The 70,024-nt window shown below is 40.2% G+C and overlaps 7 protein-coding genes across 21 annotated transcripts; 2 read left to right on the top strand and 5 right to left on the bottom strand.

The window, feature by feature from the left end:
• Window positions 1-5,370: 5,370 nt before the first annotated feature.
• On the bottom strand, window positions 5,371-6,210 carry LOC116201812. Its single transcript, XM_031533234.1, has one exon. It carries the CDS (start codon window positions 5,898-5,900, stop codon window positions 5,463-5,465), a length of 438 nt encoding a protein of 145 aa, XP_031389094.1. The 5' UTR covers window positions 5,901-6,210; the 3' UTR covers window positions 5,371-5,462.
• A 462-nt stretch (window positions 6,211-6,672) lies between these two features.
• Window positions 6,673-14,019, bottom strand: LOC116201763 (pyrophosphate-energized membrane proton pump 3). Of its 9 annotated transcripts, none has more exons than XM_031533201.1 (18): window positions 13,892-14,005; window positions 13,672-13,768; window positions 12,866-12,937; window positions 12,457-12,778; window positions 12,045-12,104; window positions 11,754-11,957; window positions 11,103-11,254; window positions 10,856-11,003; window positions 10,629-10,761; window positions 10,052-10,224; window positions 9,606-9,726; window positions 9,037-9,224; window positions 8,393-8,830; window positions 8,096-8,260; window positions 7,831-7,986; window positions 7,611-7,722; window positions 7,239-7,458; window positions 6,673-7,109 (listed from the first exon to the last, which is right to left on the bottom strand). In XM_031533201.1, the coding sequence occupies exons 4-18, from the start codon at window positions 12,553-12,555 to the stop codon at window positions 7,010-7,012; spliced, it is 2,469 nt and encodes an 822-aa protein (XP_031389061.1). In that variant the 5' UTR covers window positions 12,556-12,778; window positions 12,866-12,937; window positions 13,672-13,768; window positions 13,892-14,005; the 3' UTR covers window positions 6,673-7,009. The 9 variants fall into 9 exon arrangements, with proteins under 9 accessions (XP_031389061.1, XP_031389039.1, XP_031389023.1 ...); XM_031533179.1 differs by having other exon boundaries at window positions 12,866-13,000; XM_031533163.1 differs by lacking the exon at window positions 13,672-13,768 and having other exon boundaries at window positions 12,866-13,000; window positions 13,892-14,019.
• Window positions 14,020-30,536: 16,517 nt separating this feature from the next.
• Window positions 30,537-32,984, bottom strand: LOC116195579. Of its 6 annotated transcripts, none has more exons than XM_031524860.1 (4): window positions 32,755-32,983; window positions 32,289-32,527; window positions 31,501-31,651; window positions 30,537-31,387 (listed from the first exon to the last, which is right to left on the bottom strand). In XM_031524860.1, the coding sequence occupies exons 2-4, from the start codon at window positions 32,349-32,351 to the stop codon at window positions 30,849-30,851; spliced, it is 753 nt and encodes a 250-aa protein (XP_031380720.1). In that variant the 5' UTR covers window positions 32,352-32,527; window positions 32,755-32,983; the 3' UTR covers window positions 30,537-30,848. The 6 variants fall into 6 exon arrangements, with proteins under 6 accessions (XP_031380720.1, XP_031380712.1, XP_031380738.1 ...); XM_031524852.1 differs by having other exon boundaries at window positions 32,289-32,531; XM_031524878.1 differs by lacking the exon at window positions 32,755-32,983 and adding an exon at window positions 31,761-31,857 and having other exon boundaries at window positions 32,275-32,393.
• Window positions 32,985-35,884: 2,900 nt separating this feature from the next.
• Window positions 35,885-36,772, top strand: LOC116192046. 2 transcript variants are annotated; one of them, XM_031520448.1, is made up of 3 exons: window positions 35,885-36,218; window positions 36,334-36,390; window positions 36,505-36,772. In XM_031520448.1, the coding sequence occupies exons 1-3, from the start codon at window positions 35,984-35,986 to the stop codon at window positions 36,513-36,515; spliced, it is 303 nt and encodes a 100-aa protein (XP_031376308.1). In that variant the 5' UTR covers window positions 35,885-35,983; the 3' UTR covers window positions 36,516-36,772. The 2 variants fall into 2 exon arrangements, with proteins under 2 accessions (XP_031376308.1, XP_031376307.1); XM_031520447.1 differs by having other exon boundaries at window positions 35,896-36,218; window positions 36,487-36,772.
• Window positions 36,773-48,768: 11,996 nt separating this feature from the next.
• On the bottom strand, window positions 48,769-54,011 carry LOC116214991 (U-box domain-containing protein 52-like). Its single transcript, XM_031550913.1, has 10 exons — window positions 52,966-54,011; window positions 52,692-52,825; window positions 52,374-52,495; window positions 51,930-52,135; window positions 51,794-51,842; window positions 51,291-51,591; window positions 50,856-50,957; window positions 50,329-50,757; window positions 49,438-50,193; window positions 48,769-49,054 (listed from the first exon to the last, which is right to left on the bottom strand). The coding sequence occupies exons 1-10, from the start codon at window positions 53,123-53,125 to the stop codon at window positions 48,968-48,970; spliced, it is 2,346 nt and encodes a 781-aa protein (XP_031406773.1). The 5' UTR covers window positions 53,126-54,011; the 3' UTR covers window positions 48,769-48,967.
• A 6,532-nt stretch (window positions 54,012-60,543) lies between these two features.
• LOC116198563 (pollen receptor-like kinase 4) lies at window positions 60,544-63,197 on the bottom strand. The gene is made up of 3 exons (XM_031528738.1): window positions 62,351-63,197; window positions 61,601-62,212; window positions 60,544-61,441 (listed from the first exon to the last, which is right to left on the bottom strand). The coding sequence occupies exons 1-3, from the start codon at window positions 63,039-63,041 to the stop codon at window positions 60,816-60,818; spliced, it is 1,929 nt and encodes a 642-aa protein (XP_031384598.1). The 5' UTR covers window positions 63,042-63,197; the 3' UTR covers window positions 60,544-60,815.
• Window positions 63,198-65,651: 2,454 nt separating this feature from the next.
• Window positions 65,652-66,464, top strand: LOC116192914. Its single transcript, XM_031521619.1, has 2 exons — window positions 65,652-66,186; window positions 66,337-66,464. The coding sequence occupies exons 1-2, from the start codon at window positions 65,652-65,654 to the stop codon at window positions 66,462-66,464; spliced, it is 663 nt and encodes a 220-aa protein (XP_031377479.1).
• The last annotated feature ends 3,560 nt before the right edge of the window (window positions 66,465-70,024 follow it).

Genomic DNA, 70,024 nt, shown 5'->3' on the forward strand with positions numbered 1-70,024 from the left:
TTGGTTTGGCATCCCCATCTTGCCCTGGAAGCGTTGCAATAAGTGTGTGATAGAGGACAAGCGACCTATGTGAAAGATAAAAGATGAGTGCTAGTACGTACCCAGGTTACAACTCATTAACACGGGATGATAAGTTGAGCTGCTCGAATGCCCTCCACAGTGACAGTGTTTTTTATGGAGAGGAGGCGAGGCTTCTGCTATTCATCGCTCGTCGCGGGAGCGATGTCGAGAACGATAGCAGTGACCAGTGAAGTCTCCAAGACATAGGTTAGCTTTGGAGCCTTGCTGTCATTAGAGATGGGTTCATGCCAAACTCAAGCCCCATTCCCGCTCTAGGGCTTAAGGAGCCGGATGAATAACCATTTCTTCCTCCAGTTCGCGTTGGTCCGCTTGAATTCACTGCAGACCTTAACCCCAAACTAACAAGTGGTAAGGAAAGATTCCCCCTCATAGTCATAGGGGTTCTGCTGGAGTCGATAGAAGTGACAGAACACTTTTAGTGAGTAATTCATCCTCTACAATTTGCAGTTGAGGTAGAAGTATAATCAAATTGTCCACTCGTTGGAAGAGAGTTGGATGGGGCGATCATGTACGCCTTGCATATGTCCACCACATCTTAGTGGAGCGGAAAGCGGAACCCAGCAAGATTTGGTATGTCCAGCTTGGTTTGGCTTCTCATGAGGCTTGGGGAACCAGGGGCCTTTGGCATCAAAGATGAAACCCTCGATGACTGCCCTCACGAACTCTTCTTTATAGATCAGGTTGACCTCAAAGACTTTCATATTTCTGCCCCTGAACAAGGAGGTCCCTGCAACATCGATGCTGGTGGGGGCGTTGCCGGTGTTCCTAAAGGGGTTGTTCTTGGCCATTGGGGCTGATAAAAAAGGGGAGGTTGAGGAAGAGGTGATGATCACTGTAAAGATAAAGAGAGAGGAGAAAGAGCAAATTAAGAGAGCTTAGCGTTTGATTGTGGGTGGAAAGGCAGTGTTGGAAATGGTGATATTTATAGGCTTTAGAAGCTGGAAGGTCCACTCAGTTAGGGCGACGTGAGTGCAGCGGTTATCATTATTACTTCTCCAACAATCGCGAAGCCGAAGCATCACGTGATCAAATGGCTGAGGATTTCTATCTTAGTTTTGATCCGGCGGCTAGAGGGCATCACTGCTCATGACGCAGATCAACCTCTGATCGGACGGCGAGATGAACTCAATCCGACAGTAAAGGCGTGATGGCTTTATGTTTGTTGTGGGGTATGGCCCGCAAACCAGACTGCGATGCATGGCGATCTCATCCTTGTGCACTCGCGAAGCACGTGCCCGAGTAGGGGTCAGTGTTAGGAATCGAGTTCTGGGCCCAACACCCATAAGGGCCTCCGAAGCCCATGAAGGGGCGAAGCCCCGCTGGGCTCACGAAGCTCACCGAGGGCCCAGCGAAGCATGCTAGTTACTTGGGTCGGTATTGAAGGTGGGTCAGATAGCTTTCCCTGTTAGTCGGGATGTAATATCTTATTAATATACTGAGAATCGCATTAAAATAAAGTAACAAATATCTTCACGATCATGTATAAATATAAATATACGTTCATTGTCTACAATTTACGTACTATTGCTCTCGTGGGAACCCTGGTTGACTTGAACGTCAAAGAGGAAAATCGAGCCACTATCCCAATCTTTCCCTTTTTCAAGTTATTCGTGAGCACGAGGATCGCATGTTGATTCAACCGAAATCACATATCCATAACAAAAATAATATTGAAAATTAAGAACTACTAGATTAAGAGAAAATTGAGAATATGTCAATTCATTCAAACTTTTTTTATTACCCACTACTACATCATTCTGTCTTTTCTCTCTCCTTTCCCTCTCTCTTCCTCAAGACTGCCGATTCTTTGGCCCATTTACTCTATGCATTTCACCCTTTTCATTTCAAATTGATTTTATTTATTAGTAGTTTAATTAATAAAAAATCCTTTGTCATGAAAAATCTACTTAAAAATTAGAAAATTAAGAAAAATAATCGTGCTTTTCTATTATTTTGAAAATGAGAAAAAGTTACGTTAGTTCATTCGTTGCACGGAAATTTATGACGGTTTGTGCGTAGTATAGATATGTGTCTAGTATATATATAGACTAAATAAGTTGCCCGCGGCATTATAGCGATTGAAAAAGGTTCTCTTTTTATTGGTAAACCCTTATTTTTGTGCCAAGGCAAAAGCTTATGCATCAATTCGGGCTGGTATAAATCAATAAGCTCGAAAGAAAATATGAGAAAACTCCTAAAGAAATACGGTAGTAATGACTAAATATGCAAGAAAAGAAAGAAAACTTTTTTTTTATGTTATAGTATCTCCCCATGCACTCCTTATCTGTGATCTTAATCATAGTTATTATCGTTAGGGAAAAATATAGATTTAGCCCTCTACCTTTTATTACTTTTTTATTTTAATCCTTTTTTTATCATATTCCTTTGTTCCCTTTTCTGTTTCAACCATTGTTATCAGAACCGGACTGGACCGGCCAGTTTGACCGGTCGAACCAAAATCGGCACCATGTCCGGTCCGGTTTGTTTAAAAATCCAAATTGCATATTTGAACCGGCAGCCTCATTGAACCGGTCGATTTTTAAACAAAATTTCATTGAACCGGCTGGTTCTATGGGTTTTATGTTGATGATCCTAAATCCCGAATATGCCCTTATCTTCATCCCCCCTCTTCACCTTTCACCGTTCACCATCACCTGCACACATCGCCAGCAGACACAGCCGTCACCGCCGACAACCACCCGCCACCATCGTCTGCCACTGTTGTCGATGTTCTTCTCACGCAACGCCCTAATGTTTTCTTTTTCTTTGTCACCCCTTTCCAATCGAGGCACGAAGCTTCGAACGAAAACTCAGAGCTTCGAGATCAAAGCATAGAGGCTTTAACCGAAGCCTCGATTCCTCGAATCAAAGCGTAAAGCCTTCATCGAAGGCTTTGTGCTTTGATTTCAAGGCTCAAAGGCTTCAATCGAAGCTTCAAGGCTCAGAGGCCGATTTTGAAGCTCGGAGGCTTCAATCTGAGCCTTGGAGAGAAGAGGAGGAAGAAGAATGAGGGTGAGGGCTCCTCGCTGCCTCGAATCAAAACGTAGAGCCTTTATCGAAGGCTTTGTGCTTCGATTTCGAGGCTCAGAGGCCGATTTCGAAGCTTGGAGGCTTCAATCTGAGCCCTGGGGAGAAGAGGAGGAAGAAGAATGACGGTGAAGGCTCCTCGCTGCCTCGAATCAAAGCGTAAAGCCTTCGATGAAGGCTTTGTGCTTCGATTTTGAGGCTTGGAGGCTTCAATCGAAGCTTCAAGGCTCAGAGGCCGATTCCGAAGCTCAAAGGCTTCAGACCCTTGGGAAGAATATGAGGAAGAAGAATAACGGTGATTGGGGTGTGCAATTGGGGTGGCTATTTTTTAAAATTATCATAATTTTTTAATTATTTATTTTATTTTAATTAAACATGCCGTCCAACCTATCGAAACCCGGTTGGACCCATAAATCCGTAAACTCATACCTCTTCCGATTCATCATCTGGTCCGGTTCTGATAACACTGGTTTCAACCCTACATGTTTGATTTATATTCTATTATTGTCCTTTTTTAACTTTTTATGTTGGGTAAATTGCACCGGTGGTACAAAATGTTTTACAAATGTTTCATGATGGTCCAAAAAGTTTTTTTCGCTACATGATAGTACAAAATGTTTCAAAGTTGTTTTATGATGGTACAAACCGTCAACTTGAGCTTGACACCGTCAAGTCGACGCTGACGTGGCTACTACGTGTCACCTCCTTGCTGACGGCCGAAAAAAAAATTCTAAAAATTTTAAAAAAATTTTAAAAATAATTTTAAATTTTAAAAACTTTTAAAAGAATTTTAAAAAAAAAAAAAAAAAGAAAAAAAAGGGAAAAAAGAATTTTAAAGGGAAAAAATAATTTTAAAAAAAAAAATCTTTTCCTCTTTAATTTTAAAGAAAAAAATTTTTTTTGAAAATAAAAAAAAAATTATTTAAATTTTTTTAAAAATATCAAAATAATTAAAAAATTTCAAAATAATTTTCAAAATTTTCAAAATTTTAAAATAATTTTTTTTTTTTTTCTAAATTTTTACTCTTTTTTTTTGTATATTTTTGTATATTTTTATATTTTAAAAAAAATTTAAAATAATTTTCAAAATTTTAAAATATTTTTTTTTTTTTCAAAATTTTTTCTCTTTTTTTTGTATTTTTTAAATTATTTTTTGTATTTTTTTGGACTTTTTAAAATTTTATTTTGTCTTAAATGACGTGGCGCACTATGATTGGTTCTACGTAACAAAATTGACACATAGGACGCGCCACGTCAGCAAAATGTTAACGGCGTCAGCTCGAGTTGACGGTTTGTACCATCGTGAAACAACTTTGAAACATTTTGTACCATCATGTAGCGAAAAAAACTTTTTGGACCATCATGAAACATTTGTAAAACATTTTGAATTATCTGTGCAATTTACCCTTTTATGTTAAGAAAAGCTAACGTGTAAAAAATATGTGGGCCCCATAATAGACCAAATTGCCAGATAGGATGATTTACGTTTAGAGTTTCGAACCAACCGAACCATAATGAACACCGGCTTAGATCTGATTTCCTGATTATTGGATTTGCTTCATTAATGTAATATGCCATTAAAGACGCTCATTTGACTCAGAAGCAGAACATAGAATAATAGGAGACAGGAAGAAGGGGAAAAAAAACTACTTGTGCTTGTGCTTGTGTCAGAAAGAACGGAAGGAAGTGAACATCTTACTGGTAATAATTTACTTGCCAATAATAATAATAATTTTACAGAGTGAACATCTTACTGATAACTCCCCCATGCTTTTCTTGTTACACCTTCTTTGGAATTCATTTTTTGGCTGCAGCCAGCTACATATGCTCAACTTCTCTGGATTTTTCGCTTGAAGAAGGAAAGGAACATGCACAGGCAGCTCTGTATTTTACAGGGGGATGGAGATTAAGAGTGCGTTTGGATTTAGAGTTGAGTTGAGTTTTGGTTTTAATTGGTTTGTAATGATTGTATCGTTGAATTATGAGAAAAAGTGTGAAAAAATAATAAATAATTGAGAGAAAGTAATGATTAAGTAATGATTGTGTTGTTGAATTGTGAAAAAGTAATAAATAGTTGAGAGAATTTAATATTAAAAATTGAATTGAATGGTTAAAAAAATTTTAAAAATAAAAAAAATACTGATTGTAATTTTGAATTGAAGATAAGTGAAGTTGAGTTAAACATTATTTGGAAAACAAACACACCCTAAACCCTTCACCACTATATATATATATATATATATATATATATAGTCAAAGGGAGAAACAATCAGTTCCAAATTCCATTGGGATTAAAAACTGAGATATACAAAAAGAAAAAAGAAAAACACACACACACACAAATGGTGCTACTGCTACTGTTGCTTGTTGATGCTTCCAACAGCACTCCAAATCTGGCCAAAGGCATTCATCGCGTGGGGCAACACGCTTTCAATCCCCTTGAGAGCCGCACCCGAGGCGATCCCCATGGCAATGGCTGCAGGATAACTGGGCTTGGAATCGAGCTTCATCTCAAGGATTGCGAGGCGGCTGATGGCAGAGTCCATCTTGCGGGAAACCTGCTGGAAGAGGAGCTTGTCCTTCCTAAAGGAGCCGCTGCTGCTGCTAACGCGGAACAGCATCCTCTGGAGGTCCTCAATGACCTTGATGGAAGCCTGCTGGGAGTCCATGCCCTGCGCCTCATAGTGGGATATCAGCTCCTGTGGGGTTGGGAGCCTCTTTTTCCCTTTCTTCATCCTCTGGTCCTCAATAAATGTGCTGCTGCTGCTCATGGGTTTTGGCGGCTGCTCCATCTTCTTCGGGAATTTGGTTTTCCTTTATTATCGAGGCAGCGGTGGGGATGGCGGCGGCGGCGGAGCGAAAGACGGCAGCTATGGATTGGGAAATAAAGAAACTGACGTTTCCACTTCGCACCTCTGCGGGGGCGAAACCCTAAACCAAACACCCACCCACTGCTTTTATAATGAATGAAAGACATGATGATTTATTTATCCTTCCTTTTTCTTTTTTTTTGCTGAGTAATGATTTATTTATCCTTTAGTTCATAATATGATGATATGATGAATAAGGAAAATTAGATTAGCACAGAAGGATTTGTGTTTTTTTTTTTAAAGAAAAAAAATCCAACTGGGAAGGGCCGCACGTTTCTTCAGGGGCAGAGTCATGTCTTTTTCTTTTTTTTCTGTTGGGTGGACTTCGGCCCGAATATAACAGACAGATGGACTGAAAAGCCCCAACTGAAATATTCAAGAGCACCCACCAACTTCAATTCACATTCATCCATTCTAAGGCCCAATATTTATATATTTATCAGATGAGATGAGATCATATGTACAGTACTAAGGATTCAACAACCCGGTCGGCAATAATAACATAGAATCCGGTTATAATTACCACTGTTCCCCGAGGAAAATGGAGTGATGATCTCTCTTCTTTTGCGATGTCTCATCTCACCAAACACCATGCCTATATAGGACTCCAGAGTTCAGACATCATATGGAGCTCTGCTAAGTAGTGCCAGAATTAAAAGAAAACAGCCATTCCTCTAGTCATTCAAAACCTGCATCAAGTCCAATTAAACCTAATTCATTCATTCTTATTAGTCCAATCCGCAACTCTAACAGAATTGAACAGCGCCCACTCTTGAGATCCAACTCAGTATATAATTATTCTAATTTAAAATAAATAAATAAAAAGAAGGCGTCCTAGATTTTTTAAGATGATATATAATACACCGAAAAGATTTTGTAAAGTAATAATTTCCTATGGTGTAATTCTTTTGTCCTGTCAGCAAGGAGGTTACAAGTTCCTAAAAACAGGCCATCTCATTATGTGAACCAAGCATAGAATCATCCGAAATCCTCTCTTCCGATCCCCCCCTCTCTCTCCTCCCACTCTTTCTCTATAGAAAGACCGGAGCCATGACGAGCGTGATTGTCGCAAGCAACTTTATTAACACATGAAGGGACGGTCCAGCCGTGTCTTTGAAGGGGTCCCCAACACTGCCAACAACACAAACAATGACCAAAATCAATTTCACAACACACACAATGACCAAAATCAATTTCACAAGGCCCCGTATATTCCAAGAGATGCAAGATTCACCCTCTAACTACAGACCACAAACTTACGTGTCTCCGGTAATCGCTGCTTTGTGACTCTCGCTACCCTTGCCTCCAAGTGCACCCGTCTCAATGTATTTCTTTGCATTGTCCCAGGCACCGCCAGCTGTGTTCAGGAACAGAGCCATGAGGATACCAGATACTGTCGCAAACATCAACATGGAAGCCACCACTTTAGCCCCGAGCAGAGGATGCCCAGTGTAATATCCCAATATCCTGAAGAGGACACCTGCTCCACATAACACATTATCAATTTCTTCAAGAACAGAAAGCACACGTTTCTGATTGGTTGAATTGAATTGACTCTCAGAAAAAAAAAAAAAAAAAAAAGCTGTCCAGAGGAAAAGTTAGTTGCAAAATAAGAATAAGATGGTGGCCAACCAATGGCTACAGGGGACACAATAGCCAAAGCACCCGGCTTGATCATCTCCCTCAACGACGCAGATGCTACAATGGCAACACAACGACCATAATCGGGTTTCTCCTTGTAGTCCTGTACCAAAGTAAAGGAGGGCACGTCACATATTCAGCACGAAAGAAAAACAGTTACCCAGGAATACAAAATGAAAACAATGTACATCATGTATTTATTGCGGCTCACCATTATGCCAGGTCTTTCAATGAACTGTCTTCTTACTTCAGTGACGACTTCTTGTGCAGTTCGGCCAACTGCGGAGCAGGCCCATGCACTAAATAAAAAAATGAGCATGGAACCTAGCAACCCTCCAATGAAGACTTCTGGTATTGCAATATCAACCTGGATGGATATTGGGAAAGGGGGGGAAAAAAATACATAAGAAAGTCCCAGAAGCTACGAGCTGCAAGAGAGATGCAGCTGACTTCTTTTCTGGTAGTTCAAACTCAACCTGTTTAAATGGTTCATGGGCAAAGGTAGCCACCTCATCCATGTAGGCACTAAATAGAAGGAAAGATGCAAGAGCAGCAGAACCAATGGCAAAGCCTTTTGTGGTAGCTTTTGTTGTGTTGCCCACCGCATCTAGAACATCGGTGATCTCCCTAACACTTTCTGGCTGCATATAGCACATGCATATATCCACAAGAGTCATATTAAAGAATGTGCGCAGCATGCACATAAATTAACTTTTCTTCTATCATGTTCTCACAGGTTAATGGCCTATACAAAAATATATCGAGAGCATTACCTGTTGACTCATCTCCACAATTCCACCAGCATTATCAGCAATTGGACCAAACATATCCATCGTGAGAATGTACGCAGCCGTGCTGAGCATTCCCATTGTCGCTACAGCTGTTCCAAAGAGCCCACCTGTTGGGTTTCCAGTCTCATCCACCAGGCCCGAAGTGTGACCCAACCAGAAAGCGGAAATTATAGACACGCTTATGACTAGTACAGGAAGGGCAGTTGACTCCAGGCCCAAGCTAACCCCTGCTATTATGTTGGTTCCATGCCCAGTGGAGCTAGAGAGGGCTAATGTCCGTACTGGCTCATGTTTGTAGTCAGTGTAGTACTTTGTGATCCAGACAAATACATACGCTGTGATTATACCGACCAACCCACATAATGCAAAGTTCAACCATGCAGAAGGCGCTTGTTCAGTGTAAAGCATCCACCTCGTAGACTGTCAGAGCAAGAACAACAATAAATCAGCCTTACTTAGTCAATGCCAATCATTATCTAGAAAAATATCATAACCTAAGATCACAATGGAAATGGATGAGGATGAGGATCAGCCATCTGTCTCGAAAGAGAAGTTCATCCATAGAGACTCATCAATCATCATTTAAAAAAATCACTTAATAAGGGCAATGGAGGATGGAGTATTACCGCACCAAAAGTAATCACAGCCAAAACTATAGTGACAGAATATCCTTTCTGCAAAACTGCCATTGGATCCTCAACAGCACCCTTCGCACCAGAGTCTCTTGTTCCCCTGATTGAAAGCACCCCAACTGAAGATACCACTAGATCAAAAGAGTGAACAACAAGAGGAAACAAGATGAAGCCAGATGGATCTGCATGGCAGCATACCAGTGCGTTAGTCCCTCAATACCAGATATTACTCCATTTTCAACAAAACTGTGCCCAGTTTTTGACTAATAAAAACTTTTAAAACCACGGACTAAGCCAGCCATATATTCGGCAAGAAATCCAACCTAATAATATTTCTTTCAGAATGGTAGAAAGGGTCTGAATAAACCAGGAAAAACCATATTATCATATAGAGCTGCCGTTGTTATACAAGAATTGAGGGGAACAAAGAAAATCCAATATGCAGATGTACACATCGATTACCAAATTCTTCTTCCTTTTTTTCCCCTTTAAAAATTAGAAATTTAGAAGATACAAAAGGCACATGAGGGGAGCAAGCCCTTTAACATTGGTAAACTACTTGCCTTCAATTTTACATCTCTGGGCCATTGTTCCTCCCAGTATCATGGCACTAATAATTTCAGCTGCTATGCTCTCAAAAAGGTCGGCACCTCTGGCTGCACAATCACCCACATTGTCTCCGACCTATACCATTGTAACAATTTAGTTGGTGCATAACAATATAGAGAACACAGCAAAAGAAATTCAATGAGCAAGAAATTGAGAGCACTCATCATTTTAATTTGAACTAGTAAGTTGGTAAAATAATTTTAAGAGGATCAGTGGACACATAAGATTCTGCTGGAAGTACAACTGCATACTCATCCGGCAATATGCGCTAACAACCACATATTCAATTAACTACACAAATAAGGTTCAAAATTCGAAGCTCCAAATTTATCAAGTGCTCTTGCAGCAGAAGTACATGTACATAATAAAGTATGAAAAGTTATTTTAACTGATGAGTTACCAGATCTGCAATAACAGCAGGATTGCGAGGATCATCTTCAGGTATACCCTGCTCGACTTTTCCCACGAGATCAGCACCAACATCAGCTGCCTTTGTATATATTCCACCACCGAGCTGAGCAAACAGGGCAACAAATGAAGCTCCAAAACCATATCCAACAAGCAGAAGTGGCACTGAAATGAGAACATGTAGGTGCAAACCTTAGACTTGTTATTTTCCAACAATAGAAAAGATGGAAAGGGACAATACAATCAGTAGAACATGAGCATCGAATGACTCAATAATGAAGATCAGAAAACCAGGATTCTTAATAAAACTTTATGCACTCGACCTCCTAATTCATGTGCCTTTCCCACAACAAACACAGATAAGTAGTGAAGTGGGACGAAAATAATTATAATTAAATGGCAGTCTCCAAAATGAAACGGGAAGGAATCATTATCCATAGTTACCAATGCGATGTTCGTAAATACCATACTTGCCCATTCCATAAAATCATATTAGAAAAGCACAAAATCCTGGCTTTGATGAAATATTCTTCCTACAAAAAAGTGTCAAAAAGTATTTTGGAACATACATTCAGTAACCTTCATCGAGCCTGGCAAATCCACTCCCAACCAAACATAAAATGATGCATAAAGAATGGCTATTCCAATGACAGCCATGCCAACCACCACCATGGCAGAGAATCCACCAGCACGGACAGCTACCTATAATTATATACATAATACAAGCCAATAACAACTAAATCAGGAATCTTACAGCAAAAAATGAAGATGCATGAACATGCCAAATGATGCTAACCTGCAATGCCTCTCTTGCAGATCTTCTTGCAGCACTAGAGACTCGAACATTTGCACGAACAGAAACCCACATTCCAATATAACCTGCAATACCTGAGCATAAAGCGCCTAGAAGAAATGCAGCCACAGTGATATATGCAGAAATTGTCCTGCATCAGAAACCCACTCAAAAATATTTTTACCACAGTAGGGAAAATAAAGGAATGAAGAAGAGACATTAGCCTTCAACCAGTAAGCCAGATAATCACCTTCCAAGGCCAGAAGATTCTTGTTGTGGAGTCGTACTGCGAAACAAATATATACTAAGAATCACTACTGCGAGAAGCAGTGCCATCTTGGAGATTGTCCCATATTGGGTTCTGAAGAACCCTTCAGCTCCATCTCGTATTGCATCTGATATCTGCAGAAATTTTAAAAATAAGCTCAAGCATGGACGCATATAAAATATTCAAACTAAAAATAGCTCTAGTCCACATACAATTCCCATTGACAAACTATTCTAAAAAATTATCTGCAAAATGTATTTCTCACTAGCACAACCTTCTGGCTGGTTTATCCACCCAAAAAGGCCTTATTTCACTAAATCTTCAATAACTTTTCGTGGATCCACAAAATGTTGGAATGTAAAATTCTATCCATGATAAATATCAGTTATGCGGTTATTATGAATAGATTTTATTCTAATCAAACATAGTAACATAGCCACAAGAAGAACACTGCTAAATTGTTGTGCAGGTGACACTGTACACAAGCTAGGGCCAGAATGCTTCCACAATTTGTATTACTAAATACCAGAGCCAGAAATAATAAGAAAAGATTCAGACAAAAGAAATGTCCAGTTGACAAATGTTTGAAAAAGAAGAAGCAACTAAATTACTGACAGAAAAAGGAAAACATACCTGCGCCATCTCAGGAGGCCCTTCATCCTTCGCAAGGACCCATTTTGCGAGATATATGGACAAAAGGAAACTAATTATGCAAACGGAGAAGACAAAAACAATGATGGGGGAAGTACTTGCTCCAATGTAAAAGATTCCTCCAAGCCCCAAGAGCATGAGTACAAGAAGAACTCGAATGTTTACTCCCATCAGAACCCGAAAAATCTGCACCAAAATGTAAGTCAACCCACCATAGTTGCAGTACAACAGTAAGTGAGATAATAGTAATACAAAGTAATTTTTGCCGCTCACTTGTAAGAACACTGTAACAGTTAGCATTGCCAATAGCCAACCCCAGAAGGTCTGTGACTTCTAACAAAGGGAAAACCATATTTGTAGGACAATCACAAAATATGATACTAATATACCTAAATCAATGCAATATGAGAGACAGGGATAGACCTATGCTCTAGTCATTGACAAGAATGCACTATGTTAAATAGGAACAAAAAGTTAGTTGTAGTCTTAGCAGATCGGGAAAGATAATAGATGCGAGAATATCATACTCTGCTAATCATTGTTAGCTCAGAGATTGACAACAGAGGGATAAGAAAAGAGTAATATCACCCTACTTCGAGAAAAAGACGGTCAACTAATTCAATCATGAGACTTTTATGAGGCTAAGAAGCAAAATAGTAAGCCAGAAGAATGGAGCTAATCTTACCAATGGCTTATATGGTTTACTGCGCATGCTTGGGAACACCCTTGGCCTGTCTGTATAAGGCCCTAAGGCACCAACCTCCATGTCGTCATCTATGGCCATAGTATGGAAGGAATTCACCCTCCGCACAACAGGATAAGGGTTGTACTCACCACCTTGGGGCAAGTCAACCCCTAAACTTGGTCGCTGAATTTTCAAATCTCTCTCCTATCCAGAAAAAGAGGGGAATCTTCAAAAGTCCTCCTTGGTCTTCCCACTGGAGACTCAGAATAAGGGGATGAAGATGCTTGTCATGAGTTTCTACCAACTATCCAATCCACACATCCTGGAGATAATAACATCCAAGTAATATATCAATCATAGATCACCCCAATTCAAAAATCCAATACATAAGCGACGGCAAGATGCATACCTTGTAATGCTTTAAGTTTTATCTATCCCTCACAAAAATCTATCCGATAGTTGGAAACTAGACCTGAGAAGACTGCAAGCCAAATGGTGTGATAATGCCTCCCAAACCTTCAGGTCTTACAAATGCCTGGACGAGCTATAAATTTTGCAGTCGTGGAAATCAAGTCAATAACCATTTGATATGCAGGAGATTAATTGTGATGAGTAAGAAAAGAAGGTTGAAATGCGATGGATTATCAGAGGTTTATTAGAGTGGCTCGGATCAGTGAACAAGGGAGAATTTCCATACGCTTTACCTAGAGATGGGAGGGATGGGGGATCTTCCCACAACAGAAGGAAAAAGATAAAAATAAATAAAATGGAACTTGTTGAGGTTATTATCGATATTACTCCTCTCCTCTCCTCCCTTTCACAAGCATCATCCAGAAATGGAAAAGCATTGAGACAGATTGTCAAATTTCCGAGTTAAGTTCAAAAACACAGAAGAACCAGAGGATCATCCACTGAATGATCTAAGAGCTGTAACTCTGTTATTCAAAAAGCTGGGATTTCCATACATACAGCTGAAATTACAGACCTATGAGGGAGGCACATAGATTAACACCATAGACGGCGGTAAGCTTTAGATGCAATCTAAATTCGCTGCTCCAAGCAAGATGCAGAATGTCAGGGAGTATAGGAACAACTGAACACTTGAAATTGAGGGACATGGAACCATTAAGCATCATCGATTGCGCTAATCGAGAAACAAAATCATGAACTAGCACAGATAAGGGTTACCAAAAGATCAGTCGGTGAAACTATAACCTGGGCCTTCAGGCAAGAAGGATCTGACGCGATTAGACAGGTCAAGCGAACCCGGATCAGCAGGATCTATATGCAGTCGATGATAAACCAAAAACAACTGAAAGTAGGAAGGAGGAATGAAGCATGATATGGATCTATCAGAGAGAGGAGCTGTACGATGCCGTGATGGGGTAATAGTTGCTGGTGATCACGAGAATTTCAATTTACACCAGAAGGTTACCTGATGGGTTGAGATTGATTGAGAAGGCGTAACCCGTAGTCTTGACTGCCGCTCGCTCTCCCCTTCCGTCCCTTGAACAGTCTGGTCTGTTCCGAAGCGGCAACAGAGCCCAAGCCCGGAACACCCAGTTATATTTAGACTTAGAAATAATAATAATAATAATAATAATAATAATAATAATAATAATAATAAAGCGTTAATTGCACCGATGGACCAAAAAGTTTCATGTTGGTCCAAAATATTTTTTTGGTAACTTGAAGATACATTAAGTTTCAAAACCGTTTTAATGTGATACATTCTGTCATCTCATGCTTCACGCCGTTATACTCCAAACTTATTAAAATTGCAAAACGACCCAAATTTTAAAAATTTTCAAAATGTACCCCACATTCTCTCTCTCTTCCTTCTCGACTTTCTCTCTCTTTTGCAAGTTCTCTCTCTCTTCATCTCACATGATCTTCCTCTTCCTCCTCCTCGGTCGCATCGCCGCCGACTCCGACTATGATCTCACTGCGACGCTCCTCGCCCTCCAGTCCCGATCCCAATCGGGCATTATCCACCTCGACGACCACTCCATCTCCCGCTTCCTCACCTCCTAGAAGACCCCCAGGCTTCGTCCTGACCCCGCCCCTTGATCTTCCTCTTCCTCCTCCTCGATCACAACAGTCTATCGCTTCGAGCAATGTGATCAGAGAAAGGGTGAAATTAGGAGATGCGAAATCGAGGAATGCAAGGGTTGAGCAGCCCGCGAAAGTGCAGTATAGAGGGGCAGGGCTGGGCCAGCGGAAGAGCTTCTACGACTCCACAGACTTCTTCCTGGAGCCCACGAAACGGAGCGCATCAATCTTCGAGGACATTGACAGGAGGTTAAGGATAAGGGGGATCGACGAGCCCTCCAAGGATCTGGAGACAGTGGCGCGAAGAGCCCGAGTAGGAGGAGGCCGGTGGCAGATGCAGAGCAGAAGAGGCCGGTGTCCCCGGTTCAGTCCCTCAAGATCGATCTGGGCAGACGTCAATCCAATCAAACATTCACGAACCGATCTCCGAAGATCTAAAAACCGGTAAGACTAAGGAGGAGGAAGAGGAAGATCAGGTGAGATGAAGAGAGAGAGAGAGAGAGAACACTTGCAGAAGAGAGAGAAAGTCGAGAAGGAAGAGAGAGAATGTGGGGTATATTTTGAAAAGTTGGAATATAACGGCGTGAAGCATGAGATGACATAATGTACCACATTGAAACGGTTTTGAAACTTAATGTACCATCAAGTTACCAAAAAATATTTTGGACCAACATGAAACATTCATGAAACCTTTTGGACCACCAGTACAATTAACCTTAAAATAAAATAAAAAATAGTACATTAGGGAGGTTGTGTTTGATTTTAAAATCCGTAGAGCTGAGTTTTGATTTTAATTGATTTGTAATAATTGTGTTGTTGAATTATGAAAAAAGGTGTTGAATTATGAAAAAAGTAATAAATAGTTAAGAGAATTTAGTATTAAAAATTGAATTGAATGGTTAAAAAAATTAAAGAAAAAGAGAAAAATAATAATTGTGTTGTTGAATTAAAGATAAGTAGAGTAAAGTATAGCAGAGTTAAAAAAATTGATTTATCAAACGGTGGAAGGAACTCTTATTTTAACTCATAAAAGATTTATTTAATTATTTTGGATTTACTAGGGGCCAAAATATCAAATTTATCTTTTTTACAAAAAAAAATGAAAAACCTCATAAACCTTCAAATATGAAGCGTTAGAAATTATGGTATTGGGAAGTATTTAGTGAGGTTTGAAAGACCTCCAAATACCTCCCTTTCCGAAAATTTCCATATCTCTCAATTCTAATATAGCGTTAGAATTTGGTAACATTTGACTCCCATTGTGATTAATTTTCAGGCTAAAATGAGTCACATGGGCACTTGGCTTTTCAATCAACGAAAAAGCTATCTAATTCCGATAAAAAATATTAAAAAATAAATTTTTACTTAAAATCAACAATAAAAAATGGGTTTGGTTTATATTCGCCGGCATAGTCTTGCCAGTAACCACCATCACTAGAACGATGTTATTGGCGCCTAATCAGGTGACTAGCAATCTCATCCGCGCCAGTGGTGGTCGCCAATGAAGCCACCATTTTCAGGAGTAGGTGAAAATCCATTTGGGTTCTCACGGATGAACAATGGGGCCATTTTCATCGTCGTCACTCGATTGAAATCAAAACTGGACTCATGCTCTTCATTCTATATATATGTTCGTGCAAGCACGTGAATGTATTAATTTTCCTTGCTCGTTATGGGTGAAAATCACTGTGCGCACCCGAATTTCATTTCGTCGGGGCACGTGAGCGTGCGCCTATGCAACGCGGCTTGGGAGTGTCCATCTTCTTGAGAACGCGCGACAAACGCACGTGAGAAGGAGTCACCACTTGCCATTTTACAACCCGAAGGTCGAGGGCCGGCAAGTTACTCGGGCCTAGGGGTACGGGTACACCTAAATGCTAAGGCAATGGTCTGTACGGAACCGAAAATTCCGAATTCGGGGGTTCTATTACGTGTGGGCCTATATCCCACACGCCCTTTCGGTACTCTACCTTGCCAGGCTTGCCATTTTATTTATTTACCGCATGATTTAGGGTTGCACTCGACTCGCCCGTTTTGACATCATAAATTCGAAGAAACTCTTCGACCGAGATTCTTACATGAATAAATGTACAACATAAAACCTTCACATTGCTCTCTCTAATAAAAATACAAATTACAATGACTGAATTCCGATCGATTCGCATTTGGTCATTATTCCACTCATGCTCACCGTGTGGTTTGAAAAGATTGAAATTGAAATTAATATGCGCGCTCAGTGATTGGGAAATTAAACCTCGTGATCGACGGTTAGGGGTGTTGGACCTTGTATGAATCGTATCCTAAAGGATCAGGCTTGACCCACATAACAATCAAGTGCGAAAATGTAACAAATAAGCATAAATAAACAAACAATGAAGTTTTGTTATTGCCGAATTTACGTGAGTTAACCGATTATTAACTGAGGTATCTTGGCATGCAAATCCTACCCTAAAACAAACAAACGGGGTGATAGAGAGGGCATGTAGCATTCGACGTTATTTTAGTGGACCCGACAAACACAATGTCTGTAATCGAGTCTCAAATGTGTAGGTTGTTTTTAAATTTTTATGTATCGTGACAATGTGACTTTTACAGAGTAAGAGTGTTTTTACCTAAAACCTGAAACCTAACCCTTTGCTCAACTATTTGCCCACGTTTAATTAAGCCGAGTTTGTGATTAATTTGTTTTCTTGTGTTTTGACCCATTCTAAGCACAAACCTACACTAGGGTGATGGCGAGACAAGAACCAGTAATCATGCCATTGAACCGGAAAATATGTGTGTGTATGGAAAATCAAGATTACGTGGCACGTATCTCGGTGCTTTTGAAATTGTGAATTTTAAAAGGGCACGACTAACAGTTCTTGGACTGTTAACGCAATTATAGATTATTAATCGATTAGTGCAATTTATTTAAAGGAGGTCAAGTGATTCAATTTAGCCGAATTTAACGTTCCGATTATCTCGTATGTAGAATTTTAAGTTAATTAGAAATTTACCGAATGCTTTAGTCTACGGATTTCGAGTCGCTGGAATGGCCATTAGTGGGCCGCCCGATAAACTCTAACTTCCGACCGTCTTGATATTAAAAATTAGATTTTAGGCCTAGTTTGCATGATTAAACTGATTCATGTGAGATTTCGATTAAAATGAGAAAATAAAGCGTTTAAACACGGATCCAAATCACATTACCACATCAAGAGCACATTATCACGGATCAAGAGCACATTATCAAGTCAAGCACGACAAACATACATATTTTACACAATCGGTGCCGCCATGATCGCGATAAACACATACAAACATACACAAATATAATATTAAAAGAATCGATAAAACGGTACCGATTCATGGAGGCGGAAAATCATGCAAATAGCACATATCATCATGTTGTATACATGTAATTACTGAAACAAAAATTTAAACGGGACACATACATTTTCGGTCGAGAATCCAAGTAGGAAAGGGTTTGATATCTTTAGAAAATGTCCAGGGATTGAATTGAACAATTTTAAAAGAACATGGACTGATTTGAAAATTCGGATAAAGTTTCAGGAAACTGATTTGAAAATTTTGGAAAAATTCAGGACGATGTAAAAATCACTGAAAATATCCCAGGACTTTTGTGAAATGAATTTGAAAATTCGGGGCTGATCTGAAAAGTAAAAAATGCCCAGGTACTAAACTGAAACAACTTGAAAAGTTCCTTGAGACGATTGAAAAATTCTGAAAAATTCAGGGATTGATCGGAAAATGGTAAAAATGGCTAGGGCTTGATTGAAAAGAATTTTAAACTTCATGGTAGATCAGAAAATAGTCCCGGAACTAAACTGAGACAACTTAAAAAGTTCCTAAACATGTCAAAAATGAAGCCCTAAACATGTCATTAAGTCGGGAATTTACCTTGTTTGAGAAGAATAGGAGCAGTTTTGTAAATAAAGGGATTCTGGACGAGTTGGGCTACTGGGGAATCGCCGGATTGGGCTTGACTGGGCCGAATTGGGCTGGACTAGGCCGAACTAGCGGGTAGCTAGGCTGAGTGGGACGCTGGGCCACTAGATTGCTGGGCCAGCCTGGGCTACTAGGCCGCGCTGGTCTACTGGGCCGGACTGCTACCTGGTTTCGGGAGAAAAAGGAAGATCATGGGAAGTCGGGTCTGTGGAGGGAAAATCGGGCACCCGGTCGGGCCTGGCCAGACCCGACTGGAATGGAAATGCCTGGGGAGGGAGCTCGCTAGCTCGTGCGGCTAGAGCGGCTATTCCAGGCTGACAACGATGCTTCGGGCTTCCAAGAGGTGACCAGGGGTGGTCGAGGGTGGCTCTGATCTGGCGTGTATCTGCTTAGATCCAGCAGAGACAATCAGACCCGGTTAGATATAAAAACAAAACAGATAGAGATGGTCTGGGCAGCTCCGGTGGTTCGGGCGTCGCGACTTTAAGTTCCTGGTAGTCGCTGGAGATGGCCTCAAGGTCGCAGGTTGACGTGCCAGCGGGCAGAGGGGGAGGATAAGCTAAGGCTTTCTGTTTTGCAGGAGGGGTCTGTTCGGATGGAGCTGAGGGCGTGAGGGGGAGCTAAGGCGTTCTGGAACTGAGTTGGGGTGTTGGGGAGGAGCTGTGAGATCTTCTGAGAAGCGAAGGTTTCGAGTTGAAGTTTCAAATGAGAGGCAGACGGAAGGAGAGGAGCTGAGGGTGCGAGTTCGTTCTTCGAGCTGAGGTTTTATTGGATTTCTCGGGAGGGAGTCAAGAGGAAGGAGCTGGAGGCATGAGGAATTCGAGCTGAGAGTCGGTTTCAGCTGAGGTTAAACCAAGCTGAGGGAACTGTGGGTTTTTCCGAAAATCCGAGAAAGAGTGTGTAGAGGAGCTTAGGGTTTTCTTTTTTTGGATTTTTGGGAGAACTCGAGCTGAGAGAGCCGGGCTTGGTTTCTTTTTGTTCGGGTTTTTTTTTTTGGTGGAAGGAGGCCGAGAGCCAGAGGGAGAGTCAGCTAGGGTTTTTTTCCTTTTTTGGCGTCCTCCCGGTTTTTTTCGAATTAGGGTTTTTGTTAGTTGAGGGGAAGAAGAGCCAGGGGCCAGCTTGGGGGTGGGCGGGGGGCGCAAGAAAGAAAGGAGAAAGAGAGAGAGTGTCCGTGAGCTGGCGGTCGCGATGGAGCTCGGGTTAGGTTTTTTTTTTCAGGTTTTGTTTTCGGGCTCCATCGGTTTTTTTTTCAGAAAGGAAGAAGAAGAAATGAAGAAGAAGGGAGGAAGAAGAGAAGAGCCAAGGGCAGGGAGGAATAAAAACTAAAAAACAGGGGGAAGGATGGGGCAACGGTCAGGAGTTGACCGTTGCCTCAATTTTCAATTTTTTTTTAAATTATGGGTAATGGTCAAGGGCCGATCAGGGCTTCCGACCAGCTCCTGACCGGCTCATCCTTTCCGTCCTTTCTATCCTTCTTTTTTTAGATTTAGAAATTCAAATTTAACGAGCGTAAAAATTAAAATTCTCGTCTTTGCAATTGGATGTCGAAAAAAATGATCCGAGGTTGGCGTTGTTTTCAGAAAAAATTTACGGATAAAGTTTACACAATTAGAAAAAATTTTCGGCCTTAATTTAGTCTTGAATTTTAAAAATTGACATTGACGCACATGAAATTCAAAGACTACCCATGGAGGATTTTTCGAAAAAATGGTAAATTGGCGCTAAATTGAGAAAATTTCCTATTTCCAAAAGTCGTGGGTGCTCGAGCAATTAACCGGAAATACTTCCCTCCGATGGATGGCAAAAATGACGATTTTTCCCGTCTGAAGCCGGTAGACCGAAATTGGGTGCTGACAATCACAAGAATTTATTGTTTAATTTCCCTAATCCCTACAATTGAGAGGTTTTAAGGAGTTTAAGCTTGGCAAATCCTGATGAAAGTCGTTCAGAAAAGGGGCCGAGAAGGAACATATTTAGGATGGAGAACTATATGAGGATGTGGATTTTTTTTCTTTTTGCGATTATCTGACGATTTAGGGAAACACGGGTAATTGTTGATTGGATTAGATCGCGGCCGAAGCCTGAGTAGCGGAGGTAGAAAAGGAAGAAGAAAGGAGGAAGAAGAGGATGATAGTTGGGTCCCGAAGTTCGAGTTGGGGGATTTCGACCAATGGATGGGTTCTATCATACACCAGGAGACGCCGGAGACCACTGCCCTATGGATGAGGTCATTTATCACTTGCTAAGGCACCAACAACTTCATCCAGGCAGTGATATCCCTCAATGAGGTCACCGCCATCGGAATAACCCAAACCCTAGCAAATTGGGGTTTTGGGTAATTTTTTTTTTAAAATTTTTTTATTTTATGATTCTTTAATTAGGTCGAATGCCCTTTTTGGCCCTTGAAAATGTCATATCTCATGTATATGACTTATTTTGATAAAAAAAAATTGATCAACGAGGGTAAAGTGCTCATTTCTCATGGAGGATGGGGCGTCGGGCAAATTTTTAAAGGTCGGAAGCAAATATTATCTTTTTCTGGCTCAACAATCAATGATTGTCCATTAATAACAAAAATGATACATGGTAAAATGTTCAAGAGAAGATTACAAGAACAAAGACTAGATCGGTAGGCATTGACGATAGCCGGAACCCCATAATGTCCATTATTGATCGGGAGAAGGAAAAATGGGAAGGAAAAGGAAAAAAAGGAGAAAACCACCAGGATCGGAGACGAACGGGAGGTAGAGAATGGCCACGGCTTCTAGATTTTCGGTGGCATGGCGCCGGACGCGCCCGGTAACGGAGGTTGTAATAAGGTTTCCTAGGCTTTAGGGGAGAGAGAAGGAAGGGGAAGGAAGGGTACGGAAAAATTCTTGAAAGGGAAGGAGAGAGGAGGAATGGGGCAAATGTTATCTAAGTCCATAATCGGAGAGTAAACTGCATTTTTCTCTTACTTTATTATTTTAGGAAAAAAAACACTTTTTTTCATCCTTAATTTTTTGTGCTTTTACCACTTTAATTGGAAACTTTTTTTCTTACTTCCATCATTGACCTTTCGCGTTTTCGCTCATTTTAATCTGAACTCAAAATTTTCATTAGGGTTGGGTAACGTGGATGTTGAAGGCAATCAACAAGCCACGTGTCATTTTTATGTTTTTTGATATTTTCTTTAAATAAAAATCATTATTTTGAAAAAAATAGCTAAAAGTGAAAAAGATAAAAAGAATTTATAGGACAATACAACAGAGGGGACAAAGATGAAAGGCGGGGGCTAGAGGCGTCAGTTGCCACCAATGCATCTTCGAGATTGTGGGAATACTCAGAGGATGATCGCAACCATTTGGTTGGCACCGATCGGCACCCCCGCCTGGCTAACTAGAGGGTGGGGATTCGTCCAGCAGCGTTCCACGCCGCCACCACACCCCCTTTCCTTCCCCACCCCCTCCCCCTCCCAAAAAAAAAATGGTCACTAATGTCGTCAGAGAATGCCAATGACTTTGGGAGGAGTGGTGGCCACCGGTCGACTCCATCAACCCTCAAATCGATTGAGATCTCAACTTTGAGGGCTTAGTCTATTCGAGGGAGGGGGACGTCAAGCCACGACCACCACCTCCCCCGTTCTTCCCCCATTGGTGAACATGGAAGGAAGGGATGGGGCCATCAATGATATATGTATCCCTTCACTCCTTTTTCGGCTCTTCCCTTAAGCCGAGCCCATGCGATTATTTTTAGTTATTGTAAATTAATTTTTTCGGTTATGAAAGGAGGTCCATAAAACTAGTATAATGAAATAGAAATGCTAATAATTAATAAAAGGACTTAAGTAGTCCCACTGGATATTGAACCTAGAATCTCTTGATTACTAGGCGGAAACTTGCATCAGCTACTTTCGCTTTTGATTAAATTAATTTCTATTTAAAGAAGATATTAAAATCTATGGCAGCACCACTAACGGGGAAATTGACATTCAAACCAAAGTTAGAAAAAAGTGAAATTTTGGGGATAAGAATGACGAAAAATGTGTGTATATGACCAGCTAAGAGATTTGCAACATGCAAGAGGAGCCAAAGAGATCGATGCTTTTATTGATGGTTCTTGTGAGTTATGAGAGAAAGATTTGCATCATGCATTAATTTGACCATTTTCTTCTTATCTATACACAACCCAAGCAAAGAGACTCCGTAGCAACAATTTAATAGGGGTGCGCACAGATACCAGGTATACCCGGAACCAGTCGAAACCTACCCATTAGGGTAAGGTCTGGGTAGCTCGTATTGAAAATAGGGTAGGGTTCGGGTATTAAAACTAAGAATCGATGAAAACAGGTTTCGGTTCCGGTTCCGGTTCCTGCATATAGGTACTTAGAACCGGAATCGAAACCGGTACCTGGACCATATTATAATTTCCCTAGTTATATTCATATATATATTTTTCCATTTTACTTTACTCTATTCCCCTCTCTCCCTCTTTATCTCTCTCTTCTTTTGGTGAAAGCTTCACATTCCTTATCGTCGGCAGCTTTGGTTTGACGATGATAGGTGTATCATCGGTGAGGCCTGATCGTATAACAAATGTTTAGTTTTGTGGATGGATTCATGAGACATATTACACTTTATTGTAGATGTATTGTGGATTTAATTTAAATTTATGTTAATATTCTGTTATGCATAATTACTAATTATGGATGAGACATTTTCGATTTTATTTAGCAAGACAAAAAAATTTACAGGTTCCAACAGAGTACTCGGAACTCGTGGGATAATACAGATTCCGAGTAGGTTCCGGTTCTATGACTCAATATGATAGAGTCCAGTTCCAAAATCTTGGAACATGTTCCTTATAAGGTAGGGTCCGGGTACAATGAAAAAGCAGGGCATTCGGAACTGAACACCCCCACAATTTAATCTACATCAATATATATTATTATTATATCTATGGCAAATTACACAAAAAAAACCTAAATTTTGTAAAACGTCTAAATTTTGTCCTAAATTTTAATTTATAACAAAACAAACCATAAGTTTTCTAAATTGTCTAAAAAATGACCTCCGTTATAAATTTCGTCAATTTTGCATACGTGGACGGTTAACTTCAGACATAAATTAATAAACAAATAAGATAGGTTAAATAAAAAAATTCAAATTTTCAAAGAAGTCTCAATTTCATCATAAATTTAGTATGTAATGAAAAAAAAAACCATATGATTTATCAGATAATGTATAAAATTTGTGGGTCTCGTGAAGTCCACGTAGGCAAATAGATGACAAACTTAACAGAATGGTAACGGGAGGTCAAATCTGAGATGATTCTCAAAACATGTGGTTTTTTTTGTTACAAAACAAAATTTATGACAAAACTGAGACATTTTACAAAATTTAGGTTTTTTTGTGTAATTTGCCCTATATATATATAAATAAAATCACAGTCTAATTTTCACATCGCCATATTATCAAAAATAAGAAACGGAGCTATCTCATTTTACCACATCATCGCTTATGCATTAATGAAATTTTTTATTATTAATTATACAGTAAAATATATATATATATATATTATTTGCATATTAGCCCAACGGAATATATACTATACACATTAGCTGCTATTATATATACTCTTATCAACTGATGATAATCAAAATTAAGTGATTCCCAACTCAACGTGCATTATGGACGCACAAAATCCAAACAATGAAGGATTATCCTTATATATATAATGTATAAGGATATATGCATGAATGCACACATACATATTCTAATTAGGGAAAATAGCCTCATATAGCATAATTTTTACCTTATTTTCACTTCCTATCACATTCTTAAAAGTTGTCACGATCTAGCACGAATAGTCATTTTATTCCCGAATTTAGCACGCCGTTAAACTCCGTCTAAAAATCGTTAAACACCGTTAGACGGAGTTTAACGGTGTGCTAGATCCAGGAATAAAATGGTGATTCGTGCTAGATCGTGACAACTTTTAAAAATGTGCTAGGAAGTGAAAATAAGGTAAAAATTGTGCTACATGGGGCTATTTTCCCTTTAAAAAATATTTACCACTCTTTTCGGTGTTCTGATTTTGATAATTTTAGTGAACCGTATAAGCACAAAATGAGGTGAAACTTTTACCCCATGTTCCTGATGTTATTATAAAGCTGCACACAAATTTTCAGATTTTTCTAGATGGTGAATTTTCAGATAAAAAATATTTACCTCTTTTTTTGGTGTTGTGATTTAGGTAGCTTTTGTGAATCATTCGATCTCAAAATAAGGTGAAACTTTTTCCCCACGTTTCTAATATTATTATAAAACTCCACACAAATTTTCAAATTTTTCTGAACGGTGAATCTTCAAAATAAAAAATAATTACCATTCTTTTTTATGCTCTGATTTTAATAGTTTTTGTGAACCGTCAAATCTAAAAACGAGATGAAAATTTTCCCCATGTTCCTAACATTATTATAAAGCTCCTCACAGATTTTCAAAATTTTTTGGACGGTGAATATTCAAATAAAATATATTTACCCATCTTTTCGATGTTTCGAATTTGATAGTTTTTGTGAATCATCCGAGCTCAAAACAATATGAAAATTTTACCCCATGTTCCTGATGTTATTATAAAGCTCCACACAAATTTTCAAATTTTTATGGATGGTGAATCTTCAGATAAAAAATATTTACCTCTTTTTTTGATGTTGTGATTTAGATAACTTTTGTGAATCGTCCGATTTCAAAACGAGGTGAAATTTTTACCCTACGTTCCTGATATTATTATAAAGCCCTGTACAAAATTTCAAATTTTTTTGGGAGTGAATCTTCAGATAAAAAATAATTACCATTCTTTTCGGTACTCTGATTTTAATATTTTTGTGAACCGTCCGATCTCAAAACGAGATGAAACTTTTTCCCCATGTTCCTAACATTATTATAAAGCTCATCACTGATTTTCATATTTTTCTGGGCAGTGAATTTTCAGATAAAATATATTTACCTATCTTTCAGTGTTCCGACTTTGATAGTTTTTGTGAATTGCCCAATCCCAAAATAAGATGAAACTTTTACCCCATGTTCCTGATATTATTATAAAACTCTACACATATTTTCAGATTTTTCTGGGTGTTGAATTTTCAGATAAAAAATATTTACCCATTTTTTCGGTATTCTGATTTTAATAGTTTTTGTGAATCGTTCGATCTCAAAAATAGCTTAAACTTTTAACCCGTATTCCTGATATTATTATAAAGCTTCACACTAATTTTCAAATTTTTCTGGGAGGTGAATCTTCAAATTAAAAAAAAAAAAGAAAATTGCCTCATATAACACAGTTTTTATCTTATTTTCACTTCCTAACACGTTTTTAAAAGTTGTCACGATATAGCACAAATCACCATTTTATTTCCGGATCTAGCACACCGTTAAACTCCGTCTAACGGTGTTTAACGGTTTTTAGACGGAGTTTAACGGCGTGCTAGATTCGGGAATAAAATGACGATTCGTACTAGATCGTGACAACTTTTAAAAACGTATTAGGAAGTGAAAATAAGGTAAAAATTGTGCTATATGAGGCTATTTTCCCTTTTAATTATAATAATTAATTATCTTTCTATATTGGGCACGCAGGTTAAGAAGAGGACGAATACACTGCATTTCCTGCAATAATCTCAATGCGTCCACTCACACAAAACCCTCCTTCCTAATTGGGACGAAGGTTTATCATACAATCACATACATCTATATATATGCATGCGTACTAGCTATATACAACTTACTCTATGTATGAAATATTAACCACATATTATTAGAACTGATGGGTCAGCCAACGAAATGCCAACTCGCTTACCTCCGGAACAAGGTTTATCATTCAATCTCATACATCTATATATGCGCATGCGTACTAGCTATATACAACCACATACATATATGCATGCGTACTAGCTATACAACTTACCTAACTATGGATGAAATATTAACCGCATATTATTAGAACTGATGGGTCAGCCAACGAGATGCCAACTCGCTTACCTCCAAAACAAGGTTTATAATTCACTCACATACATCAATATATGTGCATGCGTACTAGCTATACACCACCACATATATATATGCATGCGTAATAGCTATACAACTTACCAATGTATGAAAAATATCAACCACATATTATTAGAACTGATGGGTTTTCTGATGAGGAAATTTTACAAATTAATTATATGATCAATATTATATAATTTTATTATGATTAACGGAAAGGCATGTGTATTGCATGTGAATACTATGATCTTTTAATGCTTTCAAATAAATTTTACCGATATAATCAAAGAGTATAAGCCCATTATATGCATTGAAAAAGGTGTGATAAAGTAAGTAATTATTGAGCACTTGTAAAACTTGTTCATGTAGTCGTGAAAAACACAAATATTTGTTACATCTAGGAAATATACACAGAGGTACATTTATGTATTTATGTGTACTTAATTGATAAGTTCAATGAAACAATTTGTTATCAAAAAAGAAATTAAATATCAGAATGACATAAAAGGCTATATAATAATATACAGACCCTAAGAACTACGGTGATTTGGTTCCACATTATTAAGCATCATAAATCTCGTAAATTAAATAACTTTATTATTAAGAGAAATTAAACAACATGCTTCTTTCACAGTAAATGACTCTTCTTTATGACAAACTAAGAAGTAATTGGGAGGAAGCCTTCAACAAATACATCACACTCTTCAGTTTATTTAAGAAGGAATAAAATAGTCCTTGTATATAATAATTAGAAAAGAGATGGTAGGTGTAGATTTTTTTTTTAAAAAGAAATATGCACTACTGCTATGGCTTGGAGACAATATTGTTGAGCAATCACGTACGTTTGTTCAACATGCATCCCATGAATATTATCAGTGCTTCCAAATTCTAGCAAAACAAACTCTTTTTTTTTTAAATGCACAAACAAGCTCAATTTTCTAAAACTCCAATTTCAAAATTATAGAACTAAATCTTCTATCGAATATTTCTAAAATTATATTTAGAAACTCGGAACTTTTTTTTTCATAAGAGTTAGTGTCAAGTGTCATAATATAATGTTATGTGGTGACATTATATCATAATAATAAATATAATGCACAAAATTGCGGCTTTTATTATTATTGTTGTTGATATTGTCTTTGTTATTACCCGGAGGAAAAAATAATAACAACCATTTTTCTTGTACTGGTATCCATAAGTTCAATGGGTTCCAACTAATCAAGTTCGAGTTGGGTCGGCCCATTAAAAGATAAAACTCTTTTAGAGTAAATTTTCTCAATTCGTAAGATTCGAACTTGAGACTTTATTTAAGGAGAATAAATACTTGATCATTTGAATAAAACCACATTGGTATAATAATAAAAATTATCACATTAAAGGTAAAACAGTAGAAATACAAATATAACTCCCTCATTCTCTCACATATCCCACTTTTCTCACATTTGTCTTTTCTCTTCTTTCTTTTTTGCATTTTTTAAGTTATTTATTTTCTCCAAGAATGCAATTCATTTGTAAGTCTAACATGGGCCAAAATATCAATTTTTATGCTTACTGAATTTTTAATCTCTTTTTTCAGTAATTTGGTAATCACTTAAAAAAATAGTTGATTTCATGTTAACACCTGTATTATCTTAATAGCGCCTAACAGGCAAAATCTCTAGAAAAATAAACTTGAAGATACTTATAATAAACAAAGAAAATCAAAAAGTAAAAATACCGAATTTCAAAAGGTAAACAAATTAAACATGTTTGAGACTCTATATAACTGAGAAAATATCCTCTATTGTTTCAAGTCTTTCCTATTTTCGTCTTCCTTCTTTGTGAAACATTACAAGGCCAACAAGTTAAAGACATTCAAGTGATGTTGTATCACGTGATACGTATGTTGTCATCAATAAAAAATCATACGGTAGTGATCATGATGTATGGAACGTATATTCTCTATACACATGGAAATATAACGAAGAACACACGAAAAATAAAAAGCACACTCAACAATACTTTTAAGCAAAAAGTAAACGAGTTTTCAAAGAACGTTACGGAAGCCATTCACTGCAAAATAGATTTCTATTACCAGCCTCCATACAAATAGCTCAATGATATGTCACTCCCAAGATTTAACGAACTATCGGGAGATCTTTTAATATGCACTCTAATGAAAAATTTGAGGAACTTATAAATCTTTGGATGAAATTGAAGGAACTTAGAAGTTGGAATAGAGTTTTAAAATCTCATAATAATTAAACAAAAAATTTCAAAGGGAGGGAAGAAGGAGAATCTCTGAAATTAGATACCAAAGAACGTAAAAAGAAAAATTTTCTAAAAAATGAGAAAATGGACATGTATAGTTTGTAAAACATCGTGTCTCTTCAATAAATAGACACATCTCTTCAATATACACTCATATTCGTGATCTGAAAAAAAAAACGTATTCACCAAACTCTCGATTAGACATGTCTTTAAACGATCAAGGGACATGACGTATAAATTTCACAGGCACATTAAATTTTAAATCATCAATATAAAAAATAAAAAAGAAATACAGAAATATCCACATTTTATGAGTAAATAATTTTCATCATATTAATGGAGGATGATCACTTAGAAATAGTACCAACATACATAAAGATATATACATACCTTAATAATTATGAATTCAACCATAGGATTACATGTAACCAATAGAATATGTAAATTTTAAAATATTAATTATTCTTAGATCAAACAATACTAAAACTCTGTGCTTACATGCGAGTCTAACATTCACAAATTAGGTTATTCTTTCATGGACATAAGCAACAATAATTTGAAAAAAAAACTTAATTTCATTCACCAATAAATTCACAGACATGATCTTATAGAAGGATAATCACATAATATTTGGTGCATGAAATGTGAGTTAATTTGGATATGAAACAATAAAAAGACTCTGGCCAGAATTTGAGAATGGTACTTATTGAAAGATAATGAGTCACCAAACTATAGTATAAAAAGGCAAAAAAAAAGGGGCAAGGGTATTTTATGAAGAAAAGTTGGAGAAATAACGTAGAGAGGTCATACTTTTATATATAGTATTTAAAATTCTCAATATCAGATATAGGCCATTTTTGCATTTTCAGATATCACATCACTCTCTTTGTTCCCAATGACTACAAAAGAAATTATCGTCGAAGTTCAATTAGGTTTATTCATAATTTATATTAACATGTATGGGATTCTCTATCTATTACACCATAGTGAACCGAGTATAGCAATGACAGAAGAATGTTTAAATATGTTGGGGCAACGAATGTTGAAAACGAACATATGATGCATTGAACTTTGAAACTATAAATCTATGTGAAAAAATAAGACAAACGTACCCGTGATGAATGATTAACTCGGTTGGGACGAATTAGGGGCAATGAAATGTAAAAAATAAGTGATGAATAGAAATACTCAATATATATATATATATATATATATAGAGTGAAAGTATGCAAACAAAACTTACGAGCTGAAGAAGTATCAGAAAAAGTCACAATGATATATAGAATGAAAATGAATAATGAATGGGAAGAATCTATATATATATAGAGAGAGAAAGTGCGCGATCAAAATTCACGAACTGAAAATATGCGAGAAAAAATCATGAAAATACATGAGTATTTTTGAAATACTAAAAATTAGTGAAAGTATATGATTAAAACTTACGAGTCAAAAATGTACAAAAAAAAATCACAGGAATATATATAGTGAAAATGAGTAATGTATGAAAAGTCAATATATATAAAGGGAGATAGAAAGTGAAAGTATGCGACCAAAATTCACGAGCCGAAAATATGTTGAAAAAATCACGAAATAATATTTTTAGGATATTAAAAATTGAAAATATGTTGAAAAAATCACGAAATAATATTTTTAGGATATTAAAAATTAAAAAAACTCATCGTACTTTTATATATAATATATATATAGATTTTCCAGGTCCAGACTTGAGCATAAAAAGAGACTGCGGGATGAATTGCTTCACAGTAGCAAGTAGATCGCAAGGTGTGCAAGATTGCAAAGCTATTGTCCGTGAAAAGGCTATAAGTTAGCTGTGCCAGACAACGTCACCCCTGAAGGGTTAGCATCTCGTCTATTGTTACATTGCATAACATTCTGACCGACTAGTACACAGTAGTCAAGTCAGTACGGGGTTTCCAATCCTTCAGCAAACTTAAACTGGCTGTACATTAGCTGTCCACTACTACAAAGCTAGAGGCATACCTGCTCATACCCAGAGTCAAAAAAAGGAAAAGAAAAAACATGGACCCCATGATCAACTCAGAAGGACACAAGACCGGAGGAATGGAACAGATCCAGCTTGATTATATTGTTTTGTTAAGCCCACGTGCCCTTAAGCAGGGTATTGGACGTGGATGCTGAAGCATCCTCTCCGAACGTGCAGATCAGATCACAACAGGATGCATCTGTCTTAAGATCCAAGCCTAGCTCCTCTTCTAAATCGTCGGAAGCTGCTATCAGCAGGAACTCACACCCCTCATAGTTCAACATGTCTGGGGGATCAGCTGGTCCCCACATTAGTTGCCCGAATTGCCCCTGCAGGTGCGCCGGGAACAATGCCTTGCGCTTGTTCTGTATCCCTCTGAACCGCCCACCATCGCCCTCACCCCCATGTAGGTCGGGGTTCCTTATCTGTATGAGGAATGAGCCCTCTCTTTCAATGTTGAGCGATCTCTGTGGCCCATTTTCATTGTCTTCGCCCGGGAACTCGAGCCTGTAAATCAGATGAGTATGAGCCTTCTTGCTGCTCTTGGTCCCAGAAGAGGTGTTGTGTCTCAGGATGCGGTATATACCTTCACCCACTGCTCGTGCAGGGGGGGAGTGCCGATGCCCTCTCGTTGCTGTATCATATTCCTCTGCCAAGTTCAAGAGAGAGAGGGATTGATGATGTCAAGTCCGTAATTATCAGTTGGTTCAACTGCACATACCAGGCAATATAATCTTATACAGCGCGAAATCATCCACTTACCTCCTCTAAGGGCTGTTTTCGCATCTTCTATGCTGGTGGTAACCATCTCCACGAAGCCCCAGTAAGGACGGCTTCTCTTGGTCGGGTCGGGCAGGCTTTTCCTCCCCATTATTATAAAACGAAACAAGGGCTGCTTCTCAATATTCACCTCCTACGGAATTGGAAAAGAAAAAACTCAAAAATCAAATCAAATTAAAGGGGAAAAACGAATAAGAAGACGGACGACGGTCAACTTAATTTGCCTTCATTCTATTCTATACCCCTAAAACTGGTCTTCGTTGTTCGTACTTCAAGTCTGCTCTGCACACGCACTTATAGCCTCTGTTCTTCTTTATTTATCACGAGCATGTCAAACAACTAGAACGGATTGTGTTAGCTGCAATTGCATTATTATAAGCGGCCATTTCTTTTTTTTTTTTTTCTTTTTTTTTTTTCTGTTACAAGAGAGGTCTATAGACCTAGTACATTGAAATATAAATCTCAATATAAAGGGGTACGGGTAATTCCACTGAATATCGAACCTGAGACCTCTCTTGATCACCAGGCGAGACAAGCGAGAAGTGCGCCACTGTGCTATTTTCTCTCTTAATATAAGCGACCATTTCATTCAACGTATTTAAATACGTAACTAAAGGCTCTGCATGCATGCATGCATGGAGACCGCGGTCGAGATGGGATAATCACCTTATTACCACTTACTACTTTACATGTATAATTATTATGTGTTAATAATTATGAAGCAATTAATTCCAGTAATACTGATAATAACCTCACCTGGGTACCCTTACCGCTAGCTTCATGATCACGGCCACCGGCAGAAGGTGATGACCTGCTGGATGCCTCTCTGTCATTTTTTATTTTGGAGCCTCCTGATGACTCCTTGCCAGAGAGAGCTCGGGCTTGCTTCTCCTCCACAGGTCTCTCTCTGGATTCAGGCCTCAGAACTATGTACAGCCTCTGCACGTCCTCCGCCCCGTGGGCTTCTTCTTTCCCGACTTTTGGCCGGTAGAAGAAGAATATCTCTCCCCTTTCTTGACAAATTACACAAAATAAGCAACACCACATCGCGTGCGAGAGAAATTAACATGCATACATATAGTAAGCGACCGACATTTTGATTTATTGTAATATAATCGATCAGATTAATTACTCATGCATGCATAAGCATGTGACCCCGCAGCATGCCTATAAATTCTGTAGCGTATTTAGTCAATTTCTTCTTAATTAGAAGAGCTAGCTAGCTAGCGCATGCACCTGAATCTCCACTTGGGAGTCACTTCTAGTCTTCACCTCTTCTCCCTGACCCATGTATATTTTTATTTCTTTGGGGGCGGGTTGCGCAGCCAGCCGGGATGATGCGGATGGGTGAGTGAGCGAGTAGTAAGCTCCAGGGCAACCAACCCCAACCTAATCTGTTTTCCCCTTCATATCGATCGAGAATGAACGAGCGAACGAGCGAACGAACTAGATCGGAAGATGAGACAAAATCTCATCTCACCTGCATGCTGGCTGCTAGCTTTAGCTCCCCACTGGAAATGCACGTTGTTCGTTTCTCAGTATGCCACGCGCATCTTAACTCACAGCAATGAGCCACGTACATCGAGCTTCCTGGGTTATTCCATCCATCCACAACCACCTTGCAGTTGCTGTTCTTCTTTTTGACCATTTTCCATTTTTCTAAGGTGACATTTTTCTTTTGAATATGTCGTAAATTATCTATATCTTTTATTCTTTTGTGTTAGAAAAGGGAGAAAGAAGGAAGTTAGTGTAACTTTTCTTCCCTTTTACCTTTATAATAATAGAGATTAGAGTCCTGCTCGCGCTACACGCAATATTATGTAAATTTTATTTTGTAATATTTTCAAATATATCTAATAAAATGTAATAATCTCACGCTGACGTTGACGTGGCTCATTACGTGTCAGGAGAAGAAGATGATTGTTATATGTTTTTAGTGGAACGTTATATGATGGTGCAAACTCTTTTGAAGTTGTAACTTAATAGTACAAAATATTTTACAGAAGTTATATAATGGTGCATAATGTTTTTTTAAGTAACTTAAGGGTTCACGGTGAGATCAAATTAGAATTGGGCCTCCTTCGATGTTTCACAGAACATGCTTAGTGGGGCTTTCCCGGATGGGGTTTGTATTGGAAATGGTCTCATAAGCCTCAGCCTCCACACCAACCTCTTCAATGGTTCACTGCCCGACGCCATCAGACGATACCGGAGCCCCGAGATTTTCCAAGTTCAGAACAATGAGTTCCGTGGCAACTTTCCCAGTGGGCTCTGGTCCTTGCCCAAGATCAAAATCATCCGAGCCAAAAGCAACCAGTTCTTGGGGGAGATACCCGACTTGGTATCTATGGCTCTCAGTTGGAACAGGTTCAGATTGATAACAACGGCTTCACCATCATGAATTCGAAGTATTGAATGTTTAGAATTTGAAAATTCAGCTTGGAGAAGACGAAGAAGAAGAATCGAAGAAGAGGAGATCTTGAATCGCTGGAGCTATCTCTCAATCTTCATCTCCGCTATTGATTTTTGTTGGGTCTTCTTGTTTCTTACTTTGAGTAAAGAGAGAGATGAGAGACAAAGAGCGGGGAGAGAGGGGAAAGAGAGACGAGAGAGAGAGAGAGAGAGGGGGGGGAGGAAATATTAGTCTACTGTTTCGGCTACGTCAGAAAGGTGCTGACACGTAGTGAGCTACGTCAGCTTCGCCTTGATGGCGTCAATCGTGAGATGACGGTATGTACTATACTGAAACAACTTTGAAAAATTGTATACCATTAAGTAGCAAAAAAAAAACTATTTGTACCATATTGTAATATTTTTTAAATTTTTTTGACCACTAGTATAATTTACCATTAAAATTAATTACTCATTTATTGATTATTTCTTTGCAACCTAATAATGGCCATTAATTTTCTAATTTTACTTTTCGAGGGTAATTGTGGGAGAAGTAAAGTTAGACAATATAGTAATAATAGATAATGCTTATATGAAAAATAATATACAATATTTGCATGGGTTTTAATATTCAAACTAAAATTACTTTATGTTTCGGGTCGCAGGTCACATTCTAGTACTATTATAAAGAGAGAAGAAAGTGATTGGTGTACTTTTTTTCTCCCTCCAAAATGCCTTTTTTTTATAATAATTATAAAATAATTTATGTTGCGTTTGGTTTGTTAGTAACATTTTAAAATCAGATTTTGATTTTGAAAAAGAGTGGTATAAATGGTTATGTATGGGGTCCATCTTTTGATTTTGTATGAGTTATATGATTTTAATTTTGAAAAAAAAGCGGTATAAATGAGATCCACCATTTGACTTTGTATAAGTTATTTTGTTTTGTTGCGGATAAAATTAAATTAAAGTAAAATTTTAAAATCTCACTTCGAATCCAAATGGAGCATTACTTTCATGGTATTAGACCTAAAGCCTCCTTTATACCTAAAAAAATTAACATCCATTAGGGGATCTGTAATTAGTAATCTATATCTATCTATATGTTAAGTAATCAGTGTGCTGTCACTAGAACCTCACGTTCCTACAATGAGAAGCTTCCATGTAATCAATCTCAGCAAATCATTAGTTCATGGTTTATCGACTCTTTCACGTTTTCTGGATTAAACATATACATAAATACATATACATTAACTAAAATGATTTTATTGTGGAATTTATTTAGTTGCAATTCCCGCTACTGCCCCCGGGGAGTGTTAAAGAGTTTCCACATTAGCTACCATTAATTTTCATAAATTCATTTAAAAAGTATAAACTAAAAAATGTTAAATGCAAATGTTCGTGAGAGATCTCTGTTCGTTTTACGAGATTCTTTCATATAAACGTTACACTCATTTATTTTCAATGTTCTCTATAATTAGTAAATAAATTCATAAGTAATTTATAAATTATCAACTAAATATAGTGTAAACCATCATATTATTGCAATTTCATTATATATTTACGAAAGATTTACCAAAATATATAAATACAAATGCACGCGCAATATGCAGGTAAGAGGACTAATTTCAAGTAGTTTTCCTGCTTCCCCACAATTTCCTCTTCTTCCTTTCTATCTCTATCCTCACATTATGTACCCTCTCAGTCCTTCCAACATTCAAATGAATAAACCATTTTTTTTAATGATTTTCTTAATTAATTTTCATTAATTGATGTTTCTAAGCAATAATATATTTATATATTATGAAAAATTACATTATTACATTTTAAATTTAAAATATTAATTACATAACACTGCCTGTAGTACTGTGAGTCTCTTGTATTATACTATAGTAAAACAAAATAGGTCCTTCTGAAAGACAACATCACACGTGCTTTTGCTCTTGTTTTTCTTTTTGGAGAAGTGGTGGACCATCTTTTCACGGTTGTCCAGAAAATACTCTTCAAAAGAGTTTATCCATGTTTCTTTTTCCAGTTAGCATACAACTTGCACCGTTTTCTCAAATGCAGCATTATGTTCCTCCATTTTGGAATTCTGCTCCTTCGTTATAGCCTTCTCCACTGTAGCCAATTTTCTCGGGTCAGACACCGGCGTTCTGTTGCAACTAACATGGCGTCCAGTAGCTCAGCCCCGACAGTTACCCCTGGTCATAATTCACTGGAGAGGCTCTCCATGCTTCCTGAGAACCAGCTTCAGTGCCTCCTTACACTGGCTAGTGGCGACAACCCTGGATTTGAGCGACTCTGCAGTAAGTGTTTCGTGACTATTAATTCAAGCGTGGAATGGATTATCGATTCTGGAGCTTCACATTATGTGACTGGAGATATAAACCAGTTAGTTGACGTTGTCTTGATTAATAATAGACCCACTGTCCGTGTGCCGAAGGGCACCGCACGAGCTACTCAGTCTGGAAAAGTCAGGTTTGGTGATTTATTACTCAATGATGTTCTGTTCATTCTTGATTTCAACTGCAACTTATTATCTGTTGCTCAATTGCTGAGAGATTATGATTACAGTGTTCACTATATGTCAAGATTGTGCTTGATAGAAGACCGTACATCAGGGAGGATGATCCCTACGGGTGAGTCTCATGGGGGATTCGGTACTTGTGCTCTATGATATCTGAGGATCGTACGCAAGCTGTGGCACAGGCGACTTGGACATCCTTCTCCGAAGATTACAATTAAGGGTATCACCACATACATGAATAACTCTCTTAATAATTGTGATATTTGTTATCGAGCAAAACATATTTGGTCTAACTTTTTGCCTAGAATGAATAAAAGTGAGTTTCCGTTTCAATTGGTGCACTGTGATCTCTGGGGTCCCCATAAGATTCATCGTTGTCGGGAGCCCGTTATTTTCTGCCAGTAGTAGATGATTATACTTGATGTGTGTGGTTATATCTACTTCTGACAAGTTCGAGGCGTGACGACATCTAATTGGTTTTTGTACCCTAGTGAAAAATCAATTTAATTGCACCGTCAAAACAATCATCTACGTGCTTTTGGCTCATTATGTTACAACCATAATAATCCAAGGGTCCCCCCCCCCCCCCCCCCCCCCCCCCCCCCAATCATCATCTACGTGCTTTTGGCTCAGGGTGAAGGAAAAGTTAGCTCTATGATCGAGACTCTGCATATTCCTCGGATATCCATATGGGAAGAAGGGATGGAAGGTGTTTGATCTCGAGAGTCATGAAGTCATTGTTTCTAGAGACGTTCGTTTTTGCGAAAAAGAATTCCCATTCGCAACAGTACACTCAAACCATGACAGACTAGGGAGATTATTTGCGGACTCAGGGGGAGATGCAATTCAGGGGAGAGCTATCTCCATTCCAAACAGCGGGCATTCCATCGGGAAAAAACAATAATGGGCCAGATTTAGTAGAGTCGGACTCACCCAAGCCCGCTTGCTCACGGCAGTCATCTTCTTCGGGCTCACGATCATCTAGGCCTCAGTCTAGTCCCATTTCGGGCCGTTCACCTGGGAAGTTTTCTTCTTCAGGCTCGCAGCCGTCTGGGCCTGAGTTAAGTCCAATCAGTTCTTCTGGGCAGCCTACTACATCCTCAGCTCGATTGCCTGATTCAATCCGACTCGACTTCGCGTCTGATTTAGTTCGACACGATTCTGCTTGGCTTTCTTCTCCGAACTCTATCCAAGCAGTGCCTTAGCTACGTCGTTCTAAATAGGTAACACGAGTTCCCAGTAAGTTCAATGATTTCGTCTGCTACTCAGCCTGGAAATTAGTTTCGTCCTCCTCACCAGGTATGCCGTATCCTATCAAGCATCATTTATCTTATTCGAATCTTGACAAGCACTGTCTCTCATTTGTTGCTGCTATTTATTCGGATGTTGAGCCTCAGACATATAGACAGGCAATTCGGGATTCTCATTGGCGTGACGCCATGGCCGAGGAAATTCGGGCTCTCGAGTAGAATGGAACTTGGGCAGTAGTTCCTTTTCCAGCAGGCAAACGACCTATCGCTTACAAGTGGGTCTACAAGATCAAACAATGTGCAGACGGTAGTATCGAGAGATATAAGGGCCAACTAGTTGCTAAGGGCTTCACACACGTGGAAGGGGTCAATTTTCATGAGACTTTTGCCCCAGTAACCAAGTTGGTTACTGTTAGATGTCTCTTGACTATAGCAATTGGGAAGAACTGGTTTCTTCATCGGATGGATGTTAATAATGCGTTTCTACATGGCGATCTTGAGGAAGAAGTCTACATGTCTTTACCTCTGAGTTTCTCTTCTTCTACCCCCGGTCATGTCTACCATCTCCGCAAGTCCCTATATGGCTTGCGCCAAGCGTCATGGGACTGGTGGTCCAAGTTTACGCAGGCACTCCTTTGCTATTTTTTCCGACAGTCTGAGCCCGATCATTCCCTGTTCACATATTTGAAGGGGGATAGCTTCCTCGCTGTCCTAGTTTATGTTGATGACCCGATTTTGGCAGGGAATAATGAGCGACAATGCATGGCCTTCAAGGAGTATCTTCATCAGTGTTTAAAGACCAAGGACCTTGGGCTCCTCACTTATTTCCTCGGGATTGAGGTTCTTCGCAAGGATGGTGGTCTTTTTCTCGGTGAGGAAATATACTCTCGATATCCTCACAGAGATCGGAATGCTTGGTGCTCGTTTTACCTACTTCCCCATGGAGTAACAACATAATTTCTGTTGCTTCCGGACCACAGTATTCGGATGCCGATCAGTATTGTCGCCTCGTTAGCCGACTTATCTACTGACCATCACCAGACCAGATCTGCGCTATCCCTTGCATATTCTCTTGCAGTTCATGCATGACCCTGGGCAACGTCACTGGGATGCAGTAGACCGAGTTCTACGTTAACTCAATCAATCACCTGGACATGGAATTTTTCCACGGTCCTCATCGTTATCACTGGCCAGTTATTCAGATTTTGATTGGACTAGTTGTCCCCTGACCAGGCGCTCTAACGCAGCGTACAACGTGAGTAACCGTCACAGACTCGTTGATTTGCGTATGAATACCGGAACTACGACCTTCTATACCTGTTGATTCTACGAATATTAGGAAATAGGCATTAAACTCGAATCGATCCGAGATTGGACAAAGCACGAAAGCTTTGAATTTTATTGATAATCTGAAAAGACGACTCCCCCTGCCCTAGGGCTTACAGAAAGCTTAAATAGGGTATTAAAAAAACCTAAATTGCATAAAAAGAACTAAACTTTCCAAAAATTACAAAATACCCTAATTAACATAAATTGTCTGTTTGAGGCCATAAACGATGGAATTTGCCTTAAATATCGAAAAATCATGGCGAAGCGGTGAGTTTTGCTCCGGAGGCCATTTCCCTCAAAATAGGGCCGTCAGAACCTATTTTTCTCCAGTACCGACTTGCCAAGTCTTCTGCCGCATCATTCTCCCCTGGGTGGAGAGAATTCGTCATCGAATCGTCATCGTCCGAGCTATCACCTATGTAAGGAATCGGGTGCTTAACATTAAACACATCGGCAGTACGAATGTAGCTGGGAAGTTTAAGGCGATAGGTGTTCGAATTGATCTTCTCAACGATCTCCACAGGACCAATCTTTCTAGCAGCGAGCTTGTGGTAGTCACCAACAGAAAATTGATCCTCTGTAAGGACAGCCTAAACAAAATCGCCAACTTCAAACTCCACGTGCCTTCTCCTTCGGTCAGCAACAGCCTTGTATTTCATGGCCGCATTCTTCAAATTATTATGCACAGTTTCATGAATCTCTTGCAGCCCGTGAACGAAGTCAGCCGCCTTACCATGAACCCTGGTCTTATCCTGCACGGGTAACAGATCAAGGGGACCCCGGGGAGTAACAGAATATACCACTTGGAATGGACTGAAACCAGTGCTGCGATTAACAGCGTGGTTGTGCGCAAACTCCGCTGGATTTAACTTCTGATCCCAGCTCTTCACGTGCTCCCCTACTAAATCTCTCAACAGATTACCCAAGAACTTATTAACCACTTCTGTTTGTCCATCTGTTTGCGGGTGATACGCCATACTGAAGTTCAATTGGGTGTTCACCATCTTCCAAAGGCTCCGCCAAAAATGACTCAAGAAGCGGGTGTTCCTATCAGACACAATTGAGACTGGCAGACTATGCAGACGGTATACCTCCCGAAAATACAACTGAGCAACTCGCACAGTATCAGTGGTCTTCTTGCACGGAATAAAATGTGCCATCTTGGAGAACCTGTCTACGACCACATATATAGAATCATTACCTCTTTGCGTACGGGGCAGGCCGATGACGAAATCCTTATTGATATCCACCCATGGCTGCGAGGGAATCGGCAGGGGCATGTACAACCCCGCGTTAGTTGCTGTACCCTTGGACACTTGACAAACCTTACAGCGCTGCACGTACTTCTCCACTTCTTTACGAATTGTAAGCCAGAAATATGATGACTGGTCCAGCTGCAAGGTCCCGTCTCTTTCCACATGGCCCTGGCCGTGTAGCTGCTGAATAATGTGGGCTCGCAAACTACAATCAGGAATACAGAGCTGATTTCCCCTGAAAAGAAAACCATCTTGCAACACGTATTCTGTTCTTTCTCCAGCCCGAACTTTAGTTAGCGTCACAGAAAAATAGGGATCAACTTCAAGCAACTCAGCAAAAGAACTAAAACCAGGTACCTCAACCGTCATCATGTTCAGAATGCTACGCCTTCGACTAAGAGCATCTGCAACGCGATTAGTGACTCCGCTCTTGTGCTTTACCACGAAAGTAAAACACTCCAGGTAAGCCACCCATGATGCATGACGAGCTGACACCTTATCTTGGCTATGGAGGTGCTTCAGGGCCTCGTGGTCGGTATACAAAATGAACTCCTTGTGGAAAATGTAATGTCGCCAATGCTTAATCGCCTGCACTACCGCATAGAATTCCACGTCGTAGGTGTTGTATCTCACTTTCGCCCCCATCAGCTTCTCGCTAAAGAAAGCAATTGGCTTGTTGTTTTGGCTCAAGACTGCTCCAATCCCCACCTTTGATGCATTAGAATGCAACTCAAAGGGCTGCTGAAAATCTAGCAGGACAAGAATCGGGGTGGTCGTCAAATGCTACTTAATATTCTGGAATGCCGTTTCTTCCCCCTCAGTCCACTCGAATTTGCCTCCCTTCATGCAGTCAGTTAAGGGAGCCATAATACTGCTGAAATGAGGAATAAACCGCCTCTAGAAGGAGGTTAACCCATGGAAGCTCCTGACTTCAGTAATGCTCGTTGGTCTAGGCCACTGCCTGACTGCCTCGACCTTAGATGAGTAAACCCTCAAACTATCAGCAGCAACAACATAACCAAGAAAAAGAACTTCTGACCTCATAAAAACACATTTCTTTCAACGCTGCATATAGTTTCTCGCGTCGAAGAACAAAGAGAACTTCACGCAAGTGGGCCAAGTGTTGCTCGGGGTCGGCGCTGTAGATCAAGATGTCATTAAAATATACAACCACACACCGACCAATGAAAGGCCGCAGAATCTGGTTCATCACTCTCATGAACGTACTCGGTGCATTCGACAGCCCAAACGGCATTACCAGCCATTCATATAACCCCTCCCTAGTCTTGAATGCGGTCATCCATTCATCTCCAACACGAATCCGAATCTGGTGATAGTCGTTCTTCAAGTCCAGCTTCGTAAAAATCTTGGCACCACTCAGCTGGTCAAGCAAATCATCCAAGCGAGGAATAGGAAAATGATACCTGACCGTTATCTTATTGATGGCTTGACTGTCTACACACATACGCCATGATCCATCCTTCTTAGGCACTAGAAGTGCCGGGACAGCACACGGGCTCATACTCTCCCGAATAAACCTTTTCGATATCAGCTCCTCCACCTGTCTCCTTAACTCTTCATGTTCAGCCGGGCTCATCCTGTAGTGTGGTCTGTTCGGAAGGGCCGCACCAGGCTGCAAGTCGATATGGTGCTGGATGTCCCGCAAGGGTGGTAGACCATTTGGCAGCTCCTCAGAAAAGACATTCTGAAATTCTTTCAAGATTGGTAAGGACTCACAAGATGTAAGACCCTCCTCCACAACCTCCCTGCCCACGAGAACAAACATATACTCTGCATCATGCAACTCCTCCTGAAATCGGGCAAGGAACAGCAAGTTGGTTGCGATAACCGGAATCGCAGGTTCGGGCTCAATAGCGTCCCTCCCTCTGTTTGGTACTAACACAATCTTTAATCCCATATGCGTGAAGTTGTATTTATTAGTCCGTCCATCATGGCTCACGCTCCTATCAAACTACCAGGGCTTTCCCAACAACAAGTGACATGCTTCTATCATGACAACATCACACCACACAGAGTCCTTATACCGAGGGCCAATAGAGAAAATAACCAGCGCGCGCTTCAACACACTCACTCCACCTCCTTTCTTCAGCCATGCCAGCTTATACGATTTGGGATGTGGCTCACTTCGCAGGCTCAACTTCTGCACAGCTTCAGCAGATACGATGTTCTCGCAGTTGCCCGAGTCTATCATGAAACGACAGACTTTATTCCCGATGGTGCAGGTGGACTGAAAGATGTTGTTACGCAGCCAGTCTTCGTCTGCAGCTCTCGGGGTCATACAAGACCTTCTCACCACCAGATTGGGCACTCCATCTCCAGTCACAATTTCTTCCTCCTCGTCAAACTCGACCTCTCCATCACCTCCAGCTACATAAACTGCGTTATCAGACAATTCCTCTTCAATAAACATCGCCCTTTTTTTTTTCCCTTTTCTGCACTCAGATTGCCGATGCCCGGGCTCTCCACACTTGAAGCACTTCGCCCCGCTACTGCTCGGCCCAATGTTGGCAGGCCTCATCGGACGTCCAGGAACAGCACTACTATCGCTAGCTCGGACGGCCCCACCGGTTCCTGCAACGGCAACACCTCCACCGAACGCCCCGCTGCTCGATCGCTTCTGTTGTCTTTCGATAATCAAGGCCCTCTGATGGGCGGAAGACACATTAACATGGTCGAATAAATTAACCGTGTCCTGTAGCTGCACTCTCAGGCCGCCAATATATCTCGCCACCAGCTGATCCTCGGTTTCCTGAAGCTCATTACGAGTAACCAACTGGTAGAACTCATTGGTGTAATCATCCACCGACCTACTGCCCTGCCTCAAGTTCTGCAGGCGTTGGTACATGATCCTCTGAAAATTATAGGGCAGAAAGGTAGCCCTCATCTTTTTCTTCATCTTTTCCCATGACGTGATCTTCGGTTTGCCCATCCTACTACGGGTAAGCTTCACCTGCTGCCACCACGCCGACGCCCTACCACGCAACCGAGTCGCCACAAGCTGTACCCGCTTGGTCTCAGGTACCCCCTTGAACTCCAAAACCTCTTCTACCGTTGCCAGCCAATCTAGAAACTCTTCTGGCTGCAAACCCCCTTGGAATTCTGGAATATCGGTCCGAATACCCGTCTCCCATCGCTACCTGTCTTCCTCGATTGGGCCCCTTTGTTGTCTTCGTGGAACATCAGCAAAAAAATTCTCCCTTTCCGACTCCGCTTCAGTTTCCTCTCAATCAAGGTCAAAATTCGAATTAGGGTTTCTCCGATTCTGATTCTCCGTAAGTGCAGCCATCTGCTATGTTAGCTGCTTCATCATACGATCCATTCTCTGTTCCATCCTCTAATCCCTTTGATCCATCATCTGCTCCAGATGTCGCAGATTTTCACAATCATGAACATCTTCCACCCGATCCTTCCTCCTGGGCGGCATCGTTGATCCAAGAACGAACGCAGCTCTAATACCAACTGACGCAGCGTACAACGCGAGTAACCGTCACAGACCCGTTGATTCGCGCACGAATACCAGAACTGCGACCTTCTATACCTATTGATTCTACGGATACCGGGAAATAGACATCAAACTCGAATCAATCCGAGATTGGACAAAGCACGAAAGCTCTGAATTTTATTGATAATCTGAAAAGACGACTCCCCCTACCCTAAGGCTTACAGAAAGCTTAAATAGGGTATTAAAAAAGCCTAAATTGCATAAAAAGAACTAAACTTTCCAAAAATTGCAAAAACACCCTAATTAACATAAATTGCCTGTTTGAGACCCTGAAAGATGGAATTTGCCTTAAATTTCGAAAAATCACGGCAAAGCGGTGAGTTTTGCTACGGAGGCCATTTCCTTCAAAATAGGGCCGTCAGAACTTATTTTTCTCTAGGTACCGACTTGCCAAGTTTTCTGCCGCATCACGCTCCATCATTGGCTACTTCATCACTCTTGGCAGTAGTCCTGTTTCCTAAAAAACCAAGAAACATACTACTGTTTCTCGGTCTTCTGCTGAGGTTGAGTATTGGGCTATAGCTACCACAGTGAGCGAAATTCTTTGGTTACGGGCTCTTCTAACTTCCCAAGACGTTTCTCATACTGCTCCAATGAAGTTGTTTGTGATAACCAAGCAGCACTTCATATAGCCTCTAATCCAGTGTTTCATGAGCGCACTAAGCACATAGAAATAGACTATCATTTCATTCGACAGCACATTCGATCAGGCGTCGTGAACATCGCTCATGTTTCCAAGCAATATCAGCTCGCGAACTTTTGTACCAAGGCATTAGGACGTGATCGTTTCCATTTTCTTCTTGGCAAGTTGGGAATTCGTGACCTTCATTCTCCAACTTGAGGGGAGTATTATGGAATTAATGTAAATTAATGGCGAGATATGCTTGTACAATATGATAGAGTATTGTGTATATTAGGATAATTGTATTATAGATAGACAATCACCTTTTTCCTTCTGGTTTAGAATATTTGCCTTATTAGCACATAGCTAGTCATCTGTATAAGTTACATTCTAGAGGAACTAATGAATATGCTGCAGCTTTCTCTCAACCCTATTGGGTCAGCTCAAAGAACATGCTATTTTAAAACTGACTGTAGGCAAAACTTGAACCCTCTCAATAACACTACTTACAATTTTCTGAATCAAAACAGGAGCTGATGTAGCTACTCTTTTGAAAATTCTTGAGTCTCTCTCCTGCCATATCCAATACATATAATATGTCCATAGAAGCTTCAAGATAATACATGGAACTTCCTTCCCGTAATAGATAGAACCCATTCAGATTCAGCTTGCCAACTAACTATAGACCTCCCAATTCCCATTGTACCTAAACCACTTCTCCATATATTTTCTGTCATGGCAAGAAAATAATAAATGGTCTCCAGTAATTTCTTCACATAAACCGCAGAATTCACATTCCCCAACTTGAACTACTTGCCATTGAAGAAGCTTATCCTTCATTTCTAACTTATCCAGCCACAACATCCAACAGACGAAAGCTACCCGGGGTACAGCTCCCGCAAACCAAGCAACTTTACTTCATACAACCTTATCCCTTCTTGGATTCAACAAGTTCCAGGCACTCTTAGAAGATAACTCACCTGAATTGGCTGGTTTCCACCCCTCTATAAAAGAAATTTGTGCAACCAAGGATTGTATAACCTGAGCTTGTGAGTCTCCACTGCGAGGCCAATGCCAAACTCCAATCTTGAGGACACTTCCACTTGGTCTCTCTTGAAATAATAAGAAAACATCGGAAACCATTATTGTGGTATTGAAACATGGGCCTACTGGTAACCATGATTCGTACTAGAATGAGGTCATTGTCCCATCTGCAATTCTACATTCAAACTAAGGCTGAATAAGCGATCTGTGTTGAAAAGTTTTTCTCCAACTCCATGAGCAGTCTCAAGAATCTGTAGTGACCAAAAACATCGATTCTTGATCAAGTAAGCTTGCACCCAAGCCACTATAGTGACCCCACATTCATAGAGCCATATGTGCTCAATGATACCCAACTTAATTCCAACTCTCTAAGTATCTGATCCCCAATCTACCATCGCATTTGGGAAGACAAACCGTATTCCATTGCACCTTTGTGCTCCCTTCTAACTTTCCTTTCTAGCTCACTAGAAAGCTCTACACATTTGGTGCACCATCTTGATTATTTTCTTTGGCAATATAAACGTTGAGCACTAATGGTTAGCCATAGCAAATGACACAGAGTTGATTACTTGTACCTAGGGGTATGCGTGAATATCGGGTATACTAGAAACTGGTCATAACTTACCTATTAGGGTAGGATACGGGTACCTCCAATTGAAAATGGGGTAGGGACTGTGTAATAAATTAAGCAACCAATTTTTTACCGGTTCCAGTTCCGGCATATAGGATACCTAGAACCTATTAAATTATTTTTAAATTTCATTCATTTTATATTACATTATTTTTATATTTAATAAATAATAAATGAATTTAAAAAAAAAGGAGATCTGAAACCCTAATCGAAAAGAAATATGTCGTTCTATCTTTCTCCTCTTTCTCTTTGAACAGGATATGAGCGGTGAGCCTCCATCGCCTCCAATCCATCGCCATCGGAGCCCTTCCACGAGTTGATGCCTCACGCCTCCATCTTCATTGGAGCACTTCCATGAGCCGCTGCCATGAGCTGCTCCCTCATGAGTCACGCCTCTTGCCCCGAGCTGCTGCCGCGCCTCTTGAGTCGTGCCATGAGCTGCTCGTGCCTCCTGAGTTTTGCCTCGAGTTGCTGTTGCCTCCTGCCGCAAGCTGCTGCCTTCTCCTGCCATAAGCCGCTACTGCCACCTCCTGCCGTGAGCTGCTGCCACCTCCTGCCGCCTCTTGCTGCGAGCTGCTCCTGCCACAAGCTGCACGGCTCCAACGTGAGCCCTTTCATGAGCCTATGCCCTTTTCGATTTTATTTATTTACAAAATTTTTTTACAGGTTTCAATAAGATATATAATAAAGGTTCCGATTTCGATTCCAATATCAGGTCCCAACGAGGTATGCAAACCCGCACACCCCAGTTGCATCCTCCCAGCATAGAATAAGTGCTTTGTCGTCCAACTGTTCACTCTCTGTGTAAATCCATATCAAACTACGCAATCTTGTGTAGGTAATTTCTCTAATAAGAGAAACCGGCTCTCGTTTTAGACCTCCTCCATAGAACTCAGTCTTCTCATCAGGAATTATTACCTGAGTCTTCTCAACGCTAGAGTCAAATTGCCTGAGTGACTCTGCACGTGAAGAATAAATGTTCTCGCATTGCATTCTCACATCCACAAAACTCATAGACTATGCCTACACTTCCTGCACCCGTATAGTCACTCAGGTCTTATTGCTCGGAAGCTCAATAGACCGCGACTAATCCAGTTAGAGCTGGATCGGCCTAGTAAAGAGCAAAACTCTCCCATGAATTTTTCTCTATTCACAATAGTTGAACTCGGGATTTTAATTAATAAGTGCCGACACGGTTGAGCCAATCTATATTTGGTGTTATTGAATCGTTTTTAAGTGTTGTTAGGTCCACTACCAAAATTGATCAAATAACCATAGAATCTGCCCAGGGAAAAAAAGGTATAGAATCTCCCTCCTCAATTAGTTGAAAGATATTGCTATATCGCACATGAATTGTACATACTAGACGATAGGGCCCGCGCATACGTGCAGGCTAGCATTATCGTGATCAATCATTTTATTTTTAATATTACCTAAATATGCACATGTGAAACATAACCGTTAATATTGTGAACGGAGAAAGACTTAAAGGTAATATTTATATATACTGACTTATAAGAGAAGGAGAAACCTTTTTGTTGTATTGATTTATTATAATTTTAACAACTTGTAATATATTTAGAGATTGAAAATTTTTCAACAATTTCCTCCTCTTCTCAAAATCATCTCAATGTCTAAGAGCGCATAATTCCAAACGACTCATAGTGTCCCAACCTATAATCGTACGTTTTTAATGAGCAGTCAGTTTGATGAACAAACATTACTCATACTTGTATAATCGAAAGGACTAATATGACCCCAACCTATGAAGAACAATATTCTTCCTATAATCGTGAAAAATTTCTCATACTTTGAAGTTATAATTGTAGTGCGAAATATAAAAAATGACTCCCGCTTTTAACACTAGAAAATGAAAGAAAAAGTGAAACAAATTTATGAGAAATAAATGACTTCAACTTTCGAGAAATGTCTCAAGCAAAATATCATGAGAAGCGAGCAGCTCCACCTTCTAAGAAAGCATCTTCAGCAAACTGTGGAGAACGATTCTGCATCTTGAAGGACTCGATGTGGCAATTTAATCAATCATTATGAATTAGTCTTTTCATCTTCCATCATGCAGGATATGTCGGTTTTGAGAAATAATGTGGCATCACAACATTGTGCTATTTGTCGCATTGTTATTAGCGGTCACATGAAAAGGTCACGCAATGAGAAGTTTCATTCGTCTTATGTGGCGTTTCTCAACGTGTCGTCCCGGCTTTTAATATTATATATAGATGTGCGAAAGGGCTTAATAAATTAATTCACATTAGTTACAGGAAAAATGGATCCTTGGAAGGATCCAAGGATGGAAGTACGGGCCCATGATATTAGGCTGTCATGAGCCTGTACTTATCACAAGCATAATATACTCAACCCTAGAAATATATATGACATGGTGCATTTAATTCTGCGCCAAACCTCATTCCTCTCCTCCGTGCTGCTCCAGTCCAGGGAGGATTCACTGTGGAAGTCAAAACTTCCAATCCCTTGTTTGAACAATATGCCTCGCTCGGCCTCCGGATCTTGCTCCATATGTGAGGACCGACGTCCTTCCACCTTGCTTACGCCATATCCTGCTCTCTCTACGACTCTATTACTGTTTTGTACTCTTTTAAGGTAGTTGCTTAATTAGCGTATTTATTACGGCAGCCACATCAAATCATCTTCCCTCTTAAATTTCTACCGGGCTTGATTGATATAATTTGGAAGATTATGTGAAATCTGTAATATTTCAGTTAGCGCACATATTCACGCACACATGATATCGGCCAGTCCTCTCATACTCGTTATCATATTCAACCCAAAAATGAGCTAGGAAGTCGCTGTTGGCATTCAGCGTACTCTCTCTCGTCCCTTGTTCTATATATTGATCATGAGCCAGTTGTCACCATGGATGATGTTTCCGAATGTGTCCTCGAACTTCCCGAATGCCCAGGCAATGCATCACTCAGTACTTCCTGCATGCAGTTTCACTGCAGGTTAGAATATCATGTATCTCAAATTGGTTTTATCCTATTCCATCCGATACCTAGAAAAGGGAATGACTTGATGTTTCCTTTGGATACTTCTATTCTACACATTTATTCTAAAACGCCACATTAATAAACCAAGATGACTTGTTGCACGGACTGGTTAGCAAGGAGAGCCATTTCATTGTCCGTGGGTTTTCATTTTTTGTCATCGGATCCTAATGGCCTGGGTCCTTTATTGCTAGGCGATATATCTGGGGTCTCTATACCCAGCTCCTGTAATTTTTAGGTTTTACTTGGGCGTTTCCCCGTCTCATCACTGAGGAAAAAAAAAAAAAAACCAAGACGAGATCTAGTGCCGCTTATTTCACCTGAGATACTTGACTATGGACTGGAGATGGGCCACTGCTACCGCAATACCAGATGCTTGTTGTTGGGGATTTCTGGTCCGCGAATTCCCTCAATCTCAGGAGCTCTGGCAGCACGACCTTGCCAAGGTCGGGCCTGTCCTTCCTTCTCATCTCCGCGCACTGGATGCCTATCTTGGCAAGGTACAGTGCTTCCTCCACTGGCCAGTCCAGCACAGACGGGTCCAGCACCTCCGCAAAGTTGCCCTTTTCTATGGAGCCCTCGATCAGGTGGGTGATGCCCATTGGTGGCTTTGCTGTTATCAGTTGCAGGAGCACTATTCCCAGTGAGTACAGGTCGGACTTCACACCCAGCATCCCTGTCTGTTGATACTCGGGGTCGATGTAGCAGAAAGTCCCCGCCGTTGAGGTCATGTGGTACTGCGTCACATTCTCTGCCACTGCAGGCACGAGCCTTGCCAGTCCCACGTCGCTGATCTTGCTGACGAAGTTGTGGTCCAGCAGGACATTGCCCGGTTTAAGGTCGCGATGAACTATGGGCTCGGGCTTAGTCTGGTGGAGGAACAGCAACCCCGTCGCTATCTCTGCAGCAATCCGGAAGCGGTGCTGCCAAGTAAGGGCTGGGCTGTTGCCCCTTCTCAACAGACGGTCCTCTAAGCTCCCATTTGCCATGTACTCATAGACCAGACATCCGTACTCGGGGCATGCTCCCAGGAGCAATACCATGTTGGGATGCCTTATGCAACTAAGCACTTCAACCTGCAATATATCTCATTACATATGATAAGCCTAGCCACTGGAATAATGGTTGCTGGAATAGTAGGAAAGAATTTATTGATGCATGTTGGGCCTGGTGGGAGGGTGGTTGAGATTGAGATTGAGGAGGATGTATACCTCTTGCCGAAACTGTGATCTTCCTTGAGCTGCTTCAGGGCGCAATACCTTAATAGCCACTGGCGTGTGATCAAGGTAGCACTTGAAGACAGGACCATAACCACCTTCTCCGATCTTGCGAGACTCGGAGAAGCAATCAGTAGCAGCTTCAATCTCTTCGATGGTGTATTTCCTGTATCTCACATCTTCCATCTGCATTCCACCCAAAGCTTTTCTCATCTCCTCTGCTTCTCTCCGGGCCCTCATCTCCATATTGATCCTCCTCTGAGCCTCCAATTCTGCAATCTTCTGAGCCTTCTCAGCTTGTTCAATGGCAGCTCTGCACTTGGCTCTCTCTTTCTCCGCAATAGAGAGTGCAGCCTCCTGAGCAAGTCGCGCCTCTTCCAATTTCCGTTCTTCATCTAGTCTCCACCGGTGCAGCTCCATTGCCTGCACTTCCAGGGTTTGAACATCATATTATATAAACAATTAATTAATTAGCAATGCCCCAGTGAAAATAGTAGAGGGGCCTTTTACTTTCCAGTTACCTTCTGTTTTGCTGTAAGTGCTTCCTTGCAGGCCGTGCTGTACATGTCCATTGTTTGCTTCAGCTCTAGCTTTAGCCTCCTCATTTCTGCTTCCACCTCATCCTGTGCGGTTTTGTCAAACAAAGAGCGGGTCAGGTTCCCCAGTTCCCTTCCAGGGCTTGACTATCTCCAACTATTATGGTATGGCCCCAGGATCTAGTAGTTCAATAACCATATTCAGGTCTCTCTGTCTCTAATCTGTTTCTTTCTGGAAAATAAGTATGAATTTTTTGTATAAACATATATTTATGGTTGATGAAAGATCCTACATATTTAATTTTCGCCTATGGTAACTGATGGTTTTCTATTGAAAATGAAGCGACTCGAGAGTCAGTAGGGAATTTATAAAAAAAATAAAAAAGAAAAAAGAAAAAGGATATGTCATTTGGTCCAAACCAGGTGATGTGATGAATGTGAATCCGATGTTGCAGTGCTGTCATGTGAAAACGATGAAAACTCATGAAGAGAGCTCTGGTCACTGAATTTTGATCCCCAGTGAATAGATCCAAAGCCTTCCGAGCTAGTGGAGAGCCTTGTGGGATGGCCTACATCATCAACAATATCGTACAAGAAGCCGGAGGAGGACCGATCAGAGCTCGGTCGCCCTGAGCTAACAAATGATATGTCAGTCTCTGATTCGGGTGTGTCTCCTCCCCAAGGAATCCCACCGGGATGCCTGCCTCGACCAAATGGCGACCTGTTTCATTTTGCAGCTATTAATATGTATGAGAAGAAAAACTTTTGATTTATTCATTTCCTTTCCTAGAAAAAAGGTATATACTTATCCTCAGCCTCCTTGGGCACTTCTATTTATATATGATTTATTTTTCTTTTTCGGTGGGAACGGAAGGGAGACGGCAGGGGCTTGTGTGAATTTGATGAGCAGATATTACACTCACTTGATGGAGTCATCATGCACGCCGTGATGTTTGATAGGCGTTCTCTCAGCTGCAAAGGTAGATGATGATGCCTGCAGTCAGAGTCAGTAGTAACGTAACTGCTAAGGAAAAGGAATTGTGAACAGAGCAGCCAAACCTCGCAAGCTGTTTACTGATTGTATCTCAGAAGAATCAGTGTGTTCTTTATTTAGATTCTGTATCTGCTCAAGCAAGGGGGATGTATAGGGAGCTGGCCGAGAGGCATGTCTCATGGAGGAGATCTTTCCTTTGGAGATGATGTACACTGTGCAGAAATCAGGTGCCCCTTTTGACACATTGGTTGGGATTGACGACGTCTTGAATCTGCCCTTGATAGAAATATGACCGTAAGCATGCCAGAAACTAGAGAAGGATTATAACTATAACAAATTCTACTGTGCACAATTCTCTGGAAAACGTGCAGGAACAAATTTTGTTCATGAAATTTCATTTCAACAAGAAATCTACAAAAAGTCAGCTGCTTCGGCCTGTTCGGTCAATTTCCGCTTTGCTTCATGCCAGACTTGTTGCTTGCTCAAGGAGTGGGAGGTAACATACATACCTCATGAAGCCATGGCGGGATGAAGCACCGAGAACTAAGTTTTCTATTCCAGCAGAGGAAACATACTCTGTTATTGCCTTTACCACATCGGCATCCTCGAGGATCACGTCAAAGCAGTGAATCTAATGCCACAAGGGGAAAAAAGAAAGAAAAAAGACAAAAAAGGAAAAGAGAGATGTGTAAGCATCAATGCACAAGGAAGGGATCATGAGGCGGGATTCATTTGTAACCTGGACCAAGCATACTACAACTTTTATTGACCAGGTTGAGTACAGCACAAAAAATATTAAGCTTTTTTGGGTGGAGAAAGACACCCACATCCTTTCGGGTACAATAACAGTGGAAGCTGAGGAAAAGCTCCCTCGTTATCCTCTCAAGTTGTTGTCGGTAAGGAGATGCTGGTCCATTGTCGGCATCGGAATGGTGATGATGATGATGATGATGATCCTCAACTGCACCAGAAAGAAGAGTTCTGCTGAGCCCACCGAGGTATTGCATAATGCATATATAAATACAACAAAATGAGCAATACCGCTTTAAGGAAAAAACTGAAAAAAGTGTGTCATGTGCTTGTGCAGGAGGAGGAAAATACTTGGATTGACGTGGATGAGGACGACGGTTTTGCCACGGGAGAGAAGGTTCTCACTGGCCCATTTGAGAGCGTATTGGCTTCCTTTATCCTTGTCTATGGCAACCGCCACAAGTCCGTTATTCGAGCCCTTCTTCTCCAGATGACCCTTTTGTAGCCACATTCTGTTTCTCTACCCTTGTATTGCAGTAGGCAGTTTGGTCCTGTTCGGTCTTGTGAAAGAATTTATATGTATTTTTACTGCTGCGTGTCACTTTTATTATTTGCTCTCAACACCTGATAAGATGAAGCCCGCACCAAAGAGAGAAGTCACCTGAAAGATGAAGAAGATGCACCGAACTGAAGCAGCGAATCAACCCAACCACAAACAGAGAAGTCCTTTGACAAAAGTACCTCAGCCTCTGATATCCCGTTTCCCACGACATTGGCTAACAATTCAAAATTAGACACTCTGCCTATATTCCGGGGCAGCCATGAATGGGAAAGAGAAAGAAGAGTGGTCCGGTCAGAGAGAGAGCGAGAGGGGCACGCACATTATACAGAGAGATTTTTGGCTTTGACTTCAAAAAAATAGTGTTTACACTTATTTTCCGTAAAATGTGAAAATAGCCAGGCCGTGATGTGTGCGAGATATCTCGATGATTTTCCCCTGTCATGGAGAAATAATGGATCGGATGTAGTGGAAATGGACCGTGTATATGTGGAACATTTTGGACTAATTCAAGCCCAAGATTGTGGAGTCAGCCCACTAGAAGACTAAACCCAATTCTTAGAGACAATTGAAGGAAGCTCTGCATGTGGAGCCTGTGCGGAGGACACAAACACATATATGCATGGGTATGGGCGTGAATTGTATTCAACAGAGGGCGGAGAAAGAAATATTTATGGCACCGATATCTCGGAGATCAAGCACGTAATATTCTTGTGCTATCTCGAGTTATGTTTGATTTTACGAAGTCGAATTAGTCGGATATTCCTTCGATTTTTTTTGATATCTTATCTTTTGGTAACTTAGGTAGGCTAGGTAGTCAATTTCCTATTATAATTTTATTCCGATATTGTATTTTATGGACGTATCTGGTTGTGAGAGATTTTCTAGGATTTCATGTAACACCTACAAATACGTATGCCGAAGTTTGTTGTAAGGTTCCCCGACCAACACGCATCTATCATATCCTTTACTTATCTTTTCTGCTTGCACTTCATTTTACCCATCTTTACTTTCCTTGCACCTTTATATTCATCGCACTTCTTTTAACACACTTTCAATTCCCTTACTTTCAATTCACATACTTTTCCCTTCAACCGATCCCCGTGGATCAAAGTTACTTCCACTCTTGGAGCTTCTAGGCGTTCAAGGTGAAGATTTATCTACTTTCAGCAACTTGGCCGAAGACAAGGATTTGTGGGTACACTTATTCAAGTGAACCTTCTCCTATTACAACTCAGCCTTTGAGTTGTATTTGGCCGAGAGTAATAAGTGGGCTCAAGGGCCACTTTTTATTTTTGGACTCGAGTCGTGCGTGGATAATTGGTGGAGAACTCATAACGGCTAAATCCTCGAGCAGTGAGATCGTCTGATGCTCACTTTAATTTTGAAGATTTAAAACCTAACCGTCGTTCAATCTCGCGGACTTTCTAGGGGCGCGGTACACACTTTGCATTAGGAGTGTGCACGGATACCGGGTATACTTGAAACATGTCAGAACCTATCTCTTAGGGTAGGGTCCGAGCAGCTCGTATTGAAAATAGGGTAGGGTCCGGGTATTAAAATAAGGAACCGGTGAAAACTGATTTTCATTCCGATTCTTACATATAGGGTATCCAGAACCGGAACCGGAATCAATACCTGGACCCGGATAATTTAAAAAAAAAATCGCTGATTTCCATCCATACCGATGACACTCTTCCAATGAGCTCAACCAATATGCCTCTGGCAAGAGCTCCGCTACCAAGTCATACGCCGATCATATCGAACAGGCTAGCCTTGCCGTGGATTATGAGAAGCTCCAGTATCTCTATATCTGAGTACCCCAACGAGATCAATGAACTCAGAAGGGAGATCAATGAAATCAGAAGGGACATTGCATCCCTCCAATTTACCCACGAAGTGCTCAACCAACGACTCAACTGCTCAGTCTACTCGCTAACCACAAATGCGTGATTGCTACCGCCATCTCAGCCTCATCGAACCTGGATCTGACTTTAGCGGAGACGAGCTGTCCAATAATTTCCAACCAGTATTGTTGAACAAAGCCGCTTCGAGAGGACTGATCCGAAGAGGGTCTGGCCTCCGAAGACCTTTCCAGTTTGATCCAGCAGCTATCTCAAGGCCAATCAGTCGGCTACAAACGGAGCTGGCTCGAGTAGGACGACGAATCAGCTTAGAGCAGTTACTGAACTTGAAGCTGGAAAGGTTAGCTCCCTTGCTTGAGCATCTGCGTTTACCAATTTTCCCGATTTCCAATCTTGCCTGGACAAATCAAACAGGCAGGCATATGATTGGCCATTACTTAATTATGATGACATTATTTGCGATTTCGGTATTCAGTTTGAGTATTTTTTTTATAGGTTCCAACAAGGTACTCGGAATCTGTGATATAATACAGGTTCCGGGTAAGTTTCGGTTCCAGGACTCAACATGGTAGGGTTTGGTTCCAAAATCTTGGACCATGTCCCTTACTGGGCATAGTCTAGTTATTGTGAAAAAAAAGAGTACTCGGATCAGCACACCGATATAAAGTATGTATCGGTGAACCGGGCTAATGACACGTTAATTTCTTGGAACTGCTTCTTGGCACGCCTACAATCACCACACGAGTGACCGAATTGGTGTCTTGACGTTTTCGACATGAACAAACAATTTTGCATGCCCGGTGGGACCCACTTTTCGACCAAATAAGTGCTAAATATCAAATTGGCGATTCATTCTCGAGTCAGTGCCAATGACCTAATGCCGCTTAAGTCCGAGAGGCTCGAGTGGTTGTCAATGATCATGGGACTGTTTGAGGACAAGCTAGAAGCTCTTTGTCAGCAAATTGATGAAGAGATAAAAGGTGACTTTGGCCATGAAACAATGCCAAGAGGCCATTCATGAGATGCTCATCGAGGACAAGAGTATCAAAGATTGGGGTTTGTTAATCAACAAAGTCCCTGAAGTAGCATCTTCTTTTAATCATGGAGTTCCGAACTTCATCCGCCACTTGACCGATATGCGGTGCCCCCCGTGGTACCACCCATCTTTTGCCATATGGGTTAGTTAACCTGATGCATTCGGCGCCGGCTACATCTATGTTTCTTTTGGTACCGCAAGTATCAAGTCAGCTTACGACATCGAATGCAACTTGATAGATGCAATAACAAGGTGTGGAAACCCATATTCAACACTTGCCACATGGGAGTACTCCCCGGGTAATCGACTCTTAACCATATTCGGCTCAGCTTTTTGGCCAAAACAAGCCGGGACAGCCTATTCTTGCCCCACACCACACCGTATACGGTGTCTTTTGCTGTGGCTTAGCTTCGACACATGCCGTCGCAGTCGGTGCAACAACCCACGATAGCTCACCATCAGCCGCCTTAAAAGCAGCTTAATCTACACTAACAATAGTACGTGGAGCCTCATATTCAACAGTTGCTTTATGAGAAGGTGCCCCCGTTGGCCGAGTTCTGTCCATCTTGAAGTCAGTCGAATTTGCATCAAATTCTGCCGGTTGTCCAGCTATGTGGTACTTTCGCTATGTATAACGCAAAATAGATAATATAATATAGATAACACAGCATAATTATATCTATAAAATATAATCTGATTTATTTTTTTAAAAATAAATTATAATACATTGTATCTATGAAAAATATGATCTAATTTTTTATAAAGAAAATAAGATTTTACATTATTTGTTTTATATAAATCTTTTTATTTAATATTTTTATTTTTAGAAAAAAATTATAATTTCAAGAAAATAACAATTTCAAATAAATATTAATATGTTTTGAAAAATCTAAAAATTCATTTTCTAAAGAACTTAAAAAATAAAAAATAATAATGACCAGTCCAACCAATCTATATTTAAAAGTTTCAAAAAGTTTAAAAAATAAAAATTTCGTATTATAAGAAAAGCTCAAAAATCAAGAAACAATGATTAGTAAAAATCTATATTTATGATGTTTTAAAAATTTTAAAAAAATATATTTCAAAGATAGCTCAAAAGATATGAAAAATAACGATAGTCCCACAAATATATATATATATATATATATATATTGAAAAATTAAAAAGTTGTTTAAAGCTCAAAAGGTCGAGAAAATATGACCGGTCCCATAAATATTTATCTATATGTTATAAAAAAATTAAAAAATTTCTTTTCTAAAAGAAACTCTAAAAACTGCGAAATTGATGATCCAAAAAATCTACATTTATATGTTTTAAAAATTAAAAATTTTTAAATTCTTGTTATAGAAAAGCTGTAAAAATGGAAAAATAACTATTGGTTCAACAAATCTATAGTCATATGTTTTAAGAAATTAAATTTTAAAATTTATAAACTGTAATTTTTCAGTAATACCATGGTATTCAGAAGCCAAACGGTCCTATTCAAGTTTGATTTAATTGGTCCACTAAAGGGTAAAGCTTTTCCAATCAATTTTTTAAGAAAGTTCAAAAAATAAAAAAAAATAATGAACGTCACAAATATATATCTTTGTATTATAAAACTAAAAAGGTTGTTTGAAAAATAAAAAAGTTCGAGAAAATTCCATTCAGTAACCGAGTATTCTGATGCCATCTTTGCACGAGATTGAACGTGATCCCATATAAAATTAGAGATCTAAAAAATGTTACAAAATTTTACGTGTGAAAAAAGAAAAAAGTTGAAGAACTCATTTTTCACGACAAATGGTAGAAGTGCAAAAAAAGCTGAACACGCGTCTAGGGGTAACAATATTTTTTTAGAGTTGGATCGGCCACAGTTTACATATGGTAACTCCACTATTTATAACGAATCATACACAATATGATATTGATAACACATCAGATTTATATATAAAAAAATATGATCATATTTGCTTTTAAAAAAGCAAATATTTAATACATTATATTAACGGAGAAATGATTTAATTTTTTTTTTGAAAAGCAAATATATCTTACGTGCACCGTTATCAAAACCGCATCAGACCGAACAGCTCAACCGAGAACTTGAAGGAGAGAAAGCATCTAGAGTGATTGATCAATCGATCATGGTTCCTAGTAAGTCTCGATCCATAGTTCTGCATCAAGTCAATTACTCGACATGGCATATCCAGGTATGCTACAATTGACTCGTATAATCCTATTCTGTCTACAGTATTTCTGGGGCTGAAATCTTATTAGTTTCTGTCAATATATTCTTCCGTCATCGCGTTACCGTTATTAACCGCACCTCTTGTACGTCCAGCGGGTTTACGAAAATACAAATTAAAGTTACCCGTCTTAGCTCTACATTTGGACAGGGACGTCCTCCTTAATCGGTCATTTTGGGATTCCCAGACCCATCGAGTAGCATTGGATAAAAAAAATTATATTTTAAGTAATGTTAATATGACTTTATATCATCGTAACACGGAGTCTCTCCACCATTGAATGGCTGCATGGCTGTCGTCATCTCGTGTCGTCCAAGCTTGAATGAAATCTTTTGGTGAAGAGAACCTCGTAATAACATGTCTTGGATCAACTAATCCAATATGAACTTCACTGTTCATCATCCAGTGAGTGCGAACATGAGGTCTAATCTCATCTAAGTCGTGAGACCCACACGCATCCAAACGTAAGGAGACTTGTGTGACAATGACACGGAATTAGCAAAATCCCTATATTTCAAAATGTTTTCTGTGTAAGTTAGGATATATCCTTTCATAACTTACACAATGAAACACATTATGACGTCATAAGTACAAGGTCATGAAATTTCCCGGGCGAACTGAAATTCATCAATGTAATCATGACCCGTTCCCGGCGACAGTGATTTACATGATGCAGCTGGTATTTCAGTCAAGGGAGATTATTGAGTCAGGTTGCTGAATTTTCAATCACGGTCAGGTACAAAAAAAATCAAAACTCTTACTGTACAAGAGTTTTGGATTTTATACAAAAACATTTTGTAGGGCTTGTACAAAACTCACAAGAGTTTAGATTTTATGCATTCCCATGCCAAACACCTGTTGATATCATTAACCTCCTTGCCAACCCGCCTGCTTGCATCACCCGTTACCTGACTGATACTCTTCCTTTCACTTTTTACGGGTCCATTATCTTATATCTTCTCTGGTCTCTGAGAAATGATGTTTTATTTGCAGGTCGCACTGCAGACCTATCCGACTTCCTCCGCCGGATCAAGCGCGCCTTCACGGAATATAGCACCTGCCAGGCACCACTGCCACATTTTGAAACCACCTCTGGTCTTAGCCTGCATAAAGAGGAAGCAGCCAATCTCACTGATGACTGGAACCACCTACACACTGACGCTGCATGGACTGAAGAGCGATCTTGCCTCGCAGGAACCAGATGCTTACCAAACATGCCCATCTCACACTCGTGGCTCTCTAATTTCGAGACATGTTCTCCCCTACAAGCTGAAGCCAAGGCAGTCTTGCTGGCAATTACCCTGGCACTTGAACACAGTTGGTGCAAGATATGGATCAGGTCTGATGCCCTATTCCTTGTCGATGCTATCATCTACCCGCACCACTCCCTTTGGGCTATTAAAAGCATTGTTTCTGATATCATTAGTCTTCTAGCTCTTTTCTGGGACTAGAAATGTACTTGGCCTCCTCGATTGGATAACTCTCAAGCGCACGACTTAAGCCAATATGACAAGTCCAATTTTCCTTCCTTCTGTAAGTTTGAGGGTTATCCTGATCTCAATGTTCTATATTCCTCTTAATATTATTCGATCATACTTGCTTATCAAAAAAAAAAAGAGTTTAGATTTTATACAAAAATATTTTGTACGGCTTGTACAAAAAGTTTTTGTAAAAAACTCAAAACTCTTGTACAATAAGAGTAACTGTTTTGTACTTAGATTGTGACTGGAAATTTAGTCATGGAACCCAGACATTGTCCTTTAGTCAAACATAAGGATCTCATCTTTGGGTGTGAAAAAATGCGTTCTTAATAAGAGTTACCGTTTCATTAATTATTGCGTTCTTCATTTTTTGTAAGTCTTAGGTAACTTTTGATAAATTAAGTTCTTAAAAGTTAAACAATTAATTAGTTAAGAAAAGAAATGTATAAGGAAAAGGGGATGAATGATAAGGATGACAAGATGTTTTGTGAGGGGTGAATAATACAAATAAATGAAAAATAACTTATTTCATTAAATCAAGTTTTTTTTTTATTTACTCATCTCTCATATTTCCATTTTTCTTATAACCAACTTTGTAACTAAGTTTTAAGTGGTTATTTGATTAAAATGAAACAAACACATACTTAGCCTTGCAGATTGGCTCCACTCTCAGCCCTGGCCTCCAGATTACTGGGGGAAAAAAAAATATAAAAAGGGGGTTGGCTCCTCTCTCGACCAGACCCAAACCCATGACCAAAGGGCAATGGAAAAGACTATGGCTCACCAATGGATAGACCAAAGGTGAGCTGGTGAGGGAAATTCATGCCATGCAGAAAACTTAAGTAAATCATTGATGGAAGTCTAGGGAAAAAAAAGTTGATTTGTAACAATGATGATACGCAGAAGTCATTTATCAAACCTACATTATTCTACAAATCCCAGATGGAAGGGAGGGAGAAGAGAAAAGAAACAAAGACGAAAATTATTGAGAAAGGGTTGAGTTGGGCGACATTGTTCCTGGATCTGGACATAAAATCAGCGATTTAAGTCGTCGTCAATGATGGTTCTAGAGGCATAAGAAGGAGCATCTGATGTTGGTGCGTCGCAATCTCTCAACTCCTCAATTTTGCCAACAACTTCGGAGATGCTTAATCTCCTCTCCTCATCCCTTTCGCAACAACTTAACCCAATCTTCAAGAGTTTGATCATCTCACCTTTACAGTTCTTGGTTCCTCTCATCTCCTTGTCGAACACCGCACTGGTCCTTTCATCGTTGACAGTCGACATCACCCAGGTTGCTAAGTCAGCGTCCTTATCATGTGCTATGTAGCTCACAGGGAACCTGCCTGTTAACATCTCAAGGATCAGCGTCCCGAGGCTCCAAATGTCCGTCTTCTTGTTCACATGGCCCTGTGGCAGGGTGCACTCGGGTGATTTGTATGCTACCAGGAGCTGCCGGGAATGCTCAGGGTTGGTGACTGGCGCCAAGGCATAATCGGTCAAAAGTGGCTCATAGAAGTCGTCAAGGAGGACATTGGAGGACTTGAGGTGACCGTGGGGGATAAGTAGGCTGGGAAATTCAGTGTAAAGGTATGCCAGTCCCCTGGCCACCCCTTTGATGATATGCAACCGGGTTTTCCAATCAAGCCCTGCCTGGTTCCCTGGATATGGAAAGTCACGGTCAGTTTACATAAAGTAAAAAATGTTGATATATGTAGCTAGCGGCCAGTCATGCTTTTATATGTCAAAAGAAAGAAAGCGGATTATATAATTCATGCAACTATTACACATAAAAAAGAAAAGATTAAAAAATAAAATACCGTGAAGGTGACTGGCTAAGCTCCCATTAGGAACGAAGTCATAGACTAGTAGCTTCTCTTCTCTCCTGTAGTAGTATGCCACAAGGGGCAGCAGATTTGGGTGCTTTAACCTTCCTAGTCTTCTCATCTGTTCATTGAACTCTTCTCTTCCCACGTTGTTCATTTGCTTGTATCGCTTCACCACCAGGGCTTGCCCATTCATAATGATGGCCTTGTATGAGGATCCAAAGTTACCACTCCCCAGCACTTCGGCAGATGCTCTTAGCAGGTCTTGCAAATCGAATCTCTCTCTATCATCACCCACAAAAGACAGTTGGAGCTTCTGCTCAACTTTACTTGCACCCCGGTTGGTGGCTGCTGGCTGCACGCCTGCAGGTGTCCCTTGGTTCCTGCATGTGGGCGCCGACTTGCTTTCATGGTGGTCGTTAAATGACGAGGTCAAGTCCAACTGCGAGGAGGTTCGCCTTCTCCGCCGATATATGATGAGAGCTCCAATGACAAATCCTAGCAGCAGCCCTGCCACGAAAACACTTATGGCAACTCTGAAGACATACGCCCTTCTCTGTCTCGATTCACATGACTCTAGGGGCTGTCCACATAGACCATCATTGCCTGCCAATTAGCCAACCAAACCACAGTAGTTAATCAACAAAGTTATATTATAATTGATATGATGGTCGGTTGGATTAAACAGATAGATTGGTAGCTTCAAATGTAAGAATTATATTAACCATAATTTTTTTTTCTTACCGGAAAATGAGCTGATATCCATCTTGCTCAGTCTGTGAGGTATTGGACCCTCCAATTCGTTGTTGGACACGTTGACCAGTTTCAAACCCTTCTGCTGAAAATCGGGTATACGGCCTTGAAATTGGTTGCCTTCAATCCTCAACTCCAAAAGTCTAGTCAAGGTTATGAGCGAGGAAGGGATGCTACCTGTTAGCTCATTATTGGCCAAGTATACCTTCTTCAGAGAACCCATACCCACAAATGCATCGCCTGGGATCTCACCAGAGAATCGGTTGTTCGATAGGAAAACCGACTTCAATGCACCAAGCACTCGTAGGCGGGGCAGCGGACCCTGAAACTCATTATGCATGAAGCTGATGGAACGCAGATGGGGCAACAACTGCAGGATATCCACGTCAATGGAACCCTTGAGGCCCGTGTTCTCCAGCTTCAGTCCCGAAACGCTCCCTCCCGAGCAGCGCACCCCAATCCATTTCCCGTTATCCCCGGAACATGGGTTCACGGATAGGTTCCAACTTGCAAGAGCCGTGGTGTTTGCTAGGCTGTCCCTGAACTTGAGCAGGATTTCTGAATCTGTGAGACTGAGGTTAGGCACCACCAGACATGAGAAGATGATCAGCAATATGAGGAATGAAGGCGGAGCTGGAGCTGCTGCTGGTGCGCGCACAAGCCTGGCTACGTGCGCGCCCATTGGCACGGCACAACAATTTGAAGAACTATGATATTCAGATTCGATGATGGCATTAAAAGACTTGTTCTCTGAGATTCGAAGTTTTGTTTTCCTAGCTCCGTGTCTCTCCGGCTCTCTCTCTCTCTCTCTCTCTCTCCCACAAGACGAGGTAGAGGTAGCTAGCTAGGAAACAGAGAATGAGATCTGCCAATAATAGATTTTTCTTTTCTTCGGGGGTAAACCAAAATGGAGAATGTTAGCAATTGGAATAATACCGGCAAATGTGGGGTTTGGGTTTTAGAGGGTGAGTTGGGCGGAGGAGACATGTAAGGCCTGCCACACAGTAAAACTAATTAGGAAAAAGAAAAAGAAGAAAAACAAAATAATGCAGATAATCTAATTATGGAGTGGCAAATTCGACTGATTGACGAAGCCTCCCTTAGATGATGAAATGAGTGCAACAGCCCTGCAATGCAGGGGCGAAGCCAGGATTTCTGTCGAGGGGGCTATTATAATAAATATGATTTTGGGGTAAAATTTTAAAATTCAAAGTTCAAGGGGGGCAAGGGGGACAAAAATGTTACAATAAACATACTTTTTGGGTAAAATTTTAAAAAATTTAAAGTTCAGGGGGGGCAATTGCCCCCTGCTTATATGCTGGCTCCGCCCCTGCTGCAATGAGTATCACATATTTACTTTGAATGAGTAAGAACCAATCAAAATATTTGTAAATGAAAATCTGTGAACTCATTATGAGATCAGGTTTTCACTTTCAAGTATCTTAATTAAATGAATGAGTAATACTTACTCAATATTTGCTCACAGTATAGCTCCCAGTTGCAGTTCCTGTCCCTGTGGAAGTGAAGTGCATCATCTCCATATTCAATTCCTACCAGTATTGCATGCGCCAATCTCTCTGATTTTGTCCTAGTCCCTATCCCCTAGGCCTAGCATATATGGCTGGCTGTCCCCCTCTGTTGACCTAGTATGTACGAGGTAGTAGGTGGAGCACTTTATTTGACCCGTTTTAAGCCCTTTAATATCTCTGTCTCTCCATTAATCCTAGAACACTCGGCCACAAAACAAATCGAGACTTCAGAGGTAGAAGAGAGGAAAATTAATCAAGATTTAGATTTGGGGCTTTTTGGGTCCATGAATGTTTCTTGCTTTGGGTCTTATCTCGGTTTCTGGCTTCAAGTTCTACTTCAAATTGAGTAGAATACCACTGTCGTCCTCAACTTATCCCATTGTCACCGTTTTTACCCGTGACATATTTTTGTCATCACTTTGCCCCAACCATTGGCATTCTGTCTACCATTTTTGCCCCTCTGTTTTCCCCCTTGACAAAAAGATGACCTGGCGTTCGACCTATCGTTAACACTGTTGTCCACAATTATTTTTTAATCGCAGGTGAAGGCCAGTCGCAGATGACGTCGTTTTGACCCTCCCCCCTCCCTCCCTCGCCCCCCAAACAAGCTCAAATGACATCGTTTGGTCGTCGACCTTCCCTCCCAACTGATTCGTTCCTTACCCCATTTTGGTGCCAATCTGACATTTGCGCCCAATTTTCTGAAAAAAAAAAATTAGAAACCCTATTGTCTATATTCTGATACAATTGAAGGAAGACTAGTTAGTGAGGAATTGTGGAAGATTCTCTGAGGTTCTATCCACGCATTAGAGCAATCAAGGTGAGAAAAAGCTTCTTCTTTCTTCTTTTCGGTTTGTTCGATGTGGTCCCCCATTCTTTGTTCTGGTTGTGGTCCCTTGCTTTTGTCATTGTGCTGGAGCGTTGAAGTTGCTGGTGGCTTTTGTTTTCTTCACGCGGTTTTGATTGTTTGTTGGTTAAAAAGCCTTCAATTTGTTTTTTTGAGTTGCTGTTGGCTCTTTTTTTTTTAGTTGGGTTTGATGTGGTCCCCATTTTCTTTGTTCAGTTTGTTGTTTTCTGCATAATGACTGTGATTTTTGGTTTAATCATTTGTTTATGCACAGTTATGGCTGAAGATGACTATTATACAGTCGTTTTCCATCATGGGGGCGTGCTTGTGTCTAGACCCCAGATGGAGTACATTGGGGGACAAATTGATTCATGGGACTATGTGGACATTGATCGTACATCAATTCCATTTGTTGAGTGGAGATTTGAAGAGCTTTATGGGGACAATGCAAAATACAAGACAGTTTATTGGTTGGATCCAGGTTTAAAAGTAAAGGATGGGCTAAGACCTTTTGAAAATGACACGGACGTTAGAATGCTTTACTTTGTTGTTCATGAAAAAGCTCAAAACAGAGAAATACATTTCTATTTTGAGCATGAGGATGAAGTGGAAGTTATTGATGGAGACAGTGAGGATGATGACTGTGGAGACAGTGAAAATAAAGCTTATAAACCAAGACATAAAGATGAGGGTGGAGACAGTGAAGATGATGAGGACGAAATTGTTGCAAATACTGGAAGTGGCACTCCAGGATGTTCTGGTAATTCAATGCCAAACTCAAAGAAGCCAAAGAAACAAAAGTGGAAGGCATGTAATGGTAGGCCCAGGTATCCAAATGTTGAGGATGTTCAGAGGCCCATGAGACAAGAAAGACAGTTGATGATGCTGATGATGAAGGGGTTACCATTCTGATCGGATGGGAAGCATTAGAGGGGACAATGATGATGAAGGACGAGATGAGATTAAGCCTCCACAGTTCAATAAAGGGGCACCATTTGGACATGTCAATTTGCAGTTATATATGCTTTTTCCAACATTGAAAATGTTTAAGCAAGCTGTGAAGGACTACACAGTAGTATTGGGGAGGCCAATGAAACTAGTGAAGACGGACAAAGGGAGATGCATGTATATATGTGAACAAGGTTGTGACTGGAACATATTTTGTTCTTGGGCAAAAGTTCATGGGAGTTATCAGATCAAGACTTTTAATCCCAGTCATACATGTAGCAAGAAGTTGAAAAACCATCAAGCTACCAGTAAATGGGTTGCAGACAAGCTTGTTGAATTCATGAGGCAAGTTCCTGACATGATTGTTGCTGATGCCTTTAAGTACATGGTTAGCACATTCCAAGTTCGATTGGCTGACATGAAGATTTACAGAGCTATGCGCATTGCTAGGGAAGTTGTTGAAGGTTTTGAGAATGATCAGTATGCAAGATTGAGGGATTACTGTATAGAGCTTTTAACAAGCGATGCTGGCTCAACTGTAGGGATACATGTTGAGAGACCAGACCTATCTTTTCCTGCGATGTTTAATAGACTATATTGTTGCTTTGATGCATGAAAAAAATGAGTACTGGATGGTTGCCGACCTCTTATAGGTTTAGATGGGTGTTTCCTTAAAGGTTACTATGAAGGCATCCTGTTAGCAGCAGTCAGTCTAAATGGAAACCATTCCTTTTATGTCATTGCATATGCCATTGTTGGCCAAAAGACCAAGGACACATGAAGTTGGTTCCTTACTCGACTATTCGAAGATATAGGACATCCAAAAGATTAGGGCTGTGAATTTATTTTAGACATGCAAAAGGTACAGTAGTCTTTTACTGTAAAACATTGTGTTAATTGACATGTACAATGTGTGATACAGTTTAATGACCAACTTTTAATTGTTTTGTAGGGTCTGCTACCTACTATGGAAGAGCTAGCTCCAGGAACAAAGCATAGGTTATGTTTGAGACACTGAGAGGCCAATATATGAAAATATTGGAGAACTGTAGAGTTAAGAAACCTGTTGTGGGACTGTGCTCGATGCCAAACAATGCCAGAATTTGAAAAGAAGTTTTTGGAACTGAAGGAGCTGAGTATGCATGCATGGACATAGCTTAATAATTTACAACATCACAACTGGACAAGATCTGCATTCGGTACTACAAGCAAGAACTGTGCTTTGACCAACAACATGTCAGAGCAATTCAATGCAACTATAGTGAAAATGAGAGGCAAACCCATCATTTCAATGTAGGAAGAAATAATGGTATATCTGATGAACAAGATGAACAAAATCAAGAAGCAGTTGACACAATATAGGGGTCCAATAGCTCCTACTGCACAGACCAAGCTTGAGGTTGCTAAGCAAATGAGCAATTCATGGATTCCATTGTGGGTAGGCGATGAAAATATCTCAATGTTCGAAGTGCAACATGTAGTGAGATTGAATGAGAAGTATGCTGTAGACATTAAAGAGTGCACATGCTCTTGCAGAGAGTGGCAACTTAGTGGGATCCCATGTGCTCATGCAGTAGCTTGTATGGGCCATAATGTCATGCGGTAGCTTGTATGGGCCATAATGACCTTCAACCTGAGCTTTTTGTCCATCGGTATTACTCGAATGAGACATGGGAGAAAATGTACATGTCATACATCCATCCAGTGAGAGGGTCTGGCCAATGGGAACAAAATGGAGATGATTCTATTCAGCCTCCTAAATATTGCAAGGGTGGAAGGGGACCTAAAAAGAAGAGAAATAGAGCCAATGATTTGCCTAATAATCCATTCAAGGCAAAAAGAAAACTGAAGACATTCACATGTGGAACGTGTGGTAGGAAATGTCATAATAGTAGATTGTATAGGGGAACTAGCGTAAAAGGAAAGACCATCAAAGAAGACTAAGACTTCTACAAAGGATAAGGTAATTTCATCACTTGAATAATTGAGTATTGAAAAGAATTAATAAAGATGCTTGTAATGAGAATTTCACATTTCTTATTGTGCATGGCAACTATCAGGGCTGAAGGACAATGGGCTAGCACAACTGCTTAAGGACAAACGATCAGGAAAAATGGTGAAGGATAAGGGAACAATAGGAATGGTCAAGGTCAAGGCAATAAAAGAAATGGTGAATGGCTAGAAGAACAATCCAAGAATAGTAGCAGTGATGCATCTCCCTTATCCACTCAAGTTCAGGTACTGAGTAGCTCATTCAATTCAAAATAGTTATTTCAATCTTTTATAGCTAAAATTGTAATCTTATATCATTTTTGTAGGTTACTCGACCTGAAGATGTTCCACTATTTATACTAACTCCAACCATTTCTAATCAAGTGCAGGTATGCATACTAGAATCCACTATATCATATTGGCTTGGTTGTAAAATCCATTATAACATACTGTATTATGCAATGGATTACAAAAAATTGGACCTATGGATGGGGGATGGGTCCAAGTAGGCCATATGTATATGCACCACCCCGACCAACCATCACAAGTACATCAACAGTGAGACCAAGCATGCTAAGTACATCAACTGTGAGACCAACCATGGCAAGTACATCAGCAGTGAGACCCTCACCTCACAAGCTAAGCATGCAAAATCCATCTCCAACACTACCTGTGAGACCCCCACCTCGCAGGCCAAGCATGCAATATCCATTTCGATCCCCTCTACCACTTGTTCAGATAAGATAACAATTAAGGAGTCCCTTTCAGAAACCAAATCTATCTCCTCCACCACCAATTCAGCATGATCCTCCAACAATCACCCTTGCACCATTTGACATCAAGGGGCAAAATCGTGTGACAAGTGAATCTTTACAACCATCAACCAGGGTCACAAGGGCTATGTCAAAGAAGATGACCTCATCACCCAACTCCAACAACCAGTCGTGAAGCAACTTCAATAGTAGGTACAGTGGTCTTTTGGGTAGGGATTCCAGTATGCATGTTTGTCTTTTGGATAAGGATGTTGGTAATGCATATTCCATAAATGTATATCAATGTATAGCTCTGTCAAGCATAATGCCTTTTAAAAACTGCATAGTAAAGCAGTTGTGAAGCACAAGTACATCAATGAAGCATTTGTATATGGTTCTGAAGCACTTTTAATGAAATGACAAAGTTAAAGCAGGTGTAAAGTAGTTGTATATGGTTCTGAAGTAGTTTTACTGATTCACAAAGTTAAAGCAGTTGCAAAGTAAGAACATTCTTGTAGAATAACAATACCTTCATTGCTTGATTCATCATTCGATACACACACCATAGGAGTTGCTTCAAACAAGAATATCAAAATGTAAAGCAACTCCAGAACAACCAGTCTCATATCACTCTCATACCACACTTCATTCGCACCACCAGAACAATCGCTAAACCCATAAACACAACCAATATTTCCAAAATTCAACAAACAGTTCTAAGTCTATTCAGCAATTTCTCATTAGAGATATTCCTCATCCTCATACGACTAATCAACCTCTGCTCCTTAGAAACCATGGATGAGCTCCAAGCAGATCTTCCCATTCGAAGTACCCACAGCTTCTTCTCTCGTTCTTCCAAAATGGGCATGGTAAAATGCTCTTCCAGGATTTGCTTTAGTGTAAGAAGTCATCTTCGCAGCTCTTACGCCACAATTGTAGAAGATCGATGTGGCTCCAATAATGCTTAAGCTGCTGTAAGTCGTGCTCCTTGGATAATAGCTCTCTTTCCCGACAATAGGATCACTTGAACCATCCGAATTGCACCATTGAGAGTGCGATTGAAAGTATGAACTCATTGAGGCCTTCAATTTCTCCCTATCCGTTCCTGCAACAAAGCCAAATTTGGGGGAATTGGAAATTAGGGTTAGGGATTCAATTTCGATTTCCAATAAAAAGGGGCAAGTGGGGGGGAAGGTCAACAACCAAACGATGTCATTTGACCTGTTTGGGGGGGGGGGGAGGGCACTGGCCTTTACCGCGATTAAAAAATAATTGTCGACAACGGCGTTAACGTCAAGTTAGACGCTAGGTCATCTTTCTATCAATGGGGAACATGGAGGGGCAAAACTGGTAGACAGAATGCTAACATTTGAGGTCAAGTGGTGGTAAAAATATGTCATGGACAAACACGGTGGCAATAAGATAAGTTGATGGTGACAGTGGTAGTTTACTCCTTTAAATTTGATGCTGCTTGTGGGTTGTCATATGCACATTATTATTGTCGTGTCAGAATCACAGGCTGGGAACCTCCCTAAAACCCTAGAAATAGGTGACTGATAAAAAAAAAAAGAAGGCAAAAGGGGCATTTTAATTTAGA

This window comes from Punica granatum, chromosome 1 (genome assembly GCF_007655135.1).
Source record: "Punica granatum isolate Tunisia-2019 chromosome 1, ASM765513v2, whole genome shotgun sequence".
Classification (NCBI taxonomy): Eukaryota; Viridiplantae; Streptophyta; class Magnoliopsida; order Myrtales; family Lythraceae; genus Punica; species Punica granatum.

Coding starts and splice junctions, on each gene's coding strand:
- LOC116201812 (XM_031533234.1), bottom strand. CDS start 5,900: ATGGAGCAGCCGCCAAAACCCATGAGCAGCAGCAGCACATTTATTGAG.
- LOC116201763 (XM_031533163.1), bottom strand. CDS start 12,555: ATGGCCATAGATGACGACATGGAGGTTGGTGCCTTAGGGCCTTATACA. Junction 11,958..12,044: donor CTGTTACAGTGTTCTTACAA/GTGAGCGGCAAA, acceptor ATTTTGGTGCAG/ATTTTTCGGGTTCTGATGGG. Junction 11,255..11,753: donor GGCCTCCTGAGATGGCGCAG/GTATGTTTTCCT, acceptor AAATTTCTGCAG/ATATCAGATGCAATACGAGA.
- LOC116195579 (XM_031524845.1), bottom strand. CDS start 32,565: ATGTGGTGTTGCTTATTTTGTGTAATTTGTCAAGAAAGGGGAGAGATA. Junction 31,652..32,274: donor CTAGCGGTAAGGGTACCCAG/GTGAGGTTATTA, acceptor CCAATTCCGTAG/GAGGTGAATATTGAGAAGCA. Junction 31,388..31,500: donor GAAAACAGCCCTTAGAGGAG/GTAAGTGGATGA, acceptor TGAACTTGGCAG/AGGAATATGATACAGCAACG.
- LOC116192046 (XM_031520447.1), top strand. CDS start 35,984: ATGTTCCTCCATTTTGGAATTCTGCTCCTTCGTTATAGCCTTCTCCAC. Junction 36,219..36,333: donor TGGATTTGAGCGACTCTGCA/GTAAGTGTTTCG, acceptor GATTAATAATAG/ACCCACTGTCCGTGTGCCGA. Junction 36,391..36,486: donor ACTCAGTCTGGAAAAGTCAG/GTTTGGTGATTT, acceptor TTATGATTACAG/TGTTCACTATATGTCAAGAT.
- LOC116214991 (XM_031550913.1), bottom strand. CDS start 53,125: ATGTGGCTACAAAAGGGTCATCTGGAGAAGAAGGGCTCGAATAACGGA. Junction 50,958..51,290: donor CACATTCATCACATCACCTG/GTTTGGACCAAA, acceptor AAAACCGCACAG/GATGAGGTGGAAGCAGAAAT. Junction 50,194..50,328: donor GATCACAGTTTCGGCAAGAG/GTATACATCCTC, acceptor GATATATTGCAG/GTTGAAGTGCTTAGTTGCAT.
- LOC116198563 (XM_031528738.1), bottom strand. CDS start 63,041: ATGGGCGCGCACGTAGCCAGGCTTGTGCGCGCACCAGCAGCAGCTCCA. Junction 62,213..62,350: donor GGATATCAGCTCATTTTCCG/GTAAGAAAAAAA, acceptor GCTAATTGGCAG/GCAATGATGGTCTATGTGGA. Junction 61,442..61,600: donor CTTAGCCAGTCACCTTCACG/GTATTTTATTTT, acceptor TTCCATATCCAG/GGAACCAGGCAGGGCTTGAT.
- LOC116192914 (XM_031521619.1), top strand. CDS start 65,652: ATGGGAAGCATTAGAGGGGACAATGATGATGAAGGACGAGATGAGATT. Junction 66,187..66,336: donor TGCAAGATTGAGGGATTACT/GTATAGAGCTTT, acceptor GACCTCTTATAG/GTTTAGATGGGTGTTTCCTT.